Below are 72,089 nucleotides of genomic sequence, written 5' to 3'. Positions count from 1 at the left end.
CTTTTTCTTCACCTTTTGTCAGAAAAATCACTCATTGGAAATGAGGACTGAGGGACAAAAAAAGGAGAAGCGAGAGTTACTGGAGCTGTCGATAACACATCCACAGTGCATTATTTCGTTCATTTCATGCTTTCGTTCTCTCTGTTTCACTTCTTACTTCTCTTTTCGCAAAAGTAGTGAATTAGTAGCAACTAGTCGCTGAAGTGACGTGGTTTCTATGGAAACCAGTCATAAAAAAAACATCGCTCACCTCACGCTTTTTTAAGATTTTGAAAACCAATAAATTCATCATAACTTTTGTTTTACTGAAAAAAAATTGTAAAAAAAAGATTTTTCACGGTATAGTTGAGAAGGTGATATCAACTGTAATAATTGTTTGAAATTTGGTCAAAAATGAGTGAGCGGTGAAGCTTTAAAGCAGTTCTAAACGACTAAAACTACCATTTAATCATATATTCAAACACGGTAGTGTTTGAATGATATATATATATATATATATATATATATATATATATATATATATATATATATATATATATATATATATATAATTCCTACTATACACAAATGTAACAATGTTGCATTGTTAAAACTTCATGGAAAATACTTAATTAACTTCCTATTCGAACTAACCTAGATTATTTTACACATTCATACATACACACATATATATATACATATACACACACTCACACTGACAGACACAGATACACATTCACACACACACACTCATACACACACATTCAGATATAAATAATGGACACTCCCATCGATTTCCATTTATGAGCTTCACGCATAAATAAGTTTCTGAATTTTTTAGATGAGGATTGGTATTCATATGATTTGGATTCTTCGGACTACTATTCTCATCTTGAGTGTTAATTTCACAACGGTTCGGTCGATGTAACCTCTGATGTAACTTATTGAACTCGGTAATTTGGACGAATTTCGAACGGAGCCATAAAATATTTTACTTCTAGTTGTAAATATTATTTGTTACTAATTATTATTCTTATAGAGGTTCATTAATTCATTGGATCTTTTAAGTGATTTGTAGAGAGATACTATAGTTATATATATATATATATATATATATATATATATATATATATATATATATACATTACCTACCCCCTCTCTGGTGTATATTTTCTTTGTAAGATATATAAATGCTCCCCGTTTCCCTTTTTTTTTTAATCTTTCCCGTATATTTTTTTCTACGCGGTGGTCACCACTTATCAAGGCCCGGAAGCCACTCAGGGATAAGGGTTATTGCAAGTACAGTACGTTAGTATGGAGATTTGATGAAGTGTTTACTTAAGGGGTCGGTTCATTAGGAATTTGTTAACGTTAGACGTGAAGACATCCAAGTTGTAGTCAGGTGGGAAGCAGGCAGACGGAACAGAGTTCCACATGCGTGTAGTTCTAAGAAAGAAGCTTTGTTCATGGAATCCACGTTTTGATTTAGACACAGATAAAGAGTGGGGGAAATTAAGATTAAATAAGATTAAATAAGGTAGCAACGTTTATAGAGGTGGATAAAAAGACACAGATAATTTGGAAGGACGATTGGTGTAGTGGGATAATAGAGGGAAATATACTACTACTACTACTACTACTAATACTAATACTACTACTACTACTAATAATAATAATAATGATAATAATAATAATAATAATAATAATAATGATAATAATAATAATAATAATAATAATAATAATAATAATAATAGTCAAAAGGTAAATAAAATTAAGGGTAAACACTAAAAGTAAAATGAAAAATAACAGATGAAATAGAATTCCGCAGCAAATAATAACACGCACCGAACCCTCACCATGCTTTCAAAAATGGTCGTACTTTACAATTAAAAAAACTAAAGGCATAAATAAATAAAAGAGTTTCGGCAGCAAATAATAACACGCACCAAACCCTCACCATCTTTTCAAAAATGGTCGTACTTTAAAATTTTAAAAAAACTAAAGACATAAATAAATAAAAGAGTGTCCGCAGCAAATAACAACACGCATCAAACCCTCGCCATGCTTTCAAAGATGTCTCTACTTTAAAATTAAAAAAACTAAAGACATAAATATATAACCAATTTCCACTTTTTATAGGGTAAACCAAAGGTATGTATAATTAAATAAATGTCCAGAACATGAAATGACTATTTGATAACTACCGTACTTTGGGGTAATTGCGCCAAATCCGGCGGTAATTGCACTAACTAAAAAAAGTGCTCTATATTTGCGTAGTTCTCAAAAGAGCACTTTTACCTTGTTGGCGCAATTACCCCGGACTTCGCGCAATTGCCCCAAAGTACTGTACTACTACTATTACTACTAATTATTATCCTTGTTCTTCTTATTCACGCATAAAGGGTGTAAATGTGGGGTATATTAAGTTTATTTTAGTTGTATGACTTGGAAGCAAGAAGGAGCCTCAAATGTTAGGTATTTTCTTGAATCAAAATATTGTTGAATCCTCCTCATATCGTATGAATCCAAATATTGTAATGTTGGCATTGGTTTCATCGATATTTTTCTAGTCGGTATTATTTCTAGAAAGACATCAGATACTTATGGTAGTGACTACGTGAAGGCTTCCAACATACTAAGTGAAAGTGATTTTTGTGGAATGAGCTGGATTCGAGCTTGGGATACCCAGCTCATCAGTCCTTGTCGTCAACTACTGAACCTCCGTCACCTCTCAAAATTGGAATAATATTTCTAAGCATAAGGCGTAGTATAATTACATCTAGATTTTAATTTTCTGTCCTGTGGCGGGCATTCTTTTATTTAGTTTAGTAATACAGTATTTGGTACAAAATGAGTTTATGGTTGATGTGCCGTATCCTCCAATTTTAATGCTTTTTCCAAGTAATACAATTCAATCTGAGTCCAATATCGGGAAACGTATTGTTGTTATTGTTTTTTCAATTTACATTGTGTGCATGTGTGTGTGTGTGGGGGGGGTTGTGTGTGTATGGGTGCGTGTGTGTGGGTGTGTGTGGGGGTGTCGTGTGTATGTGTGTGCGTGTGTGCATGTGTGCGTGTGTGTGTGTTGTGTGTGTATGGATGTGTGTGTGTGGGTGTGTGTGGGTGTTGTGTGCGTGTGTGTGTGTGTGTTTGTGTTGTGTGTGTGTGTGTTGTGTGTGTGTTGTGTGTGCTTGTGTTGTGTGTGTGCGTGCGTGCGTGTGTGTGTTGTGTGTGTTCTGTGTGTGTGTTGTATGTGTGTTGTGTGTGCGTGTGTGTTTGTGCGTGTGTGCGTGTGTGTTTGTGTGTGTGTGTGTGCGCGAGCGCGTGTTGTGTGTGTGTGTGTGTGTGTGTGTGTGTGTGTGTGTGTGTGCGTGTGTGTGTGTTCTGTGTGTTCTGTGTGTGTGTTGTATGTGTGTTGTGTGTGCGTGTGTGTTTGTGCGTGTGTGTTTGTGTGTTTGTGCGTGTGTGTGTGTGTGTGTGTGTGTGTGTGTGTGTGTGTGTGTGTGTGTGTGTGTGTGTGTGTGTGTGTGTGTTGTTTTTACAAAATAAAACACTATTGCTTCTGTGATCATTAAAATAGGTTCGGCCGAAATTTATTTTCTCTTCCGTTTTTTTTTTTTTTTTTTAATTTTGTTGTTGTTTCTGTTGTTGTCGGGGGAGGGCTTAAAAAAGGAAAGCGGATATCTATCAATGAACAATGTGTGTTATGACATCAGAACAAAAGTGACAAAAGAGGATGACAAAATGAAATAGATGCAACCGTTGTGAAAAGAGATCACTAAAAATAATCTTAAATATATACAAGGAATTACCTAGATCTAGAATTCCTCATCGGCGTTCCGGAATTCCGTGAGGGTGCGGTGGAAATATACGTGCATTGTGGCTGAATGAATAGTATCAAGAAAAACGCCAAATCCGGACGGAAACACGCTAGATTTTAACGGTTTTGTTACTTTAAAACATTATTTTTGAATATTTTTAAACGATTTACGAAATAGAGTAGAAATGAAATAAATAAGGAGAGTAAAGCGCATTTTGCGTTTGCTCTCAGCAGCCTCGTAACTTTTGCTTCTCTTGTTTTGTCCTTTAGTCCTCGCATTCCATGAGCAATTTTCTGACGAAAGTAGGGAGAGAATTGCTGTTTTCTGAGTCTGAATCTGTCCATCTAACATTTACTATTGACTGTTTTTATCTTGAGTTAGTATTTTTAGCTCCTTACATCAAGTGGAGCAATTTCCAATAAATAAAAAAATAAAATTTATTCAATACTAACTGTACCCGGCCACGCGTTGCTGTGACTTGGTGCGGTTAAACGAGAGAAAAAGAGAGAAAGTGTACGTTTCTTATATGCATAATTTCACAAAACTTATATGACTTAACTTATACACTCAATATTTTTTATTGTTCTATTTTCTGTTTAGTTATAAAGGTTATCTGGTTTGCTTGCTCTAGAACACGTAATATGCTAGAGGTAATCATTGTGTTTTGTGTAAACCACACAGTTGTAAAGACTATAAAGTTGTAAAGTAATGCCGAAATGATGTTTTTAACTTTTTGCCCAAAACAGTTTATTCTATTTTTCTAAAAATATTACAAAATCAGTAAATCTATATACCTATAAACAGTGAAAATGTATGTGTCTGTCTGTCTGTCTGTCTGTCTGTGTACACTTCCCTGCCAAATAACTCTGTCAATTTTCAGACTTGAGATTTGACATAAGTGGTACTGAGATTTGGGAAAATCTTTTCAATCCGTTTTCGGCCAGAAATTTGGCTGTTAAGGAGTCAAAGTTCAACAATTTGACCTTTGAGAACTCTAACAAACTCCTCCATCAATTTTGGGTCTAAACACTTGAAATTTTAGATATAGATTAATTGGACATGGATCTTACTTTATAATTTGATTTGAGCCCAAAACAATAAATGCTAAAGGGTCATAGTTGGGTCAAATTTTTAAAAAAATTGACCTCTGCAGTTGCTACCAAATTACTCAGTCTAAACATTTGAAATTTTACATAAAGTGTATTCAGGCATAGGGCAAGCTTGGTAATCGTTTTCTGCTGAAAATTTGGCTGCCAAGGGGTCAAAGTTCAAAAGATATTATCTTTGTGGTCGCTAGCAAAACTATTAAGCCAATTTTGGGTGTAAACATTTGAAATTTTACATAAAGGGTATTCAGGCATGCAGCAAGCGTTGTAATCAGTTTTGAGTCGAAAATTTGGCTGGCGAGAGGTCATGGTTAAAGAGTTGACCCTTGAAAACTCTACCAAACTCCTCCGCCAATTTTGGGCATAAACACTTAAAATTTTAGATTTAGGTTACTTGGACATGAGTCAAACATTTTAATTGAATTTGAGCCCAAAGCAATAAATGTTAAGGGGTCAAAATTAGGGTCAAAGTTTTAAAAAAAATTGACGTCTGCGGTCTCTACCAACTTTTCTCTGTGGCAGTTAAGGAAGCTTATTGGATAGAAAGGCATTATCGTACATATTCACACTTTTTAATATATACATATGTACATAAAGTTATGAACAGTACAAAGGACCCGAGCAAAACCGGGCGGAACTGATAGTATTTGATAAAATAATATTACAATATAAAAATGCGAGCATGCAAAGTAATATGGTTAAGCTTACACATGGAAAAGTAAAGGGCTAGTTGTTAAAACTAGAAGAGAACAGGACAAGATATGCTAGCAAAAGATATGATAAATTTATAACCTAAAATATTGCAACATTAAGAATTGATTATATTTAATGTAATGTTAAATTGAATTTTTTAATTCTTAATGCTGCAATATTTTAAGTTATAAATTTATTATATTTTTTACTAGAATATTTTATCCTTTTCTTTTCCAGTTTTAACAACTAGTCCTTTACTTTTCCATGTTTAAGCTTAGCAATATTACTTTTCATGCTCGCATTTTTCTATTGTAATCCATGATTTTTGCAGGTTTCCAATAAATTCACTTGTTCTTTGTTCAATTACAGTCATTTTTTTGCCACCATAAACTCAATATACACATACGTAATAACAATGTACAGTACTCGTATGCTTTCAATAAAATACCCGCAATTGTCTCCCTTTCATGCTTTCATTCTGTCTGTTTCACGAGTTACTTCTCTTTTCGCGATAGTAGTCACTGAAACGACATGGTTGCTATGGAAAGCAGTCATAAAAAGCGTCGCTCGCCTCCTTATATATTTTTACAATTTTGAACACCAGAAAATTAATCATAACTTTTGTTTTATTGAACGAAATTTGAACATTTTTTCACAATGTAGCTGAGAAGGTGATCTATAAAGTGTAATAATTGTTTGAAATTTGGTCGAAAAGTGGGTGAGCAGTGAAGTTTTAAAGCAGTTCTAAATGACTAAAACTGCCACTTAATCATATATTCAAAAACTGCAGTGTTTGAATGATATTACTCCAATTCTGTTTAAAGAAAAAAAAAACAGATTCAAACCATTGTAAAAACATTTATGCTAAATATAATCATGTATTACATATTTCTGCAAAGTATATATATATATATATATATATATATATATATATATATATATATATATTTATATATATATATATATATATATACAAGCAAAAGTACCCTGCGTTGACTGGGTTCAAAAACAGCCTACAGAAAATGGACTCTGATTTATTAAAGTATGATAGATTATGAAAACGAAGGGTTGTAAAGAGATAGCTTCGAATTCGGGGGTATCAAAACCAAAGCAAAATATGATGATAGTAAAAATAAAACAGATAGACCCCATAATTTATTATACCATACCTGTTCACACTGAAACACTTATCACAATATTCTGTGGATCTATATTAAAAAAAAAACCTTGTTAAAATTTGTGACATATTTCCATTCTATGGAGGCCAGGCGTGAACGCAGACCCCACAATTTTATTATACCATCCCTATTTAAGTTAAAATATACTTATCAAAGTATTCTTATGTACATCTATATCAAAAACACTTCCTTTTTTTAAATTTTTAAATTTTTTACTTCCATACTTTGTGAACCAGGTGCGAACGCAGACCCCACAATTTTAATGAACCATCGTTCTGCCAGATCAAAACATACCCATTCCTGTGTCTCGATACATCTTTTATCATTATATGTAATCAGTTTTTTAAAATAGTCAACCATATAGGAGCCTATTCGTGACCAGACACACACACACACAGACATTCAGCTTTATATATATATATATATATATATATATATATATATATATATATATATATATATATATATATATATATATATAATAAATAGCTGATTTCCTTCATTTATAACCGAAACCGAAATTTATGAAGAATTCTTGATAAAATCAATTCTAAAAGGAAATTAGATTATTAGAGTAATTTAATTTAACTTATCATTTCTACAACTTTTTAAAATACGTGCTGAGTTAATCCCTTTAAAAGATAAACATAAACAGATAAGTAAAATAAGACGTACGTTATCACAATGCGTGATGTCCAATCTTTCCAAAACAAAACTCTACAATAGCGACTGGTTAGACCAGGTGACAGCCGAACGCGCGTTAATTTGAAACCAACGGTATCGTTGTTTTGACATAGATAGATAGATAGATAGATAGATAGATAGATAGATAGATAGATAGATTGATAGATAGATAGATAGATAGTATGGTCCATTTATTATTTAAACAAGAAAAAGATAAACGCCAACTCGTTTCCGTTGTGGAAATTATCTTCCGGTTGTAAATCTTAAGAAGCGAGAAATATGGCGGGAGGTTCTGAAGAATGGGAAAAGGAAATCCGGGCAATTCTCTTATTCGATTCAGTCAGTCGTTAAATGTGACATTCATGTGTTTTTTTGGTATGTGATTAAAATAACTTCATATTTCACGAATTTTTAAAACAATAAACGACAACTTTTAATGTTTCATAAAACGCAAATAATTGCGAATTACAACATTCTTTCTTTATAACTAGCAGATCGAAGCGATGTTGCCCGGATGTAAAATTTACTAACAAGTTTTGTTTAAATTTATGTATCAAGCCGGTGCAAAATTTTTACCGGTTAAAAAATTGAAAATGAAAAACTCTGTTTTGAAAATATTTATTCATACCAATAACAAACTTGGCTCTCTCTTAACTCCATCTGTCAACAAGCTCTCTTGTAACACACTTTATGTTTTGATGTGGATTATGAATCTACCTGCGCTTTATAAATTTAGTTTAACACAAAATTCGTGGTTTTAAGATGTGAGAGAAATAAAAAATTAAATGTATTTTTATATTCATAAAAATACATTTCTAAAATTCGAGGAAAGATTGTCTTTTATAAAAAAATTTAAAAATTAGAAAGGCGGTCATAAATGTAATCATGTTTGTGGTAGTTAAAAAAGCTACAAACATTTTGTAAAAATCGACACTTACTGTTCGACAGATTTTGTTTGCTAGCACTTTAGAAATGACGCCATTTTTCATTGTAAGGGCCTACGATTATATTTACGTAGGTCACGGTAGATGTCCCAAATGCTGGAAAGCTTTCTGTTTTAACACCTTCTCTTCTCGAACTGACTGCAGTTGGAATTATCTCCCTTCCCGCTGTATTCTTGACTGTGTCTATATGTCAAAATTTTAATGTTATGTGAATACGCACCCAAAACTCGACATTTTATGAATCTATAATTAAAACGTGAAATTATGTAGCAATTAAGCTTATTTTACAAAACAAATATGGTTGAACCAATCGCCCAAAATATCTTGATCCAACTTTAACGATGTGTTTGTGTCATTATTTCAACTGTTCAACACAGATTACGTACATGGACATGTATTATAGGCACAGTTTACAGATTGCTTAAGGACATCACCATCTTGCGCAGGTTTTCGCGTTCATTGACAGAATGTAATTGGTCGTTTTAAGAAATATTTCGATCTAACAAATGTGATTATTAGTTTATTTAAAGGTTGTACACTTTTATAACTTTTGCGTAATTACATATATTTTCTGGAAAAGAATCACTTAAAATGCGAGATCGCTTTGTCACAAATTCTGTACTAGAACGTGGCGCAGTGGTTCAAGTGTTTGGAAAAATCAGTTGTAAAAGTGATATCCTCCTGAAGGTCGAAGATTCAATCCTCAGTGTGGGCGATCGGTTCGATCATATCCAAATTCGACAGAAACATTCCTTAGTTTGGCAAGATATACATGAAGAAAGTCGGAGGTTACATCGACCGAAATGTTATGAAAATGACACTCAAGAATCGAAATAATACGAATACGAATCCTTATCCTAAAAATTCAGAAACTCCATGCAAAACATATTCTTCTGATATTCATTAATTGTATAAATTATATTTTAAAAATAAATTGTATGTATTTTAACATAGGAATTACTTTTCCATCACCCTACACACATACACACACACACGCGCGCATATATATATATATATATATATATATATATATATATATATATATATATATATATATACTAGCATTTCAGCCCGGCATTGCCTGGGTGTTTGGAGGTGTGTGTTGAGAAAAAAAATGAAATAAAAGTAGGAAGGCAGGCTCGAAGCCGTGCTGTGAATGAGGAAAAGAACTGGGGAAAAACGTGATGTTTTTGCTGTTACGACCACCGCAAAATCGGAAGCAACGTAGGTCTAAATTAAGGCTAGACAATCGAAAAGAGGGGATGACTTTAGACAATATCGGCAAAAAAAGCGAGCCGTCCCAGTTGAGGGTGAAGAAATTAATGTTTTTAGCTAATTTTTCGGTATTTGTCGTCTGAAGTGCCAAGCTTTAAAACGATACTGATCTTGTGAAAATTCGTCGCCTGAAAGTTTTAGGCAGACATGAAAACATACATACATACATACATACATACATACATACATTTATATATTGGTAGCTACAAATTTTTGGCCTAAATCGATTAAAAAGATTGCTCTATCTCTGAATACCTTTTATGTAAAATTTCAAATGTTTAGACCATAAATTGTCCGAATTATTTGGTAAAGACCGAAGCGGCAAAATATTTTAAAGCTTTGACCCCTTAACATTTATTGTTTTAGGCTCAAATCAAGTTATTATGTTAGATCTATGTCCAAGGAACCTATATCTACAATTTTAAGTGTTTAGACCCAAAATTGGCGGAGGAGTTTGGTAGAGTTCTTAAAGGTCAAATCGTAAAGTTTGACCCCTAAACAGCCAAATTTCTGGCCAAAAACGGATTACAAAGATTTTCCCAAATCTTAGTACCCTGTATATCAAATTTCGAGTCTGTGGACTGAAAATTGACATATTATATTATTAGTTTTTTTTTTTTGTGTGTGTTTTTTTTAAGAAATCCTGCAGAGTGCTCAATTATAAGGAATATCCGAAAATAAGAGCGTATTATTTATATTTTGTTCACAGAAAGTTTTAGATAAGATAAGTCATTGGTACGGTCGGTTTCAAATCTCATGATTTAAAACGGTCTAAAACGGTCCTAATCATCGGGTTGAAACCGACAGTACCAATGACTTATCTCATCTAAACCTTTCTGTAAACAATATATATATATATCTATATCTATATCTTCTATAAATTTGTTTTTCTTTTGTGTGTATTGATATTCATATTAAAAACCCTCTTTTCTATTTATTTAAAAAGAAAATACAATTTTCTTATATATGAGTCATGGAATTGAATTCATCTTCAAAAGATCTAACTAATTTGCATATTCTTTTAAACATTCATTTTAATTAATTCCCTATTAGGTTTTAGGTTTTCTTATGGGATGATAATTTTTAGTTAACTATTATGTGTAATTATATTCATGCAGATATTCTACATGATTTATACTTGCATAATATTTGCGTAAAAAGTTTACAGGACACACAATATTGTTTCCATATATATTTATCTATATGTATATATTTTTGTTTAATCTATCTATCTATCTATCTATCTATCTATCTATCTATATATATATATATATATATATATATATATATATATAAGTGAACGTGTATGTGTCTGTGTGTCTGTGTACATTTCCCTACGCAATAACTCTGTCAATTTTTAGTCTACAGACTAGAAATTTGATATACAAGGTACTGAGATTTGGGAAAATTGACCCCTGCGGTCTCTTCCAAATTACTCAGACAATTTCTGGTCTAAATGTTTGGAATTTTATATAAAGTGTATTCAGAGATAGGGCAAGCTTTTTCATCAGTTTCGGTCGAAAATTTTTAGTGACCAATATATAAATGTATGTATGTATCTCTGTTTGCATGTCTTCCTTAAACTTTCAATAGAGGCGACGGATTTTTCCAAGATCAGTATCGTTTTTAAAGTTCGACCTTTCATACGACAAATATCGAAAAATTGGCTAAAAACATCTTCCCCTTCAACTAGGCACTTTTTTTTTTTTTTGCTCAACATACACATCCAAACATCCGGGCAACGCCGGGCTGAAATGCTAGTGTATATATATATATATATATATATATATATATATATATATATATATATATATATATATATATATATATATATATATGGAGAGAGAGAGAGAGAGAGATGCGTTCAATAGGTTTAATCACTTTTACATGCAACGTTTGTTCTTTCATATTCTTAGATCGGTGTGATACACACATCTCGCAAATGTATACGAAAAGCGGAAAGGCTTGGTCAGCTAAACGGAAAACTCAATTAAGTTGTTTCTGTCGTTGTTTTTTTTTTGGGGGGGGGGTCTTTAGATATCGGAATCTCGTCATGACGCCTTCCGACGGTAGTAAGCCTCGTTTTGCGTTTCTTTACAATTTGGTGCAGACGACACACCGAATGTCTATATTTAGTCCATAAAAGAGGGCATGTTTAAGTCAGTAACTGCGTAAAGAAGACAGACGATGTTGCACCAGAAACCGTTTATTTACATACTGAGCAGGTGCAGTTTTGAAAATCTAACGAACAAGAGGAGGTGCAGTCTGACCAACAACTTTTCCTTCTAGTTTAGATTTTAAATTCAAATCCCTGAAAAATAACGTCTCAAATTTAAAAGGATTTTGATCACCTAATTTTATAGATATATTGTGCTCCTGCAATCTCAAGGAGTCACTGCCAATTAACATGTTCACAGCCATATCAAACTTCGTGGGTTTTATGTTTTTAGCAGAACCTAATTTTAATAAATAGAATTGACTGGGCGAAAAGCGATCGTTGACTCACAGTATCAATCAAACAGAAGAAGTAAATAGGTCGACCATGAGCTTTCATCGATATTCTAAGGACAGGAAAAATACTGTCCTGTTGTCCAGAATAAGTTGTTCTTGCCCACAAAGGACTTATTTCCTTTAGGGCACATTACACTAAAGTGGCTCTTTAATCTACAAACTGCACATGGGAAAGGAAACCCCTTAATTCCTCGAAAAACAGCATTCAAATGTTCACCCAGACACCGAGTACATAATTTCAATTCCTTGGCCCTTCGGCATTTAGCTTCGAAGGAAGGATATTTTTTACAGTTCTTAATCAAATGGTCTGTAGCGTCGAACAGCTTGCATAATAAAATGACCTTCACCTTGCGTGGAGAAGACGCCATATTGGATTTTATATTAGGTGAAGAAGGTGCCAATCTTGGCATATAATTTTCCCGCCGAAAATCGAGCTGGGCGGCAATCAAATATTCTGTAATATCGAACACGTGAGACATTTTAGTATTTAGAGAAGGGAACCGTTCGTCACTTCTACTCAGTAATTCTCTACTTATAATATTAGGAAATTTTGCAAATAATGCATGAGCTATCAATGCCCCCGAGGTTCTACCCTCAATAAAAAAAAAGTCAGTCCCGAAAGATTTATCAAATTCCGTAAGATCTCGTTTAACCTTTTCGAGAAATGTCCTAAAAATTTTTAGATCTGTTACGCGAGACGGACTAGGAATAATCTCTTCAAAAACCCGATTTCTACAAAGAAAATTCCATTTATTTTTATTTTTATTTTAGTGCAAAACATCGTTTTATTTGAGACAAACAAAACATCGTTTTATTTGAGACTTAAAATCAAGTTCATATTAGCTTTTAGCTACTGAAGTTAAGTTCAAATTCAAAATTAACGAAAAGAAAAAAAAATTAATTTGAGTTACAAACTAGAGTTTCAAAGAATTCAATATTACAATTCAACTTCAAAAATATTCTCGTTAATCGATTACGTAAAAACTAATAAAAAAAGAAATATCAATAATTTGCTCAAATTATTAAAACAAAATTAAAATCTTAATCTTTTGCAAAATTAAGAACGTGAGCAATTAATCTCACAAACTGGCTGAGGCAAAAATAATTCCACAATTACAAAACCATACCTTCAAACTCAAATGTTATTCAGTTATAACATCAAAGAAAGGTTATTGGTCCGAGTACAGTTCTTGCAAAACGGTGGGTCAGTTTTCCTCCCGATTGGAAGCCAGTAGTAAACTCCTTTTGTTAGAATGGTAACGTGGTTTTCCTTCGAAAAGGTCCATGGTATTCATGGTGGTCCTGGAAAGAGTTCTGGTGCCTTTAATTAGGCATAAATCGAGTCCCTTCGGACCCTAATTGAATTGAGAAAAATTCAAACATTTAGGTGATATAAATATGTGTCAGTGGATAATTATATTTTGAAAACAATATATATATGCCGCTCCTCATTTGGGGATGCCAAATTGGTAAAAGGAAAAATTATTTTCAACTCGCATTTAGGTAAAAATGAACTTTCATATAAATAATTGAATTTATTCAAAAAGTATCGCAAATAAATAACATCTACACACACACACACACACACACACACATATATATATATATATATATATATATATATATATATATATATATATATATATAGCATTTATAAAATAATTATCGATGGATGTATAAACTGCTCTTCAGTATGGCTGAATTTTGGCAAGATTCAAAACGGCAACTACAATTACTCCAATTTGGTAATCTTTTGGCAGTGTGAAATCTCGCTAGAATTACTGAATGCTTTATCATTCATATACACGCCTATGTACACATTAATTTTTGTTGGTTATACGTGATACTTATACTTACATATAAACAATTGAATTCATCTAATAAGTATCGCAAACAAAAACATGGCTATAAGTAATCCTAAAGAAAGACGTGATAAAGGAATACAACAGACACAAATAAAACCAACCCAAATACTAAAAGGACTCCACACTAGCCTTCTGGAGGAAAGAAAAACAAGGGTAAAAATTCAATATGGTTCAATCTGCCTTAAAGCAACATACCTAAGGAATTTTACTATATACTCGAAAAGAACTTCCCTTCATGTAGTAATATAGAAAAAAATTATCAACAAAAACACAGTGGAATTGTCATTATCAAATTCTATTAACTTAGCTTCAACTCTATCAGATTCAAATAATGCAAAATAAATTAGTTAATTAGGAGGAATGGATGGGATATCAGATGATGGAGAACCACTTTGTAATTGTAGAAATACAAATGAATGCAGTTTAGATGATACATATCTTATTTCGGATGCTGTGCGTAATTGCTGTGCATAATGTTATTAAAACAAGTGAACTTATATAAACATAAAAAAACCTACATGGATTAATTGACGTTTCGATGAACTTTCTTATATTTTCACTTCGTATATATGTAATGAGTGGATATAATATGTAATTAATGAAATCGATTGGGATTCAATCTCTGTTATGTCAATATCATGGATTGGAAAATCCTACAATTCACTGTCTAGGTTGAATCAAATATCGATTTGACAAATGTAATACTATTTAGGTCTGATTGTAACAAATTTTGATGAATTAAATGTAAAATCTGCAGATCAAAAAAATTAATGTTTTTATTTCAAGTGTTAAAATTGATGCATATTTTTAAGGTTTTGTTATAAAATATTGGGTAAAAATTTTGTACGATTGACAACAAGTTTCCTGAGATATTACATGCGTAATATTTGTGCGTATGAAAATATTTGTTGAATTTACACTTTTTTGTATTTTACAGTGCGGCAAATCTTGATGATGTCGACACCCTGCGATCATGGAAAATTGCTGGAGCTGATTTCAATTATGGAGATTACGATAAACGAACTGCCTTACATGTGGTAAGTGTTGTGATTTGGGAAATTTGTGTTGAATTGTTATTTTTATTTTTATGCCGACTAAAATTCTTGCAGAAAAAAATAAAAAAGCAACTTATATTTGTGCAGAAGTTCATCTAAATTTTTTAATCCTTTGATATGAGTAATTTGTGTATTTATTTATTTATTTGTGAACAGTTATCCTCGTCTTCATAATTGTTAGCCAAAAACGTGGTGAGGCAACAACTATGGAAGGCAGTAAATTAATGGAGATACAATTACAAAACTTAGCATTCTTATCCCGTCACAGTTAATCACCTGAAGAAGGCCAGAGTATGAGTTGGCCGAAACATGGTGAAACAACAACAGCTATAAAGATGATTATAACAGTCCGCAAATAAATAAATAAATTCATTTTTATCATCATCAGTTTTGAAGGAACAAATTCTGAATTCCCAAGGTTTAGTAAATGATTAAAATTAGGTCAGTTTAAAGTGGATCTTAAGTTTATTTTTGATAGCTTCGTAACTCTCCCTTATTTTGCTTCTTAATCCTCATGTGCCATAAACAATGTTTCTGATAAAGGGGAAAGAATTGCTGTTTTCTGTATTACAATCTATTATTCTAACATTTATTATGGTCTAGTTTTTGACCTTGAAGTAGTATTTTTTAGCTTCTTACTTCAAGTGGCTTCATGTCTTGTCTAAAGCTATTTCCGTAACAAAATTTCAATAAAAAATTTAACAACGTAATAATTTGTATCTGCAAGGTTTCATAACTTATAAAAAAACCAGCTTAAATGTTCATGTGATTAAAATAAAAATAAAACAAATATTCAATGATTAATTTGATGCTGCCAGATCAGGATATCTGAAGATACTGGTCTCCTGCATCAACCATTGATGTTATTGGGTTTTTTTCCTTTACAAAACCCAATCATGTTCTGCAAAGCAAAGAACAAAAACAACAATTTTGTGCTACAAAACAATCAAACCAAACACTATGAATAAATTTTTGAAGATATAAAGAACTTGAAGTACAAAATTTTTTTACCAAAATGATTGGATTCGGCATGAAATAAGTGAAAAGGATATGCTGTAAAACAAAACAACGAAACGATTGAAATAAAATAAAATAAAATAAAATAAAATAAAATAAAATGAAATAAAATAAATTGAAATAAAAAAAATATATAAAATAAAATAAAATGAAATAAAAACAAAATAAAATAAAATAACATGAAATAAAATAAAATAAAATGAAATAAAATGAAATAAAATAAAATAAAATAAAATAAAATTTGAAAGAAAATGAAATAAAATGAAATAAAATAAAATAAAATGAAATAAAATAAAATAAAATAAAATGAAATAAAATAAAATGAAATAAAATAAAATAAAATAAAATAATATAAAATAAAATAAAATGAAATAAAATAAAATAAAATTAAATAAAATAAAATGAAATACAATAAAATAAAATAAAATAAAATAAAATAAAATGAAATAAAATAAAATAAAATAAAATGAAATAAAATGAAATAAAATAAAATAAAATAAAATTAAATACAATGAAATAAAATGAAATAAAATAAAATAAAATAAAATAAAAGAAAAGAAAATGAAATAAAATAAAATAAAATAAAACAAAATGAAATAAAATGAAATATTATAAAATAAAATAAAATAAAATGAAATAAAATGAAATAAAATAAAATGAAATAAAATAAAATGAAATAAAATTAAATAAAATGAAATGAAATAAAATAAAATGAAATAAAATGAAATGAAATGAAATAAAATAAAATAAAATAAAATAAAATTAAATAAAATGAAATGAAATGAAATAAAATGAAATGAAATAAAATGAAATAAAATAAAATAAAATGAAATAAAAGGAAATAAAATGAAATAAAATGAAATGAAATAAAATAAAATGAAATAAAATGAAATGAAATGAAATAAAATAAAATGAAATAAAATAAAATGAAATGAAATAAAATAAAATAAAATGAAATAGAATAAAATAAAATAAAATAAAATAAAATAAAATGAAATGAAATAAAATAAAATAAAATAAAATGAAATAAAATAAAATAAAATAAAATAAAATGAAATAAAATGAAATGAAATAAAATGAAATAAAATGTAATAAAATGAAATGAAATAAAATGAAATAAAATGAAATAAAATAAAATAAAATAAAATAAAAGAAAAGAAAATGAAATAAAATAAAATAAAATAAAATAAAATGAAATAAAATGAAATAACATGAAATAAAATAAAAAAAATAAAATGAAATAAAATAAAATAAAATAAAATAAAATAAAATAAAATGAAATAACATGAAATAAAATAAAATGAAAGAAAATGAAATAAAATAAAATTAAATTAAATAAAATAAAATAAAATAAAATGAAATAAAATAAAATAAAATAAAATAAAATGAAATAACATGAAATAAAATAAAATAAAATGAAATAAAATAAAATAAAATAAAATAAAATGAAATAAAATGAAATAAAATAAAATAAAATAAAATAAAATAAAATGAAATAAAATAAAATAAAATGAAATAAAATAAAATAAAATAAAATGAAATAAAATGAAATAAAATAAAATAAAATAATATGAAATGAAATAAAATAAAATGAAATAAAATAAAATAAAATAAAATGAAATAAAATGAAATAAAATAAAATAAAATGAAATGAAATAACATGAAATAATATGAAATAAAATAAAATAAAATAAAATAAAATAAAATGAAATAAAATGGAATAACATGAAATAAAATAAAAAAATAAAATAAAATAAAATAAAATAAAATGAAATTAAATAAAATAAAATAAAATAAAATGCAATAAAATAAAATAAAATAAAATAACATGAAATAAAATAAAATAAAATGAAATAAAATAAAATGAAATAAAATAAAATAAAATAAAATGAAATAAAATAAAATGAAATAAAATAAAATAAAATAAAATGAAATAAAATAAAATAAAATAAAATGAAATAAAATAAAATGAAATAAAATAAAATGAAATAAAATGAAATAAAATTAAATAAAATGAAATAAAATGAAATAAAATAAAATAAAATAAAATGAAATAAAATGAAATAAAATAAAATGAAATAAAATAAAATAAAAGAAAAGAAAAGAAAAGAAAATAAAATAAAAAGAAATAAAATAAAATAAAATAAAATGAAATAAAATAAAATAAAATAAAATGAAATAAAATGAAATAAAATAAAATAAAATAAAATGAAATAAAATAAAATAAAATTAAATTAAATTAAATTAAATAAAATGAAATAAAATGAAATAAAATAAAATGAAATAAAATAAAATAAAATAAAATAAAATGAAATAAAATAAAATAAAATGAAATAAAATAAAATAAAATAAAATAAAATAAAATAAAATTATTTCATTTTATTTTATTTTATTTTAAAATAAAATGAAATAAAATAAAATAAAATAAAAGAAAAGAAAAAGAAATAAAATAAAATGAAATAAAATAAAATTAAATAAAATGAAATATAATTAAATAAAATAAAATAAAATAAAATGAAATAAAATAAAATAAAATAAAATAAATTGAAATAAAATAAAATGAAATAAAATAAAATGAAATAAAATAAAATGAAATAAAATAAAATAAAATAAAATGAAATAAAATAAAATAAAATAAAATAAAATGAAATAAAATAAAATAAAATAAAAAAAGAAAACAAAATGAAATAAAATAAAATAAAATAAAATATCTCCAAGATTTAAGATTAAAATAAAAAAAAAACAATTTAAATCTCGAAGGTAAAAATTAAAAACAAAATTATTTTATGGAAGAATTGAAAGAATTGAAGTTTTTTTTTTATTGCTTCAATTCATCAGAACGTGCTGAGCTAGCCATAATTAATTTGTCCTCATTAAGAAGTGAGAAAAAATATAGAGAGAGAGAGAGAAAGAGAGAGAGAAGGAGAGAGAGAGGATGGTTAAAGAGAGAGAGAAAGATAGAGGATGGGTAAAGAAAGAGGGTAAAGAGAGAGAGTAAAGGGAGAGAGATAAAGAGAGAGAGAGAAATTAATCTCACAAACTCAATACTCCTTGGCTGAGGCAAAAATAATTCCGCAATTACAAAACTATACCTTTAAACTCAAATGTTAACATCAAAAAAAGGTTGTTGGTCCAGGTACAGTCCTTGTAAAACGGTGGGTCGGTTTTGCCTCCCGATTGGGAGCCAGTAGTAAACTCCTTTTGTTAGAATGGTAGCGTGGTTTTCCTTCATGGTGGTCCTGGAAAGAGTTCTGGTGCCTTTAATTAGGCATAAATCGAGTCCCTTCGGACCCCAATTGAATTGAGAAAAGTTTGCAAAGTGTTGAAATGATGTCATTCTCATTGGGGTTTTTTTCGGCACAAATCAGTATTATGGTGATATAAACATGATATAAACATATGAACATGATATAAACATGATATAAACATGATATGAACATGATATAAACACGATACAAACATGATATAAACACGATATAAACATGATATGGACATGATATGAACATGATATGAACATTATAATTCTTTTTCTATTCGTTTCAAAGGATTCAAATCTTAGTATGTTATTATGGATGATAACGACTACCAGTTGTCAAAATTCGGCCTTTTCACAGTTGTTATTTCTAATAAATATTAGGTTTTAAAATTCTGTCCCTTAGTTTTGGACGCTACTGTATATATATATATATATATATATATATATATATATATATATATATATATATATATATATATCTGTAGTCTAGTATCTAGTGTCTGTAGGTATTTAATTATTATAGTAAAAAAATAATTATGACAGCCCCTTTAAGAAATACGTTTCTTATCGTTGAGCACTTTCTGTTGAATTAAAAAGTCGGTCAATTTAGCTCTTATGCGTAGATCATCGTATAACGATTTGATCACTGTCTGTCTGACGTAATGAACATTTAAATTAAAATGTTTAAAATCCAACGCTATTTCACACGATTAATGGTAGCCGAATGGATACGACCTCCGCTAATCGAGCCATAGATGTCTCGTGTCACGGGGTTCAAATCGTTCGACTGGTAGTAATCGTGACACCCTGCGCTGAAGAATCCCGAAAGGATGAAACACTAGTGTCTGTAGGTATTTAATTATTATAGTAAAAAAATAATTATATATATATATATATATTGCCTACATAACCTCCGAAGTTAAGCAACAATGCGGCTGATCAGTATCAGATGCGTGACCATTTGGTGAATGCTAGGCGTTGTATGTGTTGAAACAATTCCTGCATCTAGTATCACATTTGGTCTACCATAGGTGAATTAACAAGAAATTGCCTAAATAAATTATCGTATTTTTAGCAAAATGCGCCGTTTTTTATCGTTTTTTTTCTTTTTTCTGTATCGATTCTTCAAAGAATTTCCTATTTAATGGTATATTTGTTGTATAGCTGGGGTCTTGTAAGAGATAGGATGGGGGCATTCATATTGATGAGGGGATAGAGAAGAGAGAGATAATTATACACTTCTGTGATGTTTCTTGTAACATATATCGTAGGAAGAGAGAGAGTGATCAGTTCCTTTAACACATATATTAGAGAGGAGGGGGTACATTCTTTATAGAGAGGGGGGACACATTATTTAAGATGAGTTATACAAAGTTCATTAAAGATGATTACACATTACCTTTGTTGTAGAAAGGCAACACGAAGACGACAGTTACAAAAATATGAGATGTTCTTTTATTCCATTTGACCGGTCAAAATGATGATCACATCCAGGAATTAAAAGTTGTTTCTACATGTTTAAAACTTTCTCCCTAGATTCCAAAGGGACTCTCCTCTGACCATGTCAGCTCTGTCTCCTATCTTCGTCTCCAACTCTCTCTCTAACTCATCTCTAACTCCTATATTGAGAATTCATTTCTGTCATGACGTCATACGTGTGTCCAAAAACGTGATCGACCCACGTGGCCTGAACATGTGCGGTTCGCACATGTTTCCAAACCATTTCTGCAAACAAAAGATTCTTACTAACCTATTTTTCGACCCAACTTATTTTTCAATATGTTTTTAATTTGCTATTGTTCGTTCTTTTCTAACTGACCTTATTTTAATTAAGTTTTCATAAAAAGAATTGAACAATTAAAATTCCTTTCACAACAGCATATCTAAACTATTTCATGTGAAACTGAATAATGCGAAATTCCACATTCCATTTCTGAATCTATTTCTGAACCTTGCTTACAAAGTTCGAATCTCGGTCTATCTAATTTTTTATTTACAAGAAAAGGGGAACCTTTTCTTGTAACATATTAGCAATATTGGGTAAACTAAAAGAAAATTATTAATTTATTTTTCAAAGATTTAAAAGTAGTGTTTTTCGCAAAAATAATGAAAATATATAATTTATTTTCTAATTTTAAAAATAATAATTCCAGTAGATATCTTACTCCTGATACAATTCTCTACCTATATAAAAGCCAGGTACGGCCAACGATGAAGTACTGTTGCCACATCTGGGCAGAAGCTACTAGAAGCAGCTCATCCTGCCTTGACAGAGTTCAAAATAGATATCGTAGCTTAGTGGAGGATACCCTTTTCTCTTCCCTGCAACCTCTTTCTCACAGAAGAGAGTTGCAAGCCATGGCAAGTGCTTATCGTTATTTCCATGGCAAGTGCTTATCTGAACTTCAATCTATGGTCCCCCCCCTCGCCAAACTTTCACGAAAAACGCTCGTTTAGCCGAAACGCTTATCAATAATTCCCCACACTCCTTGTCTGTGCCTAGTCCGAAATGTAGATTCACCAAATAAAGCTTCCCTCTTAGAACTGCGCGCCTATGGAACTCTCTTCCGATTGTATTCTTTCCAGCTGACTACAATCTGATTGTCTTCAAGTCCAACGTAAACAAGTTCTTGATGAATCGTCCCCCTAAGTAATCCAATTTACAAAATTCCCACTACTTATGTTTACTACGCTATAATCACATTGACTAATGTATATCCATTAATCCTTATCCTCGAGCGACCTCCAGGCCTTGAGAAGTGGTGATTCCTGTGTAAAAAAAAAAAAAAATAGAAAAAAAATCGTAAGATGGAACTAATGGTTTCATATTTCACTTATTTGCAAAACAGGTTCACCTAAAAAGAAAACGTGTGAACGAATTTTAATGCTCGATTATATTGTTCTTTTTTTTTTTATTATAATTTTTTTTTTTTCGATAAAATTCCTCGCTAACTACAACAAACGCGATATCTAATTTGGATTCTTCCGTAGCTTGGAATCTACATCGACTCAAATGTTTCCGATACGTTATAATCACGTTGAAACACTGGTTCTCGTTATATCTTTGAAGTTTGAAGTATCTTTCCTAATATGATTACTCTGAGAACTTGGAATTGTTAAACTTGCCGAGGGTTGATTGGAGGGGAACTAAGATATTCTCGTATGTGGACGACGTTGAAAAGAAAGAAAGAAAGAAAGAAAGAAAGAAAGAAAACAGATGCCCGGATTTGATGCGTCATATAGACATGCTAGTCTCGTCAAATCTCACTGAACAGGATTTGGGTGTATAAAATACGCTACACGCTGTCTCTCTTTGATAGTTCAGGTTTGCTTTACAGACAGACGACACGTCAGTCTGCGTTATCAGTTTGTTACCGTTAAAAGAAAGGGTTGCTTGCAAGCAACGACGCCATTTGGTTGCAACCCTTAACATCTTTTCTTCCCCATCCCTTACTCGTCGGTAAAATAATTCCAACATTATGTAACTTCCGCTTCCAGTGGCCTTTTTTTATGCATTTCCTATTGTCTTCCAACTAGAATACTAAATATTTTTGAGTGGTTCGTTCCTTTTTGCGAGGGACATTTTTTTTTTCATGTTCATTTAAATATCCTACGCATATTTCGTTACACATTTTTTACGTATGTAGTAGGCGTAGCCATATTTAAACTTCCTGTAGTGAAAATTGAGTGTGACTGCAGTCACGGAGGTGGGCTGCGTGTGCGAACTCGAAACTTGAGCGATGAGAGACGATAAGGCGACGAATCTGCAGGTTCGATTGCGCATTAATTTGCATAAATGAGATAATATAAGACTGGGCGTTAAGATGTTTGAGAGAGTCGAGCCGTTGAGTTCTCGAGAACCGGATGGAACTTGGTTAGAGCGGAGACTGTCGCTGAGAATCGAGTCCAGGTTTTTATTTCGATTAGAAGCTATTTCGGCGTTAAATATGGAACCAATGCGGCCGAGATGAAATGGGAAATTTTAAATGGTTCGCGTCGAACCTGAAAAATTAAAAGTCGCGTTAAAAATTGAAAAGCGTTGTCAAAGAGAGAATTGAATGAGTCGTGTCAAACTGCGAAGTTTGAAGATATGAAGTGAGTCGGAATTTTTTTTTTTGTCTTTTTGTTTGTTAATCCCAGTGGGATTCGTTGGATTTCTTTAACCATCGTCGTCAAATGAACGTGTTGGAATGCAGTTCGGTCTACTTGTTTGTATTAAAGTCGTCGTTTTAAACGTGGAATTTGGAATGAAATTCGCTTATATTTGTTAAGAAAAAAAAGTCGCCGCTGTTAACAGAACTTAAAGAATCGATTCGGACCACCTGTGTGTATTAAAGTCGTCGTTTTTCAACGAGGAATTTAGAGGGAAATCCTGTTGTGTTGAAAAGAAAAAAGTTATCGTTTTTAAACGAAAAATATTTTACTCGAGTACAATTCGAGTCGGATTTTATTGCGTTAGAAAAAGTCGTCGCTGTTAAAAGAACTTAAAATGTGATTCGAATGACGTGTATGTCTTCAAAATTTATTTTTAAATACGGAATTTAACATGAAATCGTGTCGTACTGAAAAGGAGAGAAAGGTGTCGTTTTTGAACGATAGTTATTTTGATGAGAGTACAATTCAAGTCGATTTTGTTTTTGAAGAAAAAGTAGTCGATGTTAAAAAGAATTACAATGCGATTCAGTCGACTTGAATGTAAAGTCGTTTTTAAATGAGAAATTTAAGAATTAATTTGATGCGTCATATAGACATGCTAGTCTCGTCAAATCTCACTGAACAGGATTTGGGTGTATAAAATACGCTACACGCTGTCTCTCTTTGGTAGCGGAGTGTTGAGCGCTATGTGTGTCTAGCGGAGTGTTGAGCGCTATGTGTGTCTAGCGGAGTGTTGAGCGCTAGGTGTGTCTAGCTGAGTGTTGAGCGCTAGCTGTGTCTAGCAAAGTGTTGTAGCGCTAGCTGTGTCTAGCAAAGACGGATACTACTTCCCTACCCAGTTTATGATCATGAGATCAGGGGGGCGTGTAGTGAAAATTGACTGTGACTGCACTCATGGAGGTGGGCTGCGTGTGCAAACTCGAAACCCGAGTGATGGGAGATGAGAAGGCGACCAATCAGCAGGTTCGATTACGCATTAATTTGCATAAATGGGATAATATAAGGCCTGGAGTTAAGATGTTTGAGAGAGTCGAGCCGTTGAGTTCTCGAGAACCGGATGGAACCTGGTTAGAGCGGAGAGTGTCGCTAAGAATCGAGTCCAGGTTTTTCTTTTCGATTAGACTTCTTTTTCTTTATTTATTCTGTGATTTTTTATAAACGCATTCTAAATTCAACTAATTGTTTTATCTATAAGTAAAAAAAAAATAACTTTATCGCCAGATGATTCATACGAACTGTAAAAAGCAAATGGCTATAATTGCTTACATCCATTCTTTTCCCGCTTCGTTGGAATTCGCTTTTCTCCATACTTCCAAAAGCAATTAAGTTTTCACACGAACATGTTAACTCAAAGTATTTTCAACCAATGAAAACCGTTTTAAATTTAAAATGTAACAAATTGTTTAAAATCAACAAACTTTATAAAACCGTGGTTCGTGAATAGAAATTCAGAGTTTTCCTGCGACCGGACACCCTTCGACTCCCAACGTTAATAAAGTCTATCCTAGAAGATTGGAATGCTTCATACTGAAATCCCTTTAGACTTTCTAATATATCTCCAGTAAACACAGCTACAATGAAGGTAAACTCTTCCTCACACACATACGCAGACACACTCGCACATACACGCGAACGCATACGCACATACACACATAACCACGTCGGAATTTTGAAACGGACTTTCGAACGCTTTTGTCTGCTTCTTATTCAAGAACTTTAAAACTTCTCAACAAACTTTGGCCTTTCGAAGTATATTTGATATTTCTACAAAATTGTTGACATATGAATACATTTATTTCGTTAATTCATGTTTTATTCCCAAAATCCCGTTGTTGAGTTTGAACTTTCTAATTGATTAGCATTTCAGCCCGGCGTTGCCCGGGTGTTTGAAGGTGTATGCTGAGCAAAAAGAAAAAAATTACAGTAGGAAGGCAGGCTCGAACCCGTACCGCGAAGAAGGAAAAGAACGGGGAAAAATCGCGACGTCTTTGCTGTTAAGACCACCGCCAAACCGGAAGTGACATAAGTTTAAATTAAGGCTAGACAATTGATAACTCATTCATAACATCCATGTTTTTAGCCACCGTTTTCTTTCGCTAATTTAACTGCATATATATTAATTGTTAACGCTGGTCTTGACTCTTTTCGAAGGTGTTGCTATCGCTAAAATAGGCCACCTGTAGCTGTGACATTCTTTCGGGCATTCATTCCTCCGTTGTATTTGGTTGGTTAGAAATGAATGTGTAAAGCTAGAAACGGATTTTTATAAATACGGTGAAAATAGCGAAGGTTTAGGATTAGGATATGGTTTAATCTAATAAGCTGATTGATGAACCAAGAAAAATCATATTATTTTAATTGGTGACTGCTCTGACGAACTACAAGCACGTGTACCTCCCTCAACGTAAATACCCCCCGGCAAATCCGACAAGCACAAATGCAACAAGTATGTATACAGAGTAGAGAGCCCTAGGTGTAAGAAAGCCTTTTACTCTAATAGTTTCTTCCCCAAAACTGCTGGACTTTGAAACTCTTTTCCGGGATTCTGTTTTCCCAACTGTACTGACATGCAGAAGTTCAAATGTAATGTGAACAGACATCTTGCTGCTCATCTCCCTTCATAATAACTTATGTTCCCGATAGTAGCCTGCTACTTCAAAATGGCACTGTGCCTTGTTTGGAGTGAAAATGGAATATTAAAAAAAAATGGATTATTAAAATTACTGTCCTCAGATCAGTGGGGTTTTTTCACAATGTGTCGGTTTTTGTAACCTATTTTGTGGATTAAATAAAGTGTTCCGTACGAAATTAAGTGAAAATTCCAGGACTCGACAGAAACGTTCCTGAGTTGGACAGAATACACCTGAAGAAGGTCGGAGATTACATCGACCGAAACATTGTGGAAATAATACCCAAGATTTCGGGTGTTTGGGTGTGTGTGTTGAACAGTAAAACAAAAAGTGGTAGTAGGCAGGCAGGCTCGAACCCGCACAGCGAAGGAAGAAAAAACCGTAAAAAACAAAAACGTGACATGTTTACTGTTACGCCCATCACCAAACCAGAAATAACGAATGTTTAAATTAAGGCTAGTCAATCGAAAAAAGGGGATGACTTTCGAAAATATCGGCGAAAAAAGCGACCTCTTCCTGTAGAAAAGTGCCCAGTTGATTGGTTGTTTTTGTTTTACGGCATATCAACCTTTTTCAGGTTATTTAATGCCGAATCTAGTTATCTTGAGGAACGATTTTTAATAGAGTATATTTTTTTTAATCAGATTCTATTTAACCCATAGTTGGAAACCTAACAGGTACTACCACTCCGGGTCAGAGTGGACCTGGAGCAATGGCAATTAAAGGGTGGCTCCACACTCCCCAAGGCCCGCAAGGTGGGGTCTCACCATCGGATATAGTTTTAGGTCATATCCAGGACCGTGCCCAGTTGAGGGTGAAGGAATTAATGTTTTTAACCAATTTTTCGATATTTGTCGTCCGAAGGGTCAGGCTTCAAAACGATATCCATGCGTGAAAATCCGTCGCCTTTGTCGAAAGTTTTAGGCACACATACATACATACATACATACATACATACATACATACATTTAAACAGACTGGTGAGATTTATATTATAGATTATTTAGCGGAAGTTATGTCTTCGGTCAGTGATTCATTTATTCATTTCGAATAAATCAATTGAGTATTGTTGGCATTTGTTTCCCCGATATCTTTATAGTCAGGATCTTTTCTAGAAAGACATCGTGTACTTACGGCAGGGACCACATGAAGGTTGTCCGCATACCAAGTGAAAATGATTCTATGGAATGAACTGAATTCGAATTTCGAACACCCAAATTGTCAGTTCGCGTCGTTAACCACTTATTGTGGAAAGTGAGAATAACCTTAGTTCTTGATGTAAGAGGCTTCGTATTTGTCTGACGCGCAGGGCAGTAATTGATCCGAAGGAAGAAACACCGCTATTACGGTGAGTCGGTCCTATGGGAAACGCGATCTCGTAGCTGCGAGGATTGGCGAGAGGTGAACTTGGCAATATGCAAATTGATGGGCGTCCGCTGGCATAAAGGTGACGGCGGGAGACCACTTGGCAGATGGTGTGTAGCGGACTACGAGGCGGTGTTGTTATTGAGTGCGAAGATCAGTGGAGTTTTGGGTGATTGTTTCTGTAACCAACTAACGAATTTGTGAGGAGTGGGGTTCTCTTCTTCGTCTTTCTTTATGGAAGCCCGGACTTTGAGGTGGTGTTGTCTTCACCGGAAACTGTGTCCTTCTTACTGGGAACTGAGATTTTTCGTGTCTAACATAAAGTGATTCCATCGAATTGTTCATCACTCAATGTGAAGAAACTAAATTGTTTTGAGCAACCTGTTTTGGAGTTGAGGAGTCACTCTCTTCCGAAAGTAGGCGTTGCCGCCGGGCCAACCCGGTCCTTTCCTATTGCTTGTTCCTGATTTTACGTACACTTAGTCACTGTCACCCCCCACCCCCGCTTGAGTTTGTTACGTATGCCAAGGCGAAGATTATGCTTTCAATCAATTTTATTTAGAAATTTGAAAAGAATCAGAATCAGTAATTGTAACGATATCGGAAATTTAGAAGGAAATTGATTTTTTTTTTTACATAGGCATCACCACTTATCAAGGCCAAGAGGCCACTTGAGGATAAGGGTTAAAGAGTGTACAGTAGAAATTGGACAATATAGTAATCGTTAATAATGGAAATTCGGTAAATTTGTTAACAAGTGGAACGGCTTATCAAGAACTTGTTTACGTTAGACTTGAAAGTTTGGCGAGGGGGGGACCATAGACTGCAACTCAGTCGAACACTTTCCATGAAAATAACGATACAGCAGAGACAAACTCGCAATTGTATCGGAGATGTAGGTGAGGGGTGTAAGTAGACGCTGTGATTGGAATGCGACTGTGATTACTTTGATGATTTAAAAGTTGAGACTAAAATTCACATTTTAAACAATTGTATTGTTTTTAGCTTGAAGTACGCAGACTGAGACATATATGAGACATGAGACAGAAAATCGAGAAAAATAAATGAGAGAACAAACTTGACTATCAGAGTAAGCAAACGTTCCTCCTTTTTCTGCCTCAGCTAGAGAGTTAGGGGTTAGCTGTAATTATAAAGTGAGATGGCTAAAAGAAATGTCCACATCCTTCTTGTTATGAGTGGTAAGCTATATTTATAAAATAAAAAGCGTTCTTGTTTCAGATTTCTTCATTTTTTGCTACAACACCTTTGTGGTACTATATCTTAGTGCTCCGGTTGTGGTAGTTGTTAACGCACCCTCCCCCTGCATGGCCAGATGGTAATTTGGCCGTAGGCGGAGGGATACACAGAAAACTGCAACCCCATAATCCCTTCTTTTATCGACCTCTTTCTTGTCCGGACCGCCATGAGGTGAGCACGCATATTTCTGTCTCTCTGTAAATGAGGGGGGGCACCCTTTCCCTCAACACTAGTTAAGGTAGGTTAGTTAGTTTAAATGGAGTAATGGTGAAAATCAATTGTAGAATATGTAAATTGTGTATTAATATCGGAATATATATATATATATATATATATATATATATATATATATATATATATATATATATATATATATATATATATATTGTATACATTATAAATATAAAATAATATAAATAGTTAATTATATTTTATATATATATATTACGATTGTGTTGTGTTGTGTGGTTTTTGTGTCTGCCATAAATGTCCGCATTAAAGAATGAAACGGCCTTGAGGAAAAGGAAGATTCCAACCCGAATGCCACCACACCAAAGACCAAGACGTTTTCCTGGGAGAAGCAGCAGCGACACAGCCACATCCAACATCTCAGGTATGCTTTTCCTATTGACACTCAGACCCTAATGACTGACCCATCGTCACGTCACGATCGGACCGTGTCTAAGACATTTAGTGTAACACGTGGGTCGAGTCGGTCACACACCAGTGACCAGCTGATCGTGTTATACTTTTTCAAATTTGAGGACCAGTAAATACACGCCGACAGCTGTATCCCCGTGGGAACTCCAAAACATCGACAAAAGTTCCTGTTAGGAAAAATGAGTAGACGATTAATTGCCGATAGATACCAAAATAATTCCATGACCAAATAGCATATAATAAGAAGAAGCAACGTCACGCATAGACATTTAAAGTACATTACATACTTTCATATTTGGAATCGCCTAAAGAATAAACGAAACAGGTGGCGTTACATATCTATTCGGCGTTACATATCTATTCGGCGTTACAACGTTACACTCCCTTACTTCCGATTTCTCCCTTTCCTTTACGCGTCTGTTAAATTCGAACTTTTGAATTCCTGACAGATTTGCTTCCTATTTCCGTCCGCTTCAGAGCCAGCTCAATATAGGATATGATATGTATATCATTTCTATTTAAAATAATAGCTGACTTAGCTCGATCGCTTTCGCTTCGCAATTTATTCATATTCACTATTCGGGAAAAACTAACCGATAAGAAAAAGAAGACAAAACTAATTGACAAAACAGACGCAACTCTATATCTGCTTGCTCCTCTCTCTCTCTCTCTCTCTCTCTCTCTCTCTCTCTCTCTCTCTCTCTCTATCTATCTATCTATCTATCTATCTATCTATCTCTTTCTCTCTATCTATCTATCTATCTCTCCCTCCCTCTATCTCTCATTCTCTATCTATCTATCTATCTCCCTTTATCTATCATTCTCTATCTATCTATCTATTTATCTATCTATCTATCTATCTCTCCCTCTCTCTGTCTCTCATTCTCTCTTTCTCTCTCTCTATCTATCTATCTCTCCCTCCCTCTATCTCTCATTCTCTATCTATCTATCTATCTATCTCTCCCTCCCTCTATCTCTCATTCTCTATCTATCTATCTATCTATCTATCTCCCTCTATCTATCATTCTCTATCTATCTATCTATCTCTCCCTCCCTCTCTCTGTCTCTCATTCTCTCTTTTCTCTCTCTCTCTCTCTCTCTCTCTCTCTCTCTATCTATCTATCTATCTACCTATCTATCTCTCCCTCCCTCTATCTCTCATTCTCTATCTATCTATCTATTTTCTTTTCCTTCTATTTTTACCTTTGTTCTTTCGCCTTCTTATTCGCTACCTCGAAGCACGTCGTTATTCTGTGGGGGGTTTGCCTATGACACTATCGCTTCCCCGGGGAGAGTTACTTGGTTGAGGAACGTCCCGGGAACCCCACCAGCTCCCCGGGGGAATAAACACGATATCAAAACGATATCAAAACGATATCAAAAAGAGAGACACATGTTGGAAACATCAACAAAAACGGGTCGATATGTCGTCGGCTATAACCGGCTGGCATGGGTCGCTTCTTGTCTTCATTGCGTCGTTACAGGCATCTTTCCATCATCGGCATTAAGGGCATGCTGGAATTTAACGCTTATACAAAAATAGCGAACAAATGCATTTTTATAAAAATATAATTTATTTAAGATTTAACAATGAGGAGCATGTTTTTTTGAAGACCAGTTGAAACCAGACGCAAGCTATGTCGGTCCGCCGACTCCAGAATGCAAGCGTCAACTGTGGAAAACAATGAAATTATATTTAATCCTCTCTTTCAGTGAAGAAAGAGAGAGAAGGGGTGAAAAAGAGAAATAGAGAAAGAGAGAGAAAGGGAGACAGAGGAAGAGGGAGAGACATGCATAACGTTTAAACATTGTTTTGTTTTTATATCGCTCTTTTTTAACATAAATCCTATTATTATTATTATTATTATTATTATTATTATTATTATTATTATTATTATTATTATTATTATTATTAAATATGTATTTTTAAAAAAAAAACGTTAATCTTTCCTTGTTAATTTTTTCATTTAATTTTCTGGGCTTTATTCTGAAACATTCAATCTTGTCATTATTTTTTTATATAATATTTGATCAATTTGTCGTATTTTTTTTTTTTTTTTTGAAAGACGTTAGTCGTCCCCGTTTTAGTTTTACCGTCATTTGATATTTTTATGACTTTTTGTGAAGCCTTACTTGTTTTTAATTTTTCAACATTTGTGTGTGTGTGTGTGTGTGTGTGTGTGTGTGTGTGTGTGTGTGTGTGTGTGTGTTCGTGACAATTTCGCTTTGCTCCTGTGTATATATGTTTTCTTTTTTTTTTCAAATTTCTTGGCCGTTTTCAAAGGTTTTTTTGGTTTTACGTATAATATTGAACAGGGGTGAATTCGATAATTCTATAGATTGTAGGTTATCCAGATATTTTGTAAGCATTTGAGGGTTCTTTGATTTTTGCGTGAAGGGGTTAATCATTGAAAGTCCCTTAATTTTTCGAAAGGAAAAGTCCTGTGAAAAGCTGACAATTTTTCTGAGCCGTTTACGATTCACAAGTACCTGTATTCTAATTTACCTTTATTTTACCTTTAATTTATACATTTAAAAATAGTTCGAATTCTAAATCCAACTATTTTCAAATGTATAAATTAAAGGTACATTAGAATTTTATTTAAAGAAAGGCCTTTGATAGGGTATGGCATAAAGGTCTACTTCACAAGATCTCCAGCTATGGTATAGCTGGAAATGTCTTCTCGATTATCAAATCATTTCTCTCTAATAGTTTCATAAGTGTAGTGGTTGATGGGCAGAAATCAGAAGCTCACAGTATTAATGCTGGAGTCCTTCTGGGGTCCATCCTGGGCTCAACTCTCTTCTACATTAATGATCTTCCAAATCACATCCTTACATCATTCGTAGACATGTATGCTAACGACACTACAATCTATGGCAACACATCTAAGACCGTAAACGACCAGGTTCTCTCTGATTTTCTCTCCTCTGATCTTGAGCATGTGGTGGACAATGGGAAAAAAGGTGGCTGGTTACTTTTAATGCATCTAAAACCAAGCTTCTATCTTTACATCATCAACACTCTGATGCCCATCTGGCATCAACTGAAATGAATAGCTCTCATCTTGGGGAGGCTTCATGTTTTGACAAGCTTCTGGGCTTGACCTTTACTCCCGATCTGAAATGGAACACGCATATCAAATCCATTGCCAAGGTCGCTGGAAAAATGGTAGGATCCTTCTACTGCCCAGTAGGTATCTTACTCTTGATGCAATTTTCTACCTATATAAAAGCCAGGTGCGACCAATGATGGAGTACTGTTGCCACGTCTGGGCTGGAGCTGCTAGAAGCAGCTTATCCTGCCTAGACAGAGTTCAAAACAGACTTCGTAGCTTAGTGGAGGATGCTCTTTTCTCTTCCCTGCAACCTCTTTCCCACAGAAGAGACGTTGCGAGCCTGCCTCTGCTTTATCATTATTTCCATGGCAAGTGCTCGTCTGAGCTCCAATCTATGGTCATCCCCCCGCCAAACTTTCACGAAAAACTCTCGCCTAGCCAAAACCACTATCAATAGTTTCCAACACTCTTTATCTGTGCCTAAACCTAAATGTAGATTCCATGAACAAAGCTTCTTTCTTAGAGCTGCATGCTGTGGTACTCTCTTCCGTTGGCCTGCTTTACAGCTGCCTACAATCGGATTGTCTTCAAGTCCAACGTAAACAAATTCTTGATTAACCGTCTCCCTAAGTAATCCAACTTACAAAAATTCCACTACTAATGTTTCTATAATCACATTAAGCAATGTATATCCATTAACCCTTATCCTCGAGTGGCCTCCGGGCCTTGATGAGTGGTGATTCCTGTGTAAAAAAAAAAGACCAAACAACATAATTTAAGACAAGCAATCAACTTTATCAAAATTGTGAGCAAGTACCAACCGAAATAAGGGAGATATTCTGGCGGTTTCCATTGTATTCAAAATGACCAATCGATAAAGAAAAAGACAAAACTAATAGATAAGAAAAAGACGAAACTAATAGATAAGAAAAAGACAAAACTAATAGATAAGAAAAAGACGAAACTAATAGATAAGAAAAAGACAAAACTAATAGATAAGAAAAAGACAAAACTAATAGATAAGAAAAAGACAAAACTAATAGATAAGAAAAAGACAAAACTAATAGATAAGAAAAAGACGAAACTAATAGATAAGAAAAAGACAAAACTAATAGATAAGAAAAAGACGAAAATAATAGATAAGAAAAAGACAAAACTAATCGATAAGAAAAAGACGAAACTAATCGATAAGAAAAAAAGGACTAAACAAATAAATAAGAAAACAAAACTAATCGAAAACAATAAAATCAATAAAAAAAACTTATAAAAATAATCGATAAGACAAAATTAATTGATAACAAAAAGAAAACAATTTAATTTACAAGCTTGACGATCATTGGTGCAAGCATTTAACTTCCTTTCTGTTTTGTCCAATCAGAGGCCATCTCTCATGCACTGTTTACTTCCTCTTTCTTATTTACGAGACAAGGACTGTCAACCACAACCACTTCTTAGAGTTTTCATTTGGGATGCACCCCGGGCTGTTTTGGCCCTTGGTCCAACTTTGATTTTAACAAGAAAACCATAGAATCCAACATGGCGATCGCCGACGCCCGTGAGTTAAATAATGTAACGCACGCACACATACTCACATACACACATAGGCACGGCTTGACTTCCAAACCTGTATACGAACAAACATTCTCATACATAAATTGTTTTATTCCTTTCCTTACAAACAGGACATTCATCCCAGTCTATGCACTCTTCCCTATTAATAGGGAATTTATTCAGCACCAAGTGGACTTTATAACCTTTTATTTTCATCCATATTCATGGACGTATTCCTTTACTAACACCCTTCTCTTTCGTTCTTTCATTACATGTGAACAAAGACGAGTTAATAAAGTTGTTTTAAATGTTACAATACGATTCTGCCTTACAATGCCCGTATGTTCCAGTTTCAGATCCCACTTAGGAGTCGCGGTGGAGCCTCAGCTTTGCTTCTTTGAATGACCCTAATTAAGCAAAAATCCTCTAACACAAGGTTTCCCAACCATGGTTCTGGCTACAAGTAGTGTATTTCGCGATAGTAACATCTTTGAAAAGTGCCATGAACAATGCTGAATTGGTCACCAGTTAGCAAGTGCTAACTCAACAACGGGAAATTTGAAATGAAAGTGAGAAAACATGAATTAACAAACAAAGTATATTTATATCAACAATTTTACATAGATGTAAATATACTTTGAAAAGCCAAAGTTTGTTGAAAACTTTTAAAATTCAAAAGAGCTAAAAACAAAAAATAGACAGTATGTTCGTTTTAAAGTTCCAGTGTGTGTGTGTGTGTGTGTGTGTGTGTGTGTGTGTGTGTGTTTACCTTTTAGATAGCTGAGTTCACTGGAAAAATCGCAGATGCTTCAAAGAATTCCAATCTTCTATGATGGGCGCTGTGTACGTTGAGAGTCTGGACGCGTCGCAGGTGTCACCCGGAAGGATTCTGGCTTCAGTTTACCAAGAAACTTTTATAGGTTTGCTTAATTTGACACGAAATTTCTACTTTTGGTTGTTGAAACGATTTTTATTGCATGGTAAGTAGTTTTAGTTAACACCTTAACTTGCTTCTAGGAGTTACGAAGAAAGGGTATTCTAAGGAAGCGGAGAACGAAATAGGGTAAACTATTTCAACTATTTGTTTTTTTAGCGTTTGTCCGAATCACATCTCGATGCGCAAAAAAAAAAAAAAAAAAAAAAAAAAAAAAAAAACTGCCCATGAAATAAGTGAGAGGAAAGAAGAGAAAAAGGTAAGCCGAACGAACAAAGAAAGAAAAAGAGATTATACGGTAACTTTCCTATGCTTATTCGTCTCGCACATCAGTTTCGAATCTAAAACAAACTCACCAAGGCTTTCTTTCAAGAAATATTTTTAAATAGATTGTCACACTGAAAAAACACATTTTATTCTGGGCCAATATAGGGTGGAACGATAAAATTGTCGCCCTACAAAAGATGACATGATTCCATTTCCAGTTGATGAAGCCGGTTTTCTTTATTTGTTGCAGACTATCTACTAGTTAGCCAGTTGTGTACGAATCCCAACAGCGATAGGAGCCTCTTATCATGTCTGAAAGTGACACAATGTTCAACGAGCGAGATCGGAGATGCGGCGCTGTACAACTCACGCTCTTTACTGATCCAAGTTATGAAATAGGATCATTGCAAGAACCCTCAAAATGCATCGTTGGATTGTCAATAATAACAGGAACGTGCCTATGGTGATGAAAACGAAGTTTCCGGCCACTGTTATGGTCTTTGGTATGTTTTCAAGTGAGGGCCACATCGTGCCACCTCACATCTTCGATATTGGCTTGAAAACCAACACCAAAGTGTACCTAGATGTGCTGAAGAGTGTGGGTGGTTATTCTCTGCTACAATCGAGTGGCCGCAGGCAGACCCTGGGTGTGGCAGCAGTCCAAAGAGGCTTAGCTTCGGAAGGAGTGCTATGACTTTGTATTCTTCTCTCACTGGCACCCTCCTCCCCCGTCCTGAACCAGCTGGACTACTTCGTTCAGTCATATGTCGAGAACATTACCAACATGACCTCCCACAACACCAAAGCCAGTCTGATCGCTGCTATCCGCCGAGTATTCGCCAAGCTCCGACGGCGCTTGTGGAAAAGGCATGCTCCCAGTTCCGGACCCGTATCGAGGCGGTGATTGAGGCTGAAAGCGGATTACATTAAATGAAATTACATTTAATACATTAAATTACACTGGTATAAACTCGCCTACATAATCAATTTACTTGAATTGTTTTTTTCAATAAAAGTTTTAAAATAACGTTGTAATGTTGTTTTCTTTGGAGTGACAATATATCGTTCTTTGGAGTGACAATATATCGTTCTACCCTGTATATTTTGTTCGTATTATTCCGATTATTATTGCAATAAATTATTTAAATCATTTTATACTTCTGAATAATCTGGAAGTTGTCAGATTTGGGGGGGGGGTTAATTGTCAATAAATTTGAGAAAGACATTTCTTTTAACTTAAACCAGTTATAAAAAGAAAGAAAATATTGTTTGACTTATGAAAAATAAATAAATAAGATTGTAAAACATTTTCTTATGTAAAGACTTTTTGGGGTCCTGTTCAAGGTGCGGTCAACTTAAGAATTCTGATTTATTTCCTTGGGATACGATGGTATTTTTTACACACATTGGGATACGATGGTATTTTTACACACATTGGGATACGATGGTATTTTTACACACATTGGGATACGATGGTATTTTTACACACATTGGGATACGATGGTATTTTTACACACATTGGGATACGATGGTATTTTTACACACATTGGGATACGATGGTATTTTTACACACATTGTCTACGTTGAGTGTGAATTTTTTCACATCACATAAAATCAAGTCTAGAGTCTTTGAAAAAACAATACAAACATTCAAACATGAGTTTTAAGCATGGGTTTCATTCATTCATTAATGCAGGACAAAGAAGAATTCCATAGTTCTTGAAGTCATCATTGTTGCAGTTGTTTGTAATAGAAAACTAGGTGTTAAAAAATTAACAGCCTAAGGGTTAAAGGTGTTTCTAAGTTCATATCGGCTTATTATTTTGATATAGACTTGTTACATTTTGGAAGTTGAAAGGATTTTTAATTGGTTGAAATCCTTTTGAGTTAATACGTTTCTATGAATACTTATTTGATTTTTAGAGTGAAGAAAACGAATTCAAATGAAGCGGAAAAAGAAAGAGAGCAGCAATTAGAGATATTTGCTTTTAGCGTTCGTTGGAAACGCCCTGCGATTTCACTACATGTTCCTTGAAACATCGCCATTATTAGAAGGTTCCACCACGTTGAAAAGGTTGGAAAACTGCATTAAGAAATGCGCTTTCTAACTCGATTGCTTTCATCAGGAATTGCACATATTAATCTGTTCAATCTTTCATTTTCTTATTTTAAACAAACATAGATTTTGGATTTATGTTTTGTAATCTTTTGAGATGAGGATTGAACATTTACATTGTTGAGATTATGTGGACTACTACTCTCACCTTGAATGTTATTCTAACAACGGACATTTATGTCGAACTCGGGAATATTTTTTACACAGGAATCACCACTTATCAAGGCTCGGAGGCCACTCGGGGATAAGGGTTAATGGGTATACATTAGTCAATGTGATTATAGCGTAGTAAACATAAGTAGTGGGAATTTTGTAAGTTGAATTACTTAGGGGGACGGTTCATCAAGAACTTGTTTACGTTGGACTTGAAGACAATCAGATTGTAGTCAGCTGGAAAGCAGGCAATCGGAAGAGAGTTCCACAGGCGTACAGTTCTAAGAAAGAAGTTTTGTTCATGGAATCTACATTTAGGTTTAGGTACAAATAAAGAGTGTGGGAAATTATTGATAGTGTTTTTGGCTAGACGAGTGTTTTTCGTGAAAGTTTGGCGAGGGGGAACCATAGGTTGAAGCTCAGCTGAGCACTTGCCATGAAAATAACGATAAAGCAGAGGTAGGCTCGCAACGTCTCTTCTGTGAGAAAGAGGTTTCAAGGAAGAGAAAAGGGCATCCCCCACTAAGCTACGAAGTCTGTTTTGAACTCTGTCAAGGCAAGATAAGCTGCTTAGCCTTTTATTTCATCTCCCGTCAGCCATGACCGGGTCCAGTCCAGCGCGGCCGTAGCCGAGATTGAACTCACTACACGAGTTTGTAGTGTAATTCGAATCATTTCGGTAGCTGAATACTTGATGCTTCGCCAGGGCTATTAAGGGTATTTTTTATCGTGATGCCATCACCAGGCTTAAGAGAGTCCTATCTACCATCGAGAGAAGGATAGACGGCGCCAGTTTCTCAACCTGGTATTTTACCTCACGGTAGAAGTCTTAAATAATTCGTAATTCTATTCTTAGTGTCGCCTGTACTGAGGATTGAACATTCAACCCTCAAAAGTCTTTGAACTGATTATTATTTAGCGTTTATATTCGTTGCGCCACGGGTTCCTGGCTGACGGGACCCGTGTCGCAACGCAAGCTACTCTCGTGAGTTAAACAAATACTTCCATTTGAAATTCCGTATAGATTCCCGAGTTTGGCATAAAGAATCCCAAGTTCAACACGACTCACCTGAAGAAGGCCAAATGTCACATCGGCCGAAACATTGTGCGAATAACATTCTAGTGATCCGAATAATCCAAATTATAGAAATAATCAATCCTCATCTAAAAAATTCCGAAGCATTTATTTATTTTTTATTTTTTACGTAAGAGACTTAAGAGTGGAAAGTCCGGAAAGTCGGTGTTTGTCACGTGACAGCTTTTGAGGTTTCTGTCGCTTCACAGTATTTAAAAGATGAAACATCCGCCTGTCTTGTTATATGGTTATTTATTCGCACCGTGTGACAAGGAGTGGATACAGTGAAACAACGGTTGTTGTTTAAATACATGAATTTAAACAAGGACAAGGTACATAACTCTTGGTGCCTCATAAGGGTTTTCGTTTTCTCTTTTTGAAACAAGAAAAGAAAAATGGGACGAATGGCTTCATATTTCACTTATTTGCGCAACAGATTCGCCAAGAAAAAAAAGTGTAAACGGATTTTACTGCTCGGTCTCGACTCGGCAGGTAAGTAACTTTTTTATGGTCTTCTTGAGATTACAATCCTCAGTAACTGCAGCAGATGTAATATCTAATTTGGTTTCTCCTATAACTTGAGACCCACATCGACCCGAATGTTTCCGATACGTCATAATCACCTTGACACACCGGTTTCCGTTGTATAACCAAAGTTGTGCGATATTGAGCCTGGCCTGTACCAGATTGGTGACTATTCACGAAGACCAGGCGCTGTGTGTACGAAGAAGTCGACACCTCCCTGCAGAAAGTGCAAAACCTTATGCCGTCATCTCCCATGATCAGGATATACAAACGACTGGGGAGACTACTTATGAATTTTATATACTCTAGAAACTTCTTCCTTCGAAGGAAGCTAGCTCACCCCACCCTCCACTAGAATTAATGCCGCTTCGTTTTGTTATTTCTGATTTTCTTTCTTTTTCTCGGATTGTTTCCGATTGTCATTTACAGAACGAACTGGGAATGGTTGAAGAGGTTTACAATTTTGAAAAAGCATTTAAACAAAAAAAAGCCAAGTTAAGATTAATGTTAAGTTGAATAAAATAAAGACTTATTTTCACTCGCAAACCAATGTCCCTATTAAGCGATTTGGCCACACACTCATCAATCAGCTTGCGAGGCGCGTTGATTCCATGTGGCTCATGAGGAACTTCCTTCAGTCCTTTTAGGAATCACCGTCGATCAGCATCTATCTATCTATATATCTATCTATCTATCTATCTATCTATCTATCTATCTCTTTGCTGTCCCCGGTCAGCATTGACGATCTTCGCCTATAGGAAATTACTGGCCGATCTTTGACAGCTCAAAGAACTTTTCACCCTTTCTTTATCTCACTCGGGCACTGTCAAACTTTCTACCATTGTTGTTATCTTAAAAGTGGTTTTGTTTTTCTTCTGTACTACATTTTTGTTTGTTACTGGTATATATATATATATATATATATATATATATATATATATATATATATATATATATATATATATATATATATATATATAATGCTCCTCATCATGAGTTGAGCATATTGAGAAGTGATACACGAATTACCATTAGCGTATAAAGCGATGCTCTTTGTGTAAACAAATCGAGCTTAGGTATTTCGGACGATGTCAAAACATCGTTAAACTCACGAGTCGCGCAACAGCCGCCGATAGCGCAATGGTTAGGAGCCTTAACTGTCATACAGGCGGTCGGGCAGTTGCCTGTCTAGCCGCACTGACGAGCTGTGAAACAGCGAAACAGTACTGTATGTGGATGCCTATATATATCCCCTTATTTAAATATATATATATATATATATATATATATATATATATATATATATATATATATATATATATATATATAATTGTGCATCTCGCATCTCTAAAAGGTTAGGGTTAGGATTACGTTGACATTAAAATTTAAAGTTGATAAATTTACGGATTTGAAAAGAATTATTAAACCCTAAACTTTAGTCAGGAAAAACATGAAACGTTTATTTTATTTAATGCCTGTACTGTTCGGCCATTTTGTTCTGTAAATTTTTCTTATCGATATGGTCCGGAAAGGTGACGTGCAGAGGTCTGATGATGCCCGGGACCGACTCCTTGGTTATATGCCCCAAAGACTGAATGCATAAGTCGTAGTACTTAGAAATGCTGTAAAAGTTTAAATATGATTTGGATCCTTCCCCAACTGAAATGACCGGAACTACCACCCCACTCCTTTTTACGTCTCTGCTTTTCAGCTACCCAAGTATCCTAATTTTGTGTTAACTAAACTTAGTGTATAGAAAAAATAATACAGGGTGATCATTTTTTTATAAACAAAAAAAAAAATGGTATAAACTCACCCAATAAAATAGCACGGTAACATTTGTTGGGTGAGTTTGTTTGGTTTATTTACCGTACATTTCGGCATGTACGAAAGTTAAAAATCATCTTTAAATAAGATACCGGGTGTTGCAATCTCTAGCCTCGGTTAAACAAACATGGTTTCGTGATTTAGTAGTCATGTTATATAGCCGATATATGATAAATTTATGAAAATTTGCTCAAATTCTGAACCTCTCCTTACACGCCGAAATATACGGTATTTACTTATGTTTTTAGCGATTATCGAGACGCCAAAGATGTGACCTTCTCATGTTGGACACGTTTTCTTGTTCTCACTTAAAACTGGGAACTACTTGTATTTCAAACTGAATAAACACTTTAAAATAAGTAAAAACAAAAATATCCATGATATAGAAGAGTAACTTATTTTTCCTTTGATAAAATTTATTTGTTTGTTTTTTTTACCACTTTTTACTTTTGTTGCCGATAATACAAAATGATTTAAAGCTATCTTCTCCTTCAAAAAACAATCGGGAATAAAATCTACCAATTTCTTCAATCCATATTTATAACAAATAAACTTCCGCCAAAATACTTCTTGGCCTTCGAAGTGTAGTGTCTATTCTATCACCAGTCAGTGGTGAATAGATCCTTTTAGATTCTGACAATTTTTACTTAAGCAAGAGTGTTCATTTTGGAGGAGCTGGATTTTGTCCAGATTAAAAAACAACTTTTTGTCTATCTTTCCTCTTGTCCCCCAAGTTTCCTTTGTGAATTTCGAACAGTTTTTGTTTGATCCCCGCCTTATGTGCATCCTCACATTTCAAGCGAACCTGAATACGACGGATGAAATTCTCGATATAATTATATACGCTCTGTCTCTCTTGGAATTGCTTTGTGTCAAGATTGCCTGTCCTTTTTGATTTCTGATTTCTACTCCGTAAACGGGACGTCGGTAACAAGCAAGATCTGGTTAATGATTATCTTCCTCTCAGACAACGTAAAAGCCCCCCCCCCTGCTCTTTCCCATGGCTTTCTTGTCCGCTTAATCCAACCAAATGATCAGCTAGAAACCGGAGATCAAATAGAGCAGACAATCTGGCCTGATTTAGAATGTAATGGCCCTCTTAAATTGGGAGATAGCCTAGGAATTGTTTTCATAAACATTATGTTTGAAATAACTCCACAAATAAAAAAAAAAAAAACTGAAATGGAACTTATGGTCCGGTCAATATAAAACCCATTCATATTAACGTTACTTACTGATGAGACGATCATCACAGTGGCCCTAAATATTATTGAATGGTGATAAGACAAAATATGTTGGATATTCCTGATAAAAACATGGTGGCAAGTCAGGCATAGACCAGGGCTGTACATTGCGAGTGAAACGGTCACATTTGCGAGTATATTTTTCAAAATGGCGACTAGAAATAATGAAACGCTCATCTTTTGGCGATTGCATTTCTCTCACTGACAATCTTCAAAAACTCACTATTGAGTGAAAAGTATCTTTTCAACTTTTTTTTTAATAAAACGAACAAAGTTAAATTATTTAAAAAATCCAAGTTTTTTTTTTTAATGAAGGCTGTTTAAAAAACATCTGAAGAAATCAGAATGTTTATATCTTCAAGTATCAACATATAATTTCTTGTGTATTTAGAAATGATATACATACTCGTTACAGAACGAAGATGTCATATTCTAAAACTCATGTGAGTTTGGCTAGTAACTTTTCTATTTGGCTAGTAAACGACAATATTTAGTTGTCAAAGGTCAACTAAAAATATATTTGTCCATAGAGCACTGTAGACTCAAGTTTATTTGTGCCAAATATGATTGGGTTGCAGATTAAATTGTAAATTTTATTAACAATTGCACGAGTAAGTGATATTTGATTTGGGCTACTCTGTTTTTGTAGGTATTCATTTCGTATGAATCAGATGATTCTGTTGTTGACATTAGTTTCCCTGGCATCTTTCTAGTCTTACTAGAAAGACGGTGGGTACTTACAGAGAGAGAGAGAGAGAGAGAGAGAGAGAGAGAGAGAGACCACGCGACGGTTCTAATCGAAAGATTTTTGGAGGAACGAACTGGATTCGAACTTGTCACACCCAGGTTGTCAGTCTGAGTCGTTAACCAGTTAGCCACTGCCACTTTCTCTTAAAGATACTTAGAACGCATAATTTATTTTTTCATAAAATTACTGAGTTGACATTAAATAACTTCGCAAGGGTTGATATACCGTAAAATAGATGGACCAAACGTTTCCGGCAAACGTTTACGGAAGTTGTTGAAGACACTATTGTAATAATGATGAACCACTTTTAAAAAAGCGTATATCTTTAAAGGGTCTATTTTAGGGTTCAAGTTTAGGTATTTTTTAAAAGATTTTTTAGAGAAAGCTAGTTTTAGAGAAACGTTTTTAATGAAAATTTATTTTAGATCTTATTCAAATGTGAGAGGGCGATAGAGATGTTAAAATAATGAGGTAAATGCATAAATTCACAAAAGATACATTTTATACTTAAAATGGCGGTTTACATCGATAGAAAAACAATGTTAATATTGTGAGATACGTTATTGCAGAACGTGAGTTTTTAGCCGAGATATTAAGGAAGTCTGTGGCAATAATTTAAGTGTTGTGACTTAGCCACAAGTTTCCAAATCGTAAGTAAAACTTCCTCATTAAATTACATTTGATTAAAAGTTTTTTAAAAAATTAATGTTCATTTAGTTTAGTGAGAAATGTTAGGAGTATCGAAATAAATAGCACAACATTTCGGTCGATGCAACCACCGACCTTCTTCACGTGTGTCGGGAATGCTTCTATCGAACTTGGGAATTTGAACCTAACCCTGTATTTACTTCACGGGGGTAACATTGTTCCGTCGTTGTTTTTACTTATTAATATAACAATAATTCAATCTAACAATATATATATATATATATATATATATATATATATATATATATATATATATATATACACTAATATATACTAATAACAATTATATATATATACACTAATATATACTAATAACAATTAGTAATAAATAGTAACGTTTACAATTAGAAATAAAAACAATAGGGTTAAGGCTCCTAAAATTCGTACTAGAATTGTCCGAAAAGACCCATGGCGTAGTGCTTAGAGTACTTGGAAAAATTCAATTGTAAAATTGATATTCTCTTGAAGGTTCAATTCTCGGCGTGAGCGACTGAAAAATGCAATTTCTTAGGACCTCTATCTAGTCATGGCTGACGGAACAAGAGCATGCTACCCGTGAAGTAAATAAAGGGTTCCGAGTTCGACAGAAACATTCCCGAGTTCGACAGAAGAAGGTCAGAGGTTACATCGATCAGAACGTTGTGAAAATCACACTCAAGAAGAGAACAGTAGTTGTAAGAATCCAAATAATACGAATAACCAATCTTCATCTAAAAAATTCAGAAACGTAAAATGAATAAATTTATACATTTTTTTTAGCAGACGACATTGTAAAAGGATGAGTGTGTTGTGTGTATGTGTGTTAATATAAAAATGCGTATGTTTATGACTGTGTATGTGTGCGTTCGTAAGTTGGTAAATGTATGATTTCTGCTTTCCCATCAACCGATAGAAAACAGAGGGAGGTTGGTGTAAAGTAGATGTTAGCTCTGTCGTGGAATTTCGCTTAAATTCTTTTGTGAAGTAATATTCTGGATTTTTATAAATTAAAGTTGGATCAAAGCGGCAAAATTGATAAATTCAGAGAAATGCATCTGATTGGCTTAAAATATTTTATTTGTTTTGATTCATTTAGACAAGTGCATGCGTTGAGCCATATGCGCAGAAACGATCTTAAGCATTTTCGTTTTGAACGTCGAAGAGTAAACTTCGTTAGAAAGCAAGTAAATAGGGATGTTTTATGTAGAAAAGTAATATGTCAAATAAACCATTATCCCGAATGCGAAAGGTTGCCGTGTTGAACGCAGAAAACAACTTAAGGGGTGTTTACCTGCTACACACTACAGCAAAATAGTTTAATAGGAAGGGGGCACTTTGAAATATTACAAAAATAACTGAGAATGTGCCAGTCATCATTCTGCCATAGAGGCACTTTCAGCAAACAGCAGTAAGCCCCTCCCCCTCCTTCTTCTCTCCCCTCCTCCTCCTCCTCCTCCTCCTCCTCCCCATTCCTCCTCCTCCTCCTACTACTACTACACCTCTTCCTCCTACTCCTCCTCAAACCGAACCATTTTTCATTCAATAAGAGTCGGGCTCATAGAGATCCAGAGTAGACGGTTATCTCAAATATAAAAAAAGGTCGCCATAATAGCTCTAGTGTGGTTCTCAGAAAAATATGAAATTAAAGACATGTGACAAAATTAATTTTTGTTATAGTCATGTTGTGTCTCCTGACCTACCAAATTCCTCATGAATGGCATTTGCTAACTAGGCTTCACAAAGCAATGATTCGTTCCCACTTGCAATACGAGTTCCCAGTGTTCGCCGGCAAGGTATTCTCTGGTTCTCTTGAGCGTCTACATGTTGTGCCATCAAATATATACTACATATTCTCTGCAGTGACCCTGTTCCCTCTGGAGTATAAGTTTGCTCAGAGATGTGCCGGAGATCTCCTTTCGCATTGTGCTCTGCAGTTGTCAACGTGCTGCCTCAAAGTTGTGTGAATGAACATGTATCGTTGTTACACTTTCAGAGTTCTGTATTGGTTAACTATCATGATATTCCTAAGTTTTATACATTTCCTAATTAGCTTAATAGTCTCTGCCAACGGTTTTATGTTTTAATTAGCTTAATAGTCTCTGCCAACGGTTTTATGTTTTAATTAGCTTAATAGTCTCTGCTAACGGTTTTATGACCATGGTTTAATAAAGGAAAGAAAAAAATTCAAATCCAACCTCTCGTAGATTTATACCAGATTTAATATCACTCTGCCAGATCTGAACACGCTGAAAACACAAAATTAATAATGGTCAATAGCAAACGGTTGTTGCGATAATGCAAATTCATTTGCAAATGTTATCAGAAAGGGTGAAGTGTACTAGGAATCTTGGTAGACTTCTTGTCATCCTGGTTGTTGTCAGTAACAATGATTTGTATGAGCACGAGTGAGTATAAAAAATAATAAATATTTAACTTAATTAATATTTAAATTAATAAAAAATAATAAATTGTTGGCCTCCATCTTATATTTGAAATTTTTTTGTTACCCCCCCCCCCTAAAAAACTGAAAAAATAAAAATAAACCAAAACGGAAATAAACATTGACTCTTATCAATCAAGAAAAAAATACGCGATACGTTGTTTGAAAAAAAAGTTTGTGCTGCTTGCCAAGCATTCGACTCACGAATCTCCATAAATCCCGAAATCCTTGGATGTCTACCGTGCATTATATGTTTGTTTCTTTTTAAGGTAAAACGACGATGTTGTATCGAATGAAGACGGGTCAGCCGATTCAGACGGTGCCGACGCTTGGCTTTAACGTGGAAAAAATCGTTATTGAAGGCAACAGCTTCATGATTTGGGATATTGGAGGACAGAAAAAGATACGATCCGTCTGGGCTTACTACTACGAGAATTGCCAAGGTGAGAGATTGATTGATATATTTATTCGTATAATATTAGCATGAAAACCCGGCATTGCCCGGGATCAATACTTTAAAATTTAAACATGTCACCTATTTCTTACTTTCTTTAATTTGTTAATCAGTACACAATTAAGACTTTTATATTTTGAATCACAAGCGTTTAATTTCCTATATATATGATGGACTCTCCGGTCGATTTCGACGCATAAGCTTCAGCCACAACAACTACGTTGCTCAGAAATCCACACATATGATTTGTCTTTATAGTGGTGAAGGCTTTGTGTAGAACCATCCATACTTTTTGGTATTACTGCTAACTTTTGTCGGCACAGACGACTGCCACGGGTCAGAGTATACAGTAAACCGCAAGTTTTGACATAAGAGTTTCCTTCTCCTAGATACATGTCTTAAGGAAGACTGGGGGTGCATCTCTACCAGTGAATTAATGTGCCCTCAGATAAATGTTTGTTTTCCAAACTGTTTGCGTTGTAATTTAGCTTTTAAACATCTAACATACGTGTTTCATTTTAAAATTAATAAGACGATTCCTATATATTTCCAGATTCCGATACAATTACCGATTTTATTCTGAATCCCATTTTCTTTCCAATACACTTCCAGATTCTGATTCTAAAATTAATCAACTTTAAAACGAAGAATTTTATTATTTCTTTGTGCGTGTGTGGGGTGGGAGTGATGAGTTTTCATCTACATTTAGATGTAAATATAATTTATCATTGGTTTGATAAACTTCTTAATGTTTCCTGTACTTCTACAAAGCCACCATTCGCCCATGTATGGAGTACTGCTGTCACATTTGGGCTGGTGCGTCTGTTACTAGTCTCTTACTCCTAGACAGGGTCCAAAAGAGAGTCGCCAACCTGATAGGTCCTGAATTGTCATGTAAGCTTCAGCCCCTGTCCCACCGACGAAATGTTGCATCCCTCTGCCTGTTTTACAAGTACTTTAATGGTGGATGCTCTGACGAACTACAAGCACTTGTACCCCCTCGGCGAAAATACCCCCGACAAACCCGACAAGCAGCAAAGTTCCACCCCTACACGGTTGAGATCCTTAGATGTAAGAAATCCTTTTACTCTAATAGCTTCTTCCCCAGAACGGCAGGACATTGATATTCTCTTCCGGTTTCCTGCTTCCCCAACTGTACTGACATGCAGAAGTTCAAGCATAATGTGACACCTTGCTGCTAAACTCTCTACATAGTACCCCTGGAACTTAGGTCCCTGATTGTAGCCCCTTACATCAAAGTGGCAATATGCCTTGTTTGTGGTGAAAATGTAATTTAAAAAAATGTTTTGTAATCCAATACGGCATAATTCACGTTGACACACAGGTTACCGTTAGATCACAGAAGTTAAGCAACGTTGAGCCTGGTCAGTACTAAAAAGGGTGACCATTTGTGAATTCCGGATGCTATATTTGCTCTCTACTTATCTCGGCATTGTTTCCACTCATCTAACACTGGACTAATGCAGTACCGATTATGGAGAGTTGTGGTTGAAATTGCGCAACCCTTGCCTCCCAGTTACACGCGCAGCTACTTTTATTCATTGTCTCTTGAGATTGAACGGAGGCATAATTGTATACAAGATTTTTCAACAATATTTTTCGCTTGGGCCATTCGTGTGTGTGTGTGTGTGTGTGTTTTTTTTTTTTTTGTTTGTTTGTTTTTTTTTTCACGATTCCAACACAATTACCGATTCGGTAATAAATTCCCGATTCCGATACAATTACCGATTCCGATTCTGACCATTTATAAATCTTTAAATATTTAACTATAAAGTTACTATTTTCCCTGATTACACATGTTAAATATGCATATATGTTCTCAAACGGAAAAGTGGACTTCATATATATATATATATATATATATATATATATATATATATATATAGTAATTTATAAAATGTATATGGTGATTAATCGCCATATATATTTTATAAATTACTAACTAGCTCTACCTACGTATTGAGCACTTTTGAAGTAAATACTTAAAGTTTACGCATAAATCTATACTTTCGTATATCAATTTTATGTGAGTAAATGAAGTAGTTATATATATACATATATATATATATATATATATATATATATATATATATATATATATATATATTCTATAATATAAAGCTGAACGTCTGTGTGTGTGGTCACGAATAGGCTCCTATATGGTTGACTATTATAGAAAACTGATTACATATAATGATAGAAGATGTATCGAGACACAGGAATGGGTATGTTTGATCTGGCATAATGATGATTATTAAAATTGTTAAAATTGTGGGGTCTGCGTACGCGCCTGGTCCACAAAGTATGGAAATAAAAAATTGAAAAATTAAAAGAAAACGTTTACAAGTGTTTTTGATATAGATATACATAAGAATACTTTGATAAGTATGTTTTAACATGAATAGGGATGATAAAATAAAATTGTGGGGTCTGCGTTCGCGCCTGGCCTCCATAGAATGGAAATAGGCACAAACTTTAATAAAGACTTTTTATATCTATCTGCGTAAGTATACTTTGATAAGTATGTTTCAGTTTGAAGAAATATGGTATAATAAAATTAGGGGCTGTTCGTTCGCACCTGACCTCCATAGAATGGAAATATGTCACAAAGTTTAACAAGGTTTTTTAATATAGATCCACAAAATATTGCGATAAGTGTTTCAGTGTGAACAGGTATGGTATAATAAATTATGGGGTTTATCTATTTTATTTTTACTTTCATCATATTTTTCTTTTGGTTTTGATACCCCCAAATTCGAAGCTATCTCTTTACAACCCTTCCTTTTCATAACCTATCATACTTTCATAAATCAGAGTTCATTTTCTGTAGGCTGTTTTTGAACCCAGTCAACGACGGGTACTTTTGCTAGTATATATATATATATATTTGCAAAAATCAAGACAACAAAATATAAAATAAGAACATCGTACGGTGTATTTTCTTATGTGTTACAATTGTTTCATAACAATTTGGACAAATTTAAACATTATTTCATTTAAAAAAAATTTCCAATAATAGCTACTCTTCTGACACCAAAATGCATTCGTCATAGATATATGAATACGAACGAGGTTAATCTAACTCCTTGATCCCTTACAATAGGGATTATTAATATATTCATATATATATATATATATATATATATATATATATATATATATATATATATATATATATATATATATGACGAATATATTTTAGAATATAGAGAGTAGCTATTTTGGAATAATTTTTAAATGATATAATGTTTAAATTTGTCCAAATGTTTATAAAACAATTGTAACACGTAATGAAATACACAATATGATGTTTTTATTTTATATTTTGTCGCCTTGTCTTTGCAAAAGAATTATACGCATGCTCGATTATGAAAACCGATAATCATGAAGCTTTATTAACTGCGTCAATTAATATTGACTTTGATTTTATTGGTATATATGTAAGACTAGACTACCCGTGACCCGTTGGGTCAGTATATTATATTAGCTATGGAATTCATGCATGAGCGTGACACTTGTGACGTAAAGAAAATAGTTTTTTTGACATAACAGAAACATTTCTATGAAAGTATATTAAAATGAAAAAGATAGATTTCTATGAGTCGTTCTGTTTATTATAATTGATTATTTTTGAAAGAAAAAAATTACAGTTACTGAATTATAAGTGGTTGGCCATACTTATAGGTAAATGTGCACTGACCAGATACCATAATACTTATTATAGTTAAATTCAAATTTTGATATACCTGCTTTTTTTCATTTCTGTATTAAGTTTAAGTTATTTTAAACCCAACTCTTCCCATGTTGAATAATAAGTTCGAAATAATAACGTTAATATTTCAGCGTCCCAATTGTTCTTTTGTTTGTTTTGTTTTTTCGCGTTTAAGTTATCCAAATAAACAATTGTAAATACTGTCTGCTTTTTTTTACATCGTTCATTTCTGTATTACGTTTAAGTTATTTTAAACCCCACTCTTCCCATGTTAAACAATAATGTTAATATTTCAGTGCGCAGGTCATGCGCGCACGCGCAACCGGATGTTGTAAACCGGAAAGTGGGTTGCATATATCGTTACAAGGTCATTTGAGTTTTATAATTTTATATATATATATATATGCATATATATATATATATATATATATATATATATATATATATATATATATATATATTGCAATAGAAAAAAGTAATATAATTAAGTTTAAACATGGAAAAGTAAAGGAATAGTTGTTAAAACTGGAAAAGAAAAAGACAAGATGTTCTAGTAAAAATATAATAAATGCACAAATTAAAATAATGCAGCATTAAGAATGTTATAAATTGAATTTTAAAAAATACTTAATGCTGCAATATTTTAAATTATAAATTTATTATATTTTTTAATATATTTTTTATCTTTTTTTTCAGTTTTAACAACTAGTCCTTTACTTAACCATATTACTTTTCATGCTCGCATTTTTTTATTGTAATCCATAATTTTTCAAGGCTTCCATTAAATTCATTTGTCCTTTTTTTTAATTTCTGTCTTTTTTTTTTGTCCCATAAACATAGCATACACATATATAATAACAATGTACGGCACTCGTCTGCTTTCAATAAAATCCCCCAATTATCTCCCTTACATTATGTCTGTTTCACTTGTTACTTCTCTTTTCGCGAGAGCAGTGAATTGGTAGCAACAGTAGTCGCTGAATTGACGTGGTTGCTATGGAAACAATAAAAAACGTTGCTCACCTCCTATTGTTTTTTTTTTACAATTTTGAACACCAGTAAATTCATCATAACTTTTGTGTTATTGAACGAAAATTGAATTTTTTTTTTTTTTCATTATAGCTGAGAAGATGATCTATAAACTGTAATAATTGTTTGAAATTTGGTTGAAAAATGAGTGAGCGGTGAAGCTTTAAAGCAGTTCTAAATGACTAAATGACTAAAACTGCCACTTAACCATATATTCAAACACTACCGTGTTTGAATGATATATATTCAGTGGAATCTCTACATACGAAATATTCTGCTTACGAAATATTCAGCTAACGAAACGTGATGCGAAGATTTTGTTTGTCCCTGCCTTTTCAGTATTTCAGGAAAGATACGAGTGGCAGAAAAACTATTTTAGACACTTAATTCTTCGAAAATCTTTTTAAAAGCGGGTTTTTATTCGATTTTTTTTTTTAAATTAGTAATTTTCTGGAAATATTTGTGTTGATTTTCATCTGGAAAACATTTTGTTCTTGGACTTGAATTTATTTTGTCTATTTATCTATTAAGGTTATTTTAAAAATTGAAAAATTACGTACGCATTACAATTTTTTCTACATTTGAAGAATACAGAACGAATAAAGTTGTTCTATTTTAATTTTGATCGTACAACCTCTGAAATTTTTTGCGACGGGTGGAGAAGGTTGATATTATTTTTCTTGGAAATCGCAAATTAGCTGGGTTTTTATTTATTTATTTATTTATTTTTGAGAAAATAAATAATCCATTTCACTTTGAATCATTCTTCTTTCGTGCGCATGCGTGCCCATAGATTTCATTGAGGTCGTGATGAGTAATGATGAAACTAACCATTAAAAGAAATATGTCATATTTGTCAATTGTTTTATTATTATTATTATTATTATTATTATTATTATTATTATTATTATTATTATTATTATTAAATAGCATTTTATATTTAGATGTGAAAGACAAGTATAAAACATAAATAACAAGTGAAGGTACTAAGTGACGTTTAATTAGGTTAGCTATTATTTATTTTTATTTCATTCTGGTTTTACGTGTATTATAAAACTTAATGAGTGTTTTCATAGGGTTTGGAACGGATTAGACAATTTACGTGAAAACACATTTCAAGATACGAAAGCCAAGCCGGAACCAATTGATTTCGTATCTAAAGGTTTCGTTATATATATATATATATACATATATATTATGCATATATATATATATATATATATATATATATATATATATATATGTATATATATGTATATATATATATATATATATATATATATATATATATATATATATATATATATATATATATATATATATATATATATATATATATATATATATATATATATATATATATATATAAACAGTAAATTCGTTTAGGATTTCGTTGTGTAACGGTTAAACGCGCCGAACTATAATACACGCGATCCAGGGTTCGATTCCTAAACAGACACAGTCGAGCTATGCTGATGAGAGGTAACAACCTCGAAACATGCACGGCCGTAGATTACTGTTCTAATATATATACATATATATATATATATATATATATATATATATATATATATATATATATATATATATATGAAGTTCATTTCCCACACTATAATCGCTTTATATACTAATCTGTTCGCCACCTAGACCAAGTTCTTGTGCGTATTTCTAGAAAATATGTACTCATTTCGTTTATTTTCAAAATTGATGACATTTTCCACGTATAAGCTGTTTCTCCCAACTAAGATTTCCAAAGTTAAATTTGCAGTCATTTTCAATCGCATCATAATATCTACTCCTCCTTCCCCTAGTGTCACCGATAACAAGTTGTTTATTAGATAATAATCTCATGAACAGCGTTCGTTGTAAAACAGAATGAAAAAATTTCCATTTGCCCTAGATGTGTCGGGGTTTAAAACAACCCCGACAAATCTATTTCATCCGTTCAAAAATAAATACTTATTTCAAAATAAATACTTATTTCAAAATAAGTATTTTTAAGTACCGAGATAGTTACTATTTAAAACTATAGAGTTGGGAGACTAGCAATTGCTCTCTAAACTTAGATAAAGCTAATATACTTATTTACAAAAATATTTTATAACACTTTTTTCTTCGTACGTGGTTGCTGCGTCAAAGTTCCGGCTTTTGAGTTCACCAAGGAAATATATTTACGTACGTCTATTTTCAACTAAATGGTCGCAAAAGTGATAATGTTTAAGTGATGAACCCGGACACACACTTAGACAATATATTCGTTTTCCTTTGTTTGTTTGTTTTTTTTTTTTTGTTTGTTTGTTTGTTTGTTTATTTGTTTGTTTGTTTTCGTATGTTTTCCTGCCCGTTGGGAGATTTAGATATTGCCAAATAAGGCTAATGCAAAAGTGACACTTGATATTGCCCTCTTAACAGCGGAAGCGCGTGTACATAGGAGAGCTAATCTTAACACGAATCGTGAGACCAATTCCTATAATATTTTTTAAATAAAAAAATCAAATAAAAGGAAAACAAAGCCCTTCTATGAATAATAAATAATGTATATTTGGTAAATTTTTACGATACGCCCTAGCGCATTATAAACACCCCAACCTCCCCATGTTAATAACGGCTTTCGGAATAACCCCCAACCTCGAAAGCCATTCTTAACATGGGGAGATTGGGGAGGGTGTTTATTCCGAAAGCCGTTCTTAACATGGGATGGTTGAAGGTGCTAATACGACGCTGGTGCAGGCCGTAAAAAATACCGTATATTTTTTCAGCAATCTACACCACTTCGTGCAGGTTGCTGAAAGTTCAAACAGTTTCACAGTGACGGGGTGTAAATCAAATCAGTTTGACAACAGCCCTGTTTCTCTCAGATTGCTGTTCTGTTCTGTCCTACGAAGTCACTTTCCCAGACTTTGTCCTCTCTCTGTGAAGAGGTTAGTTTATTGATAATCATCTGAGGTGTCTCTACTGAAGAATGCTGATGAGGCTGCTCAGGCATATTTTGTAAGCGAGAGTGCGCTTATGCTATTGCGCTTGCTTTTCAAAACCTTACCTGATATCGTGTCTAATCCCCTTGTAGGAGAGGTAAATAATATGAAGTGAGATATGCCGCCTACCGAAAGTCTTGAAGAAATATATCTTTTAAACAACTCCCTCTTTATTACTTGATTTTTTTTCAACCAATCAGAGCTCTATATCTATAACTTATCAATTAAAATATTGACAAAATGCGTTATTTTTAAACGTAGGTTTGATTTATGTCGTCGACAGCAGCGACCGAGTTCGTCTCAGCGAAAACCGATGTGAACTGATCAGCATTCTGAAACATCCACAAATGAAAAATATCCCCGTGGTGATTTTAGCCAACAAGCAAGACATTCCAGGTACGTATTCAATACCCTCATTATTTTAACCCTAACGGCAGATTTAGCATTAGGAAGAATCCAAATAATTTATTTAACGCTAACAAGAATACAAATGGTTTATTTAACGCTAATAAGAATACAAATGGTTTATTTAACGCTGATAAGAATGCAAATGGCTGATTTAACGCTAACAACAATGCAAATGACTGATTTAACGCTAACAACAATGCAAATGGCTGATTTAACGCTAACAGAAATGCAAATGGCTTATTTAACGCTAACAACAACACAAATGGCTGATTTAACGCTAACAGCAATGCAAATGGCTGATTTAACGCTAACAGAAATGCAAATGGCTGATTTAACGCTAACAGAAATGAAAATGGCTGATTTTACGCTAACTACAATGCAAATGGCTGATTTAACGCTAACAACAATGCGTTAAGCTAACAGAAATGCAAATGGCTTATTTAACGCTAACAGCAATGCAAATGCTGTTAGCAAATGCTGTTAGCTTATTTACTTAAGCTAACAGAAATGCAAATGGCTTATTTAACGCTAACAGCAATGCAAATGGCTGCTTTAACGCTAACAGCAATGCAAATGGCTGATTTAACGCTAACAGAAATGCAAATGGCTGATTTAACGCTAACAGAAATGAAAATGGCTGATTTTACGCTAACTACAATGCAAATGGCTGATTTAACGCTAACAACAATGCAAATGACTGATTTAACGCTAACAACAATGCAAATGGCTGATTTAACGCTAACAATAATGCAAAATGGCTCTATTCAACACTAACAGAAATGCAAAATGTTTATTTAATACTAGAAAATGCAAATGGCAGATTTAACGTAGAGAAAATTACAAATGATTTATTTAATGTTTAAAAAGTTGCATATAACCCAATTAGTCTTAAATGACAATTTGAATGCCAACAAAATTATAAATGGCTGATTTGACATCAACTAAATATTAAGTGATTCATTTATTATCAAAAAAATAAAACTAACAAAAGTAGCATTAATTCTTGAAATATATTATATATATATATATATATATATATATATATATATATATATATGCTTCGCTGCTCATTGTTCCCTAAAATATTTAAGTGTTTCCAGTTAACCTAAGATATTGAAGTGTTTCGAGTTTACCTAAGATATTGAAGTGTTTCAAGTTCACCTAAAATATGGAAGGTTGATATTTTATTAAATATTTAATACTTCAGTACTGAGCAAAACATCCTATTTTAAGGTTCCGTTAACGTATATCAAGCTTCGATGGTTTTTCAAATATATCTATTTCAGAGGAATCCCAAAATATTTCAAGTTTCGGGATCAAAATAAAATTTCATTCTTGAAGAATCCCAAAAGACTTTAAATTTCGGGGACCTAAAAACATTGCATGCTTTGTAAACTTCACCTTATTAGCGGCGGAGGAGCCCCTTAATTTCCAATCGATCTTGAAGTTATTCTTTACACATGCTATTTACTCCCAAACTTCTAATAAATTTGTTTTTTTCTCTCGCTCACTCTCTCTTTAGATCATGTGACGTCATGTCTGCTTCTGGCTATTTAGGTTGAAATGACATTTGAGCGCATACTCGTTGATCTGGCGACCCGTTTTCTTCTGTGCGTGCTAAAATCGACCAGCGAATTCAATCACTGAATGAATAGCAGCAAATGTTATGGTCACCTAAAAATAAAAATCAGAAAGCAGAATATCTCGTTTTAAATTGAAGAATATAATGGGAGTTTTCTACCTTAAGATTTTTTTTTTTTTTTTTTTGTTAAATTTTTACTTTTTTTCTTCTTCTTTTCCCAAACAGGTTCAATGTCTTCATCGGTTCTTTCTGACCATCTTTGCCTTCGGGAGATTCTCCATGAACATCGTTGGTTTGTACAAGGATGCTGTGCAATGAATGGAGATGGACTCATCGGAGCCATGGCTGTGCTTGATGCTCTCATCACACAGAAAGAAAATGCTGAGAAAACCGGAGAAAACTAAAACTAAACGGAATAAAAACTGTTGTCACATGAACAGTTGTACAGATATTGAAAGCAATTCAACAAGCATTAATACCGACATAAATTATTTTAAAGGAAAAACCGTTGGGAAATTATTTAAAAAAAAAAAACTGTTTATTGTGCCCGTTTATGACCTATTTACTAGCCATGAGACGATTCCAATTTTTTTTTTTTTTCTGGTTCCAATACAATTACCAAATCTGTACTAAATTTTTGATTCCGATACAATTACCGATTCCGATTCTTTATAGATCTGTAAATATTTAACTATATAGTTGTTATTTTGTCCCGATTAGGCACAATAATATGATTTTAACACGTGTTAAATGTGTAGGTATTTTCCTAAACGTAAAAATACATTTGTGGACGATGATCTGTTAATTTTAATTTTACTGGTTTACTTTATATTTATTATTTTATCATTATTACCAGCAGTGGAAGATTTTGCTTTAAACAAAATCAAATATAAAAGACGATTAAAAGAATCGTTTTTGGCATCGGAAATCGGCACAAATGTTCCAATTCTAATACCTTTTCCGATGAATTATTCCAACACTCCTATTTAGGGTTTTTTTTTTTTTTTACTTAAAATTCAATAATTAAAAGAAGTTTTAAATAAAAATATATATAAATAAATAATTGAGTGAAATAATTCATGGAAACCCTGGCGTTTGGACCGGGATCAAAGTGTAGTATCTGTTCCTCGGATGCTGTACTTCAATTTCTTGTTCTCTGCCAGTGGAGGAGAAGTCCTTCACGACTGAGACAATTTTTAATTTTTATTTCTTTTCTCCACGTTAAAAAACGACCCTGGTGTCTAACTCTGTCCCGTGGGGAGGCATTGTAAATAGGAACTATTTGAATTTTGGACAAGAATTAAATACATAACCGGAACGGAAGCGAATAAAGGACGAACATTTCACTCCTGCACAACTCATTTTACACAATTACTATTTACAGTGAATTGACTTTAAACTTCTTTTATATATTGAACTAGCCTGGGTGCCCGGCGTGTTTGGAGGTGTGTGTTGAGCAAAAAAAAAAAGTGACATATTTGCTGTTGTGCCCATCGCCAAACCGGAAGTGACGTAGCTAAGGCTAGTCAATCGAAAAGAGGCGATGAGGTAATTCGTTAACAAAAAGAAAATCGGTCGAAAAATGTTATGTTTAAGAAAGAAAACGAAATAGTAATTCGTTCTTACTAAAATAATAACAGGATGAAATAAGTACACATGAAAAATAAATAAAAGAATAAACAATTTTATTTCATTTTAGCAAGCAAGATAACGGAATAGTAATTCGTTTTTACTTAAATAATAACAGAAGAAATACATCTTTTCTGGTAATAATAAAAAATAAAGTTCGTTTCGTTTAAGTTTTGTGTGTTTAAGTTTGATGGACACGGGCGAATTTTTTGGTGGTGATTTGGCCAGGGTATTCCAATAGTCACATTTACCCCTTCAGTCGATCCATGTATTTGCATATTGTTGTTATTGCACACATTATAATAATCATATATAATAATTGCATAAGATATAAACAAAACTTCCGTTGTAACGAATTGTAACTCATCGTTCTCTTCTGCATTCTTTTAAGTTATCAGAATTCATTAACAAATCAGCTTCTTTTTTCGTTTTCAAATTTTTTGCTCATGTGATTCGGGGTTTGGTACACTATGGCCGATTCGGTGTCAAATTATCGGTTCGTCGTTATAGTCAAAGATTTTATATATATTAGACTACTCTTGACCCGTTGGGTCAGTATATTATATTATCTATGGAATTAATGTATGAGCGTGACACTTGTGACGTAAAGAAAATGTTTTTTGTGTGACAAAACGAAACATTTCTATGCAAGTATATTAAAATGAAAAAAGAATATAGATAGATTTCTATGATTCGTTCTGTTTATTATAATTGATTATTTTTTTAAAATAAATTTACAGTTACTGAATTATAAGTGGTTGGCCATACTTATAGGTAAATGTGCACTGAACAGATACCATAATACTTATTATAGTTAAATTCAAATTTTGATGGATATTAACTTAAACGCGAAAAAAAACAATTGAGACGCTGAAAACGTACACAGTAAAACAATACGTTTTATTGTCGCGTTGATTATTTATTTGTAACGCAATTTAAGAAAACATATTTTCGGGGTTATTTATTTATGTTGGAAGTGTAGAAGAAAATGTATGAATGTTTTTAAGAAAATTGTATTAAAAAATGGAGAATAAATTTAAAAAAAAAAAGGAAAGTGGTGAGTAAATCGCCGTTGTAAAATGCTCTTATAGTTTTCAACGGGTTAAAGTAGATTTATTTGCGTTCAAACAACTTAAACGTAATACGGAAATGAATGAAGTAAAAAAAAAAGGCAGAAAGTATTAACAATTGTTTATTTGGATAATTTAAACGCGAAAAAAATTGGGACGCTGAAAACGTACACAGTAAAACAATACGTTTTATTGTCGCATTGATAATTTAGTATAATATATATCATATACATGAAACAGGTTGATGATTATACGTATTATTTGTAATCACGTTTTGCGTTTGCTTTCCATATCTTGAAGTTTTTTATTCAATAAATTTAAGATATTCGTTTTTCTAAGGACTCCGTTTGTTCGAACGAAACCGGTCCAGCGATTTGTATTTATTTGTTTACACTGTTATGGGTTTATGTTTATGAACGCATGTGCAACCGGATGTCCTAAACCGGATGTTGGGTTACAACACCGGTTACAAGGTCATTTGAATTTTAAAATCATATATATATATATATATATATATATATATATATATATATATATATATATATATATATATATATATATATTTAAAATTAATCCAGTAAAAGAAGGTATTTCTCTTGGAATAAAATTGAAATAAAATTATTAAAATAAAAAAATTAATTTAATTAAAAAAAAAACTTAAAAATAAACGCGCTTATTTAAAACACAACACAAAAACAAACAACACTCAGTCAGCAACAACGAGATATTTTCATATTGTTTTCCTTTATTGAAAATAAAACTTAAAATATTTTAAAGTTTTTCGTTCTTAAAAAATTAAGCACAAAGATTTTTGCAAAAACATGATTTTTCTTAAAAACTGTTAAAGTTATATATTTTCATATTGTTTTTCTTTTTTTTTTTTAAGTTATAAAATCATATAAAATATGATCGGCGTGGTCAACGCCAAATTGTCCCTCCATCGAATCAGCTAAGCCACCACCACCGTAGCCGTGGTTGAACCAAATCGGTCAAGCCGAAACGTTCCATTCTCCATGATTCGAGATATGTTACCCATGCGGAAATAATAACGTCCGGAAAACTCGTACTCGGAAACCTTGTAGTCGGAAAACTCGTGCGTTTCTGCAAGATAGGAAAACTGGTCCATTATTGAATAAATATCGATTGAAAACACATTTTATGGTCGTTCTTGAAAGAGATATTCTTTTTAAAGACGACTACGCACCCCCATAATATTTTTTTAATTACTTTTTTTTTTAATAAACTTGATCACAGAGTCACGGAGTCAAAACATGAAAAACGAAACCATATATTTATTTTTTAAAAAATACTTTAGTTTTAACACTTCTTGCGTTATTACGAAACAAACAAAAAAGAAAGAAATCACTTATGTATTATAAAAGAAAGCAAATATTTTATTCAGAAGAATTAATTTAGTTAAAATAATTATTGTGTTATTTAATATTAAATTATTATATAAAATATTTATTTCATTATTTGGTAATATAACATTTTTTTGTTTAAAAGTCATTTCGGGGTACTTCTGCAGTATGTAGACGGTGGCTATTGTTAGGGGCGATAACTCCAATTTCTTCTTGGTTAAATAACACAGCAAACAAACAAACAAATTTTTTTCCGAATAGAAAAATATTTGAAAACTAAAACATTTAATTTATAAAAATGCATAAATATATAATTATAAAAACATTTATTTAAAAGTTTGCGTAAGAAAATATAATTTTAATAAAACTATTGTAATGAAAGCAACATTGGAGTTTTATAAAGTAAAATAGTTTTTTTTTTCGAACATAAATAATTTAAATGAAATATTTTTAATTAAAGCAACTTTGAAGGGTCAACAACAATTTAACAATTTAAATGTTTTTTGATTGGGAAACGCGACCCGCCGACAGTTTAGTAAAACCCACCAAGAAAAGATGGCCGCCGTCCACATACTGCAGAAGTCCTTTTTGTTGTTTCGTGAACACAAAAAGTTTTAAAACTAAATTAATTTTTCTAAATAAAATATTTATTTTATTATTTGATAATACAAGAAGTGTTTTTCTTTTCTTTTCTTTTCTTTTTGTTTCGTAATAACACAAAAAATCTTAAAAACTAAAGTAATTTTTTAAATAAATATATGGTTTAGTTTTTCGTTCGGTTTCGTTACATAATTACCGTCCCTACTTCCGGTTTGATTGATTTTTTCCCCGAGCAGTGATCATGGACATTACCTAAAAAATATACAAAATTATTTTCTTTTTAAGGGGGGGGGGTCCTTTTAAAACTATATTTACCTCAGTATTTTCTTTAATTTTCTATTTTTGAGCGATTATCGAGACTCCTAAGACGTGATTATCTCATGTCGGGCATGTTTTGCTCAAAAGTAACATTCGAGATTACTGTTTTTAAAACTAAATAAACTCTATAAAATAAGTTGAACCACTAAAACCTTACAAAGCTAGGTAGAAAAATCAATTTTATTTTTTTAAAACAACAGTAAACAAGTAATTTTTTTTTAATATTATGGGATGTGTAATCTCTTTTAAAAACAATATCTCCTTTAAGAACGGTCATAAAATGTGGTTTCAATCAATATTTATTCAATAAGGGACCAGTTTTCCTACCTAGCAAAAATGAACCAGTTTTCCGGGGATGAGTTTTTCAGGAATCAGTTTTCCAGGGACGAGTTTTCCTAAATTCATTAAATTCTAAATAATATGTTTGTACCTCACATCGCTGCGGTTAAATCTCGATTTCTTTATGATAAAAAAAATGTCAATCGGAAGAGATTGGTTTCTGAATATTTTAGGTGAAAATTGATAATTCATAATATTTGGATTATTCGTTCTACTGTTCTACTGTACTCGCCTGGAATGTTATGTTATTTTTTATAATATTGATTTACTAGTCGAAATAATCCGAAAGAGACTTCTCTGAGACAAGGTGATTTGTTCAAAAGTCAAAAATTATGGTACCATCCAGAGAAAAATACATACAAATCAAAATAATTTTTTTTAAAAACTGTGATATTCATTTTTTTTTTTTTTATTATTTAAATTTTATTCGCTTCTATTTTTTGTATTATTATTTCTAATAAACCTTATTTATCAAATAAATTGCTACTTTTGTTTTATTTCATACTATCAAGCCTACCGGACGTTGCCCAGGAGAGTAGGAATTTAATTTTTATTAAGAACAATTGTTGTCACACGTGAAGTCTTAACGTAAAAACAGAAACAAACAACGGACGTAAAACTTACCAAAAGATTTCACACGAAAAAGATGTGTGAAATTTACTGTGACGATAATTGAAGTATTATCAATATCGTATGAATAAAAATAATAAATAAATAAATCTAATATGTCGTTACCATACCAAAAACGGCGATATCTAAGAGTGAAATAAAAAAAAAAATTGGGTTTGTATTACTGTACACATAGATTAAAAAAAGTTGTCAAAAAACAAATATATAACAAATAAATGTTATCAAAGGCAAGATAAGTTACTTTTCTACCAAACTGGATATATTTTTGTGTTTTTATTCAATGTAACATATTTATTCAGCTCGAAAAACATAGTGTTTACCGATGTATTGGAAAATTCAAGATGGCGTCTCACACCCTCTTTAACACAGTAAGTTTGGGAATAGGTGTTATAAATAAAAAACTATACAAAATACTATTAAAAACCCGCCGAATATATGTCAACCTATTTCACGGTAACATATATTGAGCGAGTTTTTAACAGTATTTTATCCGGTTTTTTATTTATAATACCTTTTCCCAAACTTACCGTGTTAAAGAGAGAATAAGACGCCATCTTGAATGTTCCAATACATCAGTAAACACTGTATGGTTTTCGAGCTGAATAAACATGTTACATTGAATAAAAACACGAAAAATATATCCAGTTTGGTAGAAAAGTAACTTATCTTGCCTTTGATAACATTTATTTGTTATATATTTGTTTTTTGACAACTTTTTCGCATCTATGTGTACAGTAATACAAACCCAAAAATTTTTGAAGAAGAAAAGAAAAACGTTGATATATATAAAATTCAGAAAGAAAAAACCGTATCCAGCGTCTCATTCAGAAAAGGCTAGGCGTTAAAAACTTTAAACGCCAGATGAGTTGCAGACAGGAGCCCGTTGAAGAAAACTCCGCTGATAAAAATGAATATCACGAAAAATACAGAAATTGTATATTATTGTTGTCCTTCAGCGTAAAACAAAGGTTGGTTCATATTTAACTCTTTCCATTTATAAATTATAAATAATAAAGGAAATATCTGATCTCTTTAAGAGGAATATCAAAAATACGAAAATTCAGATTTCGTTAATGCTTGACAAAAAGAAAAGTTCATCGTATGAAAGAAATATAAAAAGCAAAATCGATGGTAAAAGGGGAATAACTCTATTCTTTTTGGTTGTAAATCCGTTTTGATTCGCTGTTGAGAGCTCAAGAAAAAAAAAAAGAAAGAAAGAAGCCTTATTGAACTGAACTATTATTGTTATTTTTTATTTAATTTTTATTTTTTGATTTTGTATATATTACCTGTTCATTCTTTGGTTCTATTCATTAAAATAAAACAAAGAAAATAAAAAAGAGAAATATATATATATATATATATATATATATATATATATATATATATATATATATATATATATATATATATATATATATATACTTGTGAATTCATTATCATTTCATGTCCAAATATATGCAGACATTTCTAACCCATATTCTATTGCAGGCAGCGATGATTAGCTGATGGCTAAGAAAAACCTATCCATCTATCTAAAATATATTTTGTACAACACACAAACCTATAGACCGTATTTAAACCAGAGAAAAGAACGGATAATTGATATCCCGTTTGGATGCTCCCATAGACATTTCTGTTTTGTCCCAATCAGACATCAACACCCCCTCTTCTGCCCTCTCTTCCTCTATCCCGTCCGGTCAACCACCCCCTCTCACCGCAATATACACCTCGCTGCATGCATTCATGACACCAATAGTGTCATAATAGCAGTTCCTCCAGATTGGGAAAGTTGTCCCAATATATCTGCATGCACAAATGGTTTGCTACGGTTACATCATTTAGAGTGTGCTAACTTAAGGTATACGCGTGTATTCCTGTATATTATTGATATATATATATATATATATATATATATATATATATATATATATATATACATGCATATTGTTAATGCTACTTTAAGTAAGGTGACTTAAGTAATTTTGAACTGGCTATACTTGATGTTTTCCTGTGTTGGCATAACGAGATTAGCTCATTTTTGACATTTATTGTGGCTTTAGGGTATGTTATTATTGCAACAGCTTCTGAAATGCAAAGATTACAGGATTTAGATCTTGGGGTGTAGGAGTTCGATTTTTTTCAATATATTCAATTTTAGTGAGTTAAGAATTTTCCTGCGTGAGAGGTTTTTAATTAGAGTTGTTAGGGAGGTGCCTTTATTGCTATTTGCATTCTCATTACTAAAGGAGTTTAAATGGTTGGATATGCTCAGTTTTATTAGATTTTCTGTTGCACCAATATATGTGTGGGATTTGACATTTGCGCTTATGTAGTTATATAGATTAAGTTTCTATTGTGGGTATGTTTGTAGAGGAGGAAGAGATAACGTGTCTGTGCCGTTTTCAAGAGGGGATTCATGTGTAACTTGGCAATATATATATATATATGAGACAGGCTCGAAGGTGCAGTAAATTGCAAGCTAAATGCACCCAACGGGATAGACACTGACAGAGGCAACATGCGACCGAGAAAAGAGGTAGTGGTGGGGCAGACGACAGGCGTAGAAAAAAAACCCAGTTGTAAACAAAAACAATAAAAATAAAAAGGAAAAAAAGGTAGATAAGGCCAGAGTGGTATTTGTGAAGGATACTTCTTTTGGCCAAGAAAGCGGTAAACGCTAATTGACCCTGACAGCCCAGCGCCGATCGCCAAATACGTGAGTCGCGGAAGGATACCAATGAAATTCCAATTTACAAAGCGACCATTGTTGGCTGCTCCCGGGTGGGTAGGTGGCCTCTATTGGAAAGACACGTGGCCTTTGTGGAGTTGGATTTGGTTCATTTTTATGATCCCTCAAAGTTAATTGAACGAAACCATTCTGGTTTTAATGGCCCGTCAAATTCCATTAGGCACACGCCGGCTGAGATTGGGGGTCCGCCTATTCTACTCGATTGCCAACAGAAGAAGAAAAAACAGCCCCTTTTTTGGGCATAGGCCGCCTGGTGAAGATTTGAGTGACAGCGGTTCCGGCATCCTGATTGGCTAAAGGGCCGAATGAGAGAAAAAAAAAAGAAGACGATCAGGAAGAATATATAGCTCCCGCCCCCACAATATAAGCAGCGAGTTTTGAGCGCAAGACACACAGAGACAGGCAGACATAGAGAGAGAAATCTGCTCCCCTGGGCTCGTACGAGCGAAAAAGCCGATTGCCTCATTGATTGACCCTGTCCCGTAGCTATTTAGTTTTTATCGAAAAAGAAATAACTTTGCAGTTAACAAACGGCCAGTCCCTAACTTAATAGCGAATTACGAAACAACGATTGTAACCTTTTATGAATAAAAAGGAATTTTGCATAAGAAAAAAAAAACAAGTATCGACTTGTCTTTTTAATTTGTTTTGCATGATTGCAGAAGCACTTGACGAGTCTCTTTCAGGTACTGGCTGCTGACATTCTCATCAAGGAGACACGGAGACCAACGATCAGGGAGCGTTCCACCACTAGACGACACGCGGGTGACAGAAGTGTCACATATATATATATATATATATATATATATATATATATATATATATATATATATATATATATATATATGGAGGTGGTGTTAAACCTGCAATATTAAAACACAGTCTAAGTAAGCAGGATAAATGCATAGTTCTTACACACATTTACACATGGGACCCAACACATTGGATGCAATCTGCGTCGAAAGAAACATAAGACAGATAATAACTCGACTCTTTTTTTTGTAACAACATTTATTTCCAAGTACTTTCCAAAAAAACTTGATTGCAAACGTGCTCATCTTTCTGATGTCTATCCTTTAGAATGGTCATCCATTATTTGTCTAATGTGCTCTTTCTCCTTTGCAGTCTTTTTTTTACCAGTGACATCATCTCACATGCATTTGCATATGAACATTTTTTACCAGTGACATCATTTCACATGCATTTGCATATGCACATTTTTTGCCAGTGACATCATCTCACATGCATTTGTATATGAACATTTTTTTGCCAGTGACATCATCTCACATGCATTTGTATATGAACATTTTTTTACCAGTGACATCATCTCACATGCATTTGTATATGAACATTTTTTTGCCAGTGACATCATCTCACATGCATTTGTATATGAACATTTTTTTGCCAGTGACATCATCTCACATGCATTTGTATATGAACATTTTTTTGCCAGTGACATCATCTCACATGCATTTGTATATGAACATTTTTTTGCCAGTGACATCATCTCACATGCATTTGTATATGAACATTTTTTTGCCAGTGACATCATCTCACATGCATTTGTATATGAACATTTTTTTGCCAGTGACATCATCTCACATGCATTTGTATATGAACATTTTTTTACCAGTGACATCATCTCACATGCATTTGTATATGAACATTTTTTACCAGTGACATCATTTCACATGCATTTGCCTATGCACATTTTTTGCCAGTGACATCATCTCACATGCATTTGTATATGAACATTTTTTTGCCAGTGACATCATCTCACATGCATTTGTATATGAACATTTTTTTACCAGTGACATCATCTCACATGCATTTGTATATGAACATTTTTTTACCAGTGACATCATCTCACATGCATTTGTATATGAACATTTTTTTGCCAGTGACATCATCTCACATGCATTTGTATATGAACATTTTTTTGCCAGTGACATCATCTCACATGCATTTGTATATGAACATTTTTTTGCCAGTGACATCATCTCACATGCATTTGTATATGAACATTTTTTTGCCAGTGACATCATCTCACATGCATTTGTATATGAACATTTTTTTGCCAGTGACATCATCTCACATGCATTTGTATATGAACATTTTTTTACCAGTGACATCATCTCACATGCATTTGTATATGAACATTTTTTTGCCAGTGACATCATCTCACATGCATTTGTATATGAACATTTTTTTGCCAGTGACATCATCTCACATGCATTTGTATATGAACATTTTTTTGCCAGTGACATCATCTCACATGCATTTGTATATGAACATTTTTTTACCAGTGACATCATCTCACATGCATTTGTATATGAACATTTTTTTGCCAGTGACATCATCTCACATGCATTTGTATATGAACATTTTTTTGCCAGTGACATCATCTCACATGCATTTGTATATGAACATTTTTTTACCAGTGACATCATCTCACATGCATTTGTATATGAACATTTTTTTGCCAGTGACATCATCTCACATGCATTTGTATATGAACATTTTTTTGCCAGTGACATCATCTCACATGCATTTGTATATGAACATTTTTTTGCCAGTGACATCATCTTACATGCATGTGCATATGCATATTTTTTACCAGTGATATCATCTCACATGCATTTGCATATGCACATTTTTTACCAGTGATATCATTTCACATGCATTTGCATATGCACAGTTTTTTTACCAGTGATATCATCTCACATGCATTTGCATATGCACATTTTTACCAGTGACATCATCTCACAGGCATTTTCATATGCACATTTTTACCAGTGACATCATCTCACAGGCATTTTCATATGCCTATTTTTTACCAGTGATATCATCTCACATGCATTTGCATATGCACATTTTTTACCAGTGACATAATCTTACATGCATTTGCATATGCACATTTTTTACCAGTGATATCATCTTACATGCATTTTCATATGCACATTTTTTACCAGTGATATAATCTCGCACGCATTTTCATATGCACATTTTTTACCAGTGACATAATCTCGCATGCATTTGCATACGCACATTTTTTACCAGTGACATAATCTCACATGCATTTGCATATGCACATTTTTTACCAGTGATATCATCTCGCATGCATTTGCATATGCACATTTTTTACCAGTGACATCATCTCACATGCATTTTCATATGAACATTTTTACCAATGATATCATCTCACATGCATTTTCATATGAACATTTTTTACCAGTGATATCATCTCACATGCATTTTCATATGAACATTTTTACCAGTGATATCATCTCGCATGAATTTGCATATGCACATTTTTTACCAATGACATCATCTCAAATGCATTTTAATATGCACATTTTTTACCAGTGACATCATCTTACATGCATTTGCATATGCACAATTTTTACCAGTGATATCATCTTACATGAATTTTAAATTTGCACAATTTTTTTCCAGTCATATCATCTCGCATGCATTTTCATATGCACAGTTTTTACCAGTGACATCATCTCACATGCATTTGCATATGCACAATTTTTACCAGTGACATCATCTTACATGAATTTGCATATGCATATTTTTTACCAGCGACATCATCTCACATGTATTTGCATATGCATATTTTTTACCAGTGACATAATCTCACATTCATTTGCATATGCATATTTTTTACCGGTGACATCATCTCACATTCATTTGCATATGCATATTTTTTACCGGTGACATCATCTCACATGCATTTGCATATGCATATTTTTTACCGGTGAAATCATCTCACATTCATTTGCATATGCATATTTTTTACCGGTGACATCATCTCACATTCATTTGCATATGCATATTTTTTACCGGTGACATCATCTCACATTCATTTGCATATGCATATTTTTTACCGGTGACATCATCTCACATTCATTTGCATATGCATATTTTATACCGGTGACATCATCTCACATTCATTTGCATATGCATATTTTTTACCGGTGACATCATCTCACATTCATTTGCATATGCATATTTTTTACCAGTGACATCATCTCACATTCATTTGCATATGCATATTTTTTCCCAGTGACATCATCTCACATTCATTTGCATATGCATATTTTTTACCGGTGACATCATCTCACATTCATTTGCATATGCATATTTTTTACCGGTGACATCATCTCACATTCATTTGCATATGCATATTTTTTACCGGTGACATCATCTCACATTCATTTGCATATGCATATTTTTTACCGGTGACATCATCTCACATTCATTTGCATATGCATATTTTTTACCAGTGACATCATCTCACATTCATTTGCATATGCATATTTTTTACCAGTGACATCATCTCACATTCATTTGCATATGCATATTTTTTCCCAGTGACATCATCTCACATTCATTTGCATATGCATATTTTTTACCGGTGACATCATCTCACATTCATTTGCATATGCATATTTTTTACCGGTGATATCATCTCACATGCATTTTCATATATGCATATTTTTTACCGGTGACATCATCTCACATTCATTTGCATATGCATATTTTTTACCAGTGACATCCTCTCACATTCATTTGCATATGCATATTTTTTACCAGTGACATCATCTTACATTCATTTGCATATGCATATTTTTTACCGGTGACATCATCTCACATGCATTTGCATATGCATATTTTTTACCAGTGACATCATCTCACATTCATTTGCATATGCATATTTTTTACCAGTGACATCATCTCACATGCATTTGCATATGCATATTTTTTACCAGTGACATAATCTCACATTCATTTGCATATGCATATTTTTTACCAGTGACATCATCTCACATGCATTTGCATATGCATATTTTTTACCGGTGACATCATCTCACATTCATTTGCATATGCATATTTTTTACCAGTGACATCATCTCACATTCATTTGCATATGCATATTTTTTACCAGTGACATCCTCTCACATTCATTTGCATATGCATATTTTTTACCAGTGACATCATCTTACATTCATTTGCATATGCATATTTTTTACCGGTGACATCATCTCACATGCATTTGCATATGCATATTTTTTACCAGTGACATCATCTCACATTCATTTGCATATGCATATTTTTTACCAGTGACATCATCTCACATGCATTTGCATATGCATATTTTTTACCAGTGACATAATCTCACATTCATTTGCATATGCATATTTTTTACCAGTGACATCATCTCACATGCATTTGCATATGCATATTTTTTACCGGTTACATCATCTCACATTCATTTGCATATGCATATTTTTTACCAGTGACATCATCTCACATTCATTTGCATATGCATATTTTTTACCAGTGACATCATCTCACATTCATTTGCATATGCATATTTTTTACCAGTGACATCATCTCACATGCATTTGCATATGCATATTTTTTACCAGTGACATCATCTCACACTCATTTCCATATGCATATTTTTTACCAGTGACATCATCTCACATTCATTTGCATATGCATATTTTTTACCAGTGACATCATCTCACATTCATTTGCATATGCATATTTTTTACCAGTGACATCATCTCACATTCATTTGCATATGCATATTTTTTACCAGTGACATCATCTCACATTCATTTGCATATGCATATTTTTTACCAGTGACATCCTCTCACATTCATTTGCATATGCATATTTTTTACCAGTGACATCATCTTACATTCATTTGCATATGCATATTTTTTACCAGTGACATCATCTCACATTCATTTGCATATGCATATTTTTTACCAGTGACATCATCTCACATGCATTTGCATATGCATATTTTTTACCAGTGACATCATCTCACATTCATTTGCATATGCATATTTTTTACCAGTGACATCATCTCACATGCATTTGCATATGAACATTTTTTACCGGTGACATCATCTCACATGCATTTGCATATGCATATTTTTTACCAGTGACATCATCTCACATGCATTTGCATATGCACATTTTTTACCAGTGACATCATCTCACATTCATTTGCATATGCATATTTTTTACCAGTGACATCATCTCACATGCATTTGCATATGAACATTTTTTACCGGTGACATCATCTCACATTCATTTGCATATGCATATTTTTTACCAGTGACATCATCTCACATGCATTTGCATATGCATATTTTTTACCAGTGACATCATCTCACATTCATTTGCATATGCATATTTTTTACCAGTGACATCATCTCACATGCATTTGCATATGAACATTTTTTACCGGTGACATCATCTCACATTCATTTGCATATGCATATTTTTTACCGGTGACATCATCTCACATATATTTGCATATGCATATTTTTTACCAGTGACATCATCTCACATTCATTTGCATATGCATATTTTTTACCAGTGACATCATCTCACATTCATTTGCATATGAACATTTTTTACCAATGACATCATCTCACATATATTTGCATATGCATATTTTTTACCAGTGACATCATCTCACATTCATTTGCATATGCACATTTTTTACCAGTGACATCATCTCACAATCATTTGCATATGCATATTTTTTACCAGTGACATCATCTCACATATATTTGCATATGCATATTTTTTTTCCAGTGACATCATCTCACATGCATTTTCATATGCATATTTTTTACCAGTGACATCATCTCACATTCATTTGCATATGAACATTTTTTACCAATGACATCATCTCACATATATTTGCATATGCATATTTTTTACCAGTGACATCATCTCACATGCATTTTCATATGCATATTTTTTACCAGTGACATCATCTCACATTCATTTGCATATGCATATTTTTTACCAGTGAACTACCCCTCCCCCCAACACACACCTACAAACTCCCGGGCACCCTCGCTAGTCTACTATATAAAGGGCAAAATGTATGTTTGTTTGTTTGTTTGTTTGTAAAAACTTGACAGATGCGACAGATTTTCATGAAATCAGTATGGTTTTAAAGCTCAACCCTCCAAACGACAAATACCGAAAAATTGGTCAAAAACATTAATTTCTTCACCCTAAACTGGGAAGCTTTCTACAAGGAGGGGTCGGTTTTTTTGCATTGCCGTTTTTGCAAGTCATCTAATCGGTT

The 72,089-nt window shown here is 32.7% G+C and overlaps 1 protein-coding gene across 1 annotated transcript; it reads left to right on the top strand.

The window, feature by feature from the left end:
• Window positions 1-38,834: 38,834 nt before the first annotated feature.
• On the top strand, window positions 38,835-59,416 carry LOC145260610 (uncharacterized). Its single transcript, XM_080118907.1, has 4 exons — window positions 38,835-39,098; window positions 46,347-46,520; window positions 54,530-54,664; window positions 56,484-59,416. Exons 1-4 carry the CDS (start codon window positions 39,002-39,004, stop codon window positions 56,660-56,662), a joined length of 585 nt encoding a protein of 194 aa, XP_079975033.1. The 5' UTR covers window positions 38,835-39,001; the 3' UTR covers window positions 56,663-59,416.
• Window positions 59,417-72,089: the final 12,673 nt, after the last annotated feature.

The sequence above is a fragment of the Euprymna scolopes genome, chromosome 36 (genome assembly GCF_053919585.1).
Source record: "Euprymna scolopes isolate OS-2025 chromosome 36, ASM5391958v1, whole genome shotgun sequence".
NCBI lineage: Eukaryota > Metazoa > Mollusca > Cephalopoda > Sepiida > Sepiolidae > Euprymna > Euprymna scolopes.
This window is presented reverse-complemented; position numbering and strand designations above follow the sequence as displayed.

Excerpts from the sequence above, each read along its gene's own strand:
- LOC145260610 (XM_080118907.1), top strand. The coding sequence starts at position 39,002 with ATGGGACGAATGGCTTCATATTTCACTTATTTGCGCAACAGATTCGCC. Across the intron at positions 46,521-54,529 it reads CTACTACGAGAATTGCCAAG|GTTTGATTTATGTCGTCGAC; the intron begins GTGAGAGATTGA and ends TTTTAAACGTAG. Across the intron at positions 54,665-56,483 it reads CAACAAGCAAGACATTCCAG|GTTCAATGTCTTCATCGGTT; the intron begins GTACGTATTCAA and ends TTTCCCAAACAG.